The 72,089-nt window shown below is 39.6% G+C and overlaps 1 protein-coding gene across 1 annotated transcript; it reads right to left on the bottom strand.

Moving 5' to 3' along the window:
• Positions 1–51,329: 51,329 nt before the first annotated feature.
• On the bottom strand, positions 51,330–59,161 carry NPY (neuropeptide Y). Its single transcript, XM_060632729.3, has 5 exons — positions 59,045–59,161; positions 58,636–58,724; positions 57,559–57,746; positions 53,383–53,463; positions 51,330–51,533 (listed from the first exon to the last, which is right to left on the bottom strand). The coding sequence occupies exons 1-5, from the start codon at positions 59,151–59,153 to the stop codon at positions 51,509–51,511; spliced, it is 492 nt and encodes a 163-aa protein (XP_060488712.1). The 5' UTR covers positions 59,154–59,161; the 3' UTR covers positions 51,330–51,508.
• Between the last annotated feature and the right edge of the window lie 12,928 nt (positions 59,162–72,089).

The raw sequence follows: 72,089 nt of genomic DNA, 5'->3' as shown, positions 1-72,089 counted from the left end.
TAGGGGCTCAAAGAGTCCTGATAATTTGTCAAGAAGGCAGGAGACTAAATTGATGAGGACCCCAAGAGGGACTTCATGGCTTTGACAATGCAAAGATATCCTTTCAGTGGCACCTGTACACAGAGTGATTTTCTCCCACTGGACTCAGTGGTATGAATATGGGAGCTAAGTTGGAGACCTTAAGTCTTGTAGGTTCCAACATTTTCCCCAGCTCTTACGTTTGTTTCCATGATTTCCCATGCCCCAAATTGCAGGCTTGGATCCTGCAGAGAACTAACTGACCAGGAAGAACCAGGTGAATATCTACCTGACCTACAGCATTGCTAGAGGCTCATATCTTCCCTCAGGGTTGATCCACAGGCATGAGTTAAGCCTATGCCCATTGGCTGCTCATTTGATGGGCATTTGATGCCCATTTGGACACCTACCACCTCAGCTGATTTCCCCAACCCTACCACCCAGCCCTGCTTTTCTCACTTTTCCACATTGCCAGGGTCCTAACTCATGAAGTAATGATTCATGGTCAGTTTTGCCTAATATTACCTCTCCCATAGACTCTGGCAAGAGTCTTCATAATTGGTTTCTTGCTGCTAGTTCCTTCCCTCTCCAATTTGTCTTTTGGTTGCTAGATTCATCTTTTTGAAACAAAGTTCTAATCCAGCCTCTCAGCCCAAACACCTCTAATAGCTCCCTATTTATAGAACAGTGATTTTCAGACTCTGCACAGCAGTGCCTTAGGGGTTTGCAGAGATGGGAGTGGGTATGTGTTCTGGGATGTCTGCTCCCACCTTGTCCTACCTGACTGGCTCTGTGTCTATACCTATTTTACATATCAGCCTCTGGTGTATCATAACAAGCTTCATAGAATTGGAATTTGTTATTTTCTAGAGAATACAGCAACCAGAAAGCAAGGCCCTTCAAAATCTAAGCACAAGGACATTCAGGCCGTCTTCCCCCCACCCCCAATCTCTTTTCTGTATTCCCTTGCTCTGGTTAAAAGGAGCTATTTTTTTCCATGATGATGATGATGATGATGATGATTATGACTATTTTTTTTTTTTTTGCAGTCTATCTTGTTACAATGAAAATTAATTCCTTTGACTTGTAAGAATAGGTTCTGGAATCAGACAACCATGTATTGAAATATTTGGATTTATCATGTACTAGCTGTGTTAAACTGGATAAGTTATATCTCTATGCCTCAGTTTTCTTTCTGATCCATGCAAGGGAAGCAAAATTAGTGCTTCCCCCCAGTAGGACTATTTAAAGGGTTAAGTTAGACACTATATATAAAGTGATTAGTACACTGCCCAGTTTGTAGTAAACAAAAATTACTGCAATAGATATTATGCCAAGTATCATCTTCATTTATTTGAATTAAGCCCAAGTATATCAATAAAATAAAAAGTAATCATAATTTTGCTCAAAAGTAAATTCCAGTGAAAGGCTGCTGTAGACTTGAATCTAAAGTTGGATCATTCATCTATGTTACCCAGTTGAGCTCAATGTTTTGTTCTGTTTTGTCTTCATGGCAAGAAGCCCTGAAAACATTGAATTATATAATGAGGTTAAAGAGCAAACTTAAAAGGAGCTATTCTTAATAACTTTTTGCATTTGCTCATGTTATATCTTTCACTTAAACTTCTCTTCTATCCCCTACTGTTGTGGCCATACTATGGCTGGTTCAAATCCCTGCCCAGGCCCTAACTTTGAGCTAAAAGATCACAGATCTCATATGTCACAAACACATGCTCAGCCATTTTTAGTGAAGCTCAACCATCTTGCCAAGGGGCTAGGCTTGAAGTAGCCACCTGCCATGTGGCTACAGATAAGCCACACTTATCTATAGACATTGGCATAAACTCAGCAGAATTTGCACCTAGAGGTATGACACCATACATATTTATAAGTCAAATAAAAGTATGTAAGTTCAACACAAATGCACAAAGCTATGGATATTGAGACACATCTCAACTTTTTCTCTCAACACTGAGGAAGAGGCTGGCATGCTATTAGATTCCACTTCACCAGGCATCTCAGACTTATTTCTCCTCTGTGAGGGAGGCTAACTGATAGGAAGAATCTGTCTGATTTACCTGAGTAAACTCCACAGCATCCAGTTCAGTAAATGGCACTTAGAAAACATTTGTGGAATGAAATCTGATACATTTGAAATGATCAAATCAATCTTTCATTTGTTGTGAAGTGTTTTAAAATGGATGGCCAGTGAGAAAAGGATTTTCCCATTCCCCTCCAAGCAGCTGATATTTGTGGACTAATGAATACAATGGTGTTTTCAAATTTTATTCAAACAGACTCTGCTATACCAGATGCTCTTGCATTTTTGTTAGCTGGTCAAGAGACAGCCTTGCAAGTGGGCCAGAAGGCAAGGAAAAAAAGGAGGCAAAAGGAGGCATTACATTTGTATTTTGTGAGACTGAAGAGAGGAGAGAGAGCCTAGCAGGGCAGGAAGCTCCCTACCCAAAAAGGGCTCCTTCCCAGATCCTGAACACAAACACAAGAGCAGCAGTGAGACAGGGGCTAGGAAAGCCATCAACATCTTCTGGGGCCTTAGTGGAGCCATTTCACATCCTGAACTCAATTGGCTGGCCAGTTTAGACAACTGCTCCCTTTACACCTTGCTCCAACGAGTCAGGCAAACTGGCCTCTGAGGACCCAAGATGGGACAGATCATAGAGAAAACACTTCCATGGCACCCTTGGGACTGCCTTCATTCCTTTTGAGAGCCCTGAAAACCGGGACTTATCTACTGTGTGATTTTCTCTTTAAGCTGTCCCCTGGCACTCCATTAATTAGCAAGTCTCTTATTTAAACCCACTCTCTCTTCCTCCTGCTTGTGACCCTGCAGTGAAGTCATAATGCTGAATTGGGTGCCTCCTAGCAGTTTCCATGACAACCAGCTATAATCACCCAGGTAAAAGTTTGTGCCTTCACTATAGGCTCCTGGAAGAGAGAAGCAAGATGATGAGAGTGACAAGCTCTTATTGAAATACAAATACCTTCAACAATAGCTCCACAAATTACTCTGAGCTAAATTGATTTGCATAGCAGCTTTTTTAGTTAGGTCTGACACAGTTGCCTCCCCTACCCTCTCCATGGTTCAGAAATCATTTAAAGGAGTATTTTCTATTTATCCCTCCATATTAAATCTTATTTTAGATGTCTGCTTCTGGTAAAGAAATCAGAATTATGATATGCAAATCTTCTTGACATTCTACTTAATTTAAAATTAATCTCCTTTCATAACTTGTAATATCTTTCCATTGTAAACCCCCTCCTTCAATAAAGCACACCCACCTAACACTGAACACATACACAGGCAGCTTAAAGAATGGCCCAGAGGGGCTATTGTGAAACCCTTACTTCTTTCTTTGACCACATTGAAGGGCAGTAGTCAAACAGAGGTCACACCAAGGCCCATACATGTAATTCTACTCTCACTTCCAAATTAGGACTGGCTTGGAATCTGATGATGGTCCTGGCCATCCCAGACTACTGTAAGGAAGCTTCTCTTTTGCCAGTTTCTGAAGTCATAGAGCCCATGCCACAGATTGCAACACAGATGAGTGACTGTGTGCACTACTCTTCCATACCCATCTTCCTCACTCTTGGCAACCATGCCAATTAAAGTGGGACTTGCTGGGAAGTGGATACCTGGTAGGAAAAACAAACTAACACTGCCCAGTCACTCCAATCACATTCAGATTGCTGCCTCCCTCAGCTGAGTCACTGTGTGAGAAGCTATTTTTGTACTGGTATTTAGGATATAGTTTCAGGGGTATATTTCTTGGTCATCAGCACCAACCTGTCCATGGAAATCCCAGGTGGCAATGCACAGTGCCCCATAATAACTACCTTCTTTATCATCCTCATCTTTAGTCCACTCGTCTCTCTTGACACTATTTCTGAATGGCTGTACAAGAGTGACAAGGAGACAGTGGTAGGGATAGGATGATTGCTATATCACAGGAATAAATGTAATATTCATTCAAGCAGGAATACATCGTATGTGGCTAATGTCACCTCTGGTCACCACTGACACATTGGGAATCATTATTGGATGTTAAGGATCAGAGTTTCAGAATACAGTATAAGTGTCTTCTATTTAATCTTGTTGGAGGTGTTTGCTGGCTCCTGAAGTGATGTGATGCATTCTCTTTGCATATATGCACATTTATGGCTGACTTATCCATTAAGCACAATACACACAGTGCCAGTAGTGCATGATGCTTTTAGGGATCCACAGAAATGTTTCACTTTCTTTTAAAGTCAAAAGAAAAAAATAAATATAATCCAGCTGAGATTATATTCATCTTTAAACCCATGTAATCATGAATATCATTAAAAATTTAAAACAAATTTTTTATGTTTATTCATTTCCTGAGAAAGAGAGACAGAGTATGAGCAGGGAAGGATCAGAGAGAGAGGGAAACACAGAAACCAAAACAGGTTGCAGGCTCTGAGCTGTCAGCACAGAGCCCAACGCAGGGCTCAAACTCACGAACCAAGAGATCATGACCTGAGCCGAAGTCTGACACTCAACTGACTGAGCCACCCAGATGCCCCTCAGTAAAAAAAAAAAAAATTTAATGAAATAAGGGGCCTACAAAGGCAAAAGTAGCTAGGGCCCAGAAAAGTCATAATGAATCCCCTGAACCTGTCACTGTTATAAGTAAGCCCCTTTGAACAATGAATCACACACATGAAGATGACGGCCTAAAACACTAATGACTCAGCATGAGATAGTAGTTTATAGAACCAGCAGTAGGGGCTGAGTATAAAGCTATTTGTCTTTCTAATAGTGAGTGTGGATGCATGTGTGGGCATATGATGTGCTGAAAGTCTTCTACCATGCCACATTCCCATATCACTGAAATCTTCCTGAAAATTTAAGGATTGACCTTTATTCCTTGAGAGACTCAGGAAACTAAGTTGGTCATTTCTTATTATGAAACAGCTCATGTTCCCAGCTCCTTGGAAAGGCTGGAATGATAATCTTGAAAGCTGGCTATTTTAGCTAAGGACGTTAATCATGCCGATTCTGCTGTCAACCGAGGTTATACCATCTGATCTTCCATTTCCCTTGTCATAATCATTTATGCTCTACCCCTTGACATGACCCATAAGTCCTTTTTATTATATTACATATTAAATACACCAGAACACACTAGAAATTCTTTGTTACCCACTAACATATAAAGTGGGTCCATCGTGATCTCCTCTTAAAAACATCTGGTTACAGAAGTGCCCAAAGGCCCTGCTTAAGGTACTTTTACCTACAGGGAAATAAAGACACATATACTCCATGAAGGCTATAATAAGTCTGCAAGGAATTAAAAGGACCCTGTTTTTTGCAGATCCTCTCGCCACACCATGAATCAGCAAACTTTTTCTGGGCTGGATAACAACTCTTCAACATTGCCGTTAGAGCATGAAAACAGCCACAGACAATATATACAAATGGGCATGGCTGTGTACTTGTAAAACTTTATATACAAAAATAGGCAGCAGCTGATTTGAGGCTGAGAGTTATAGTTTGCCAGCCTCTGCTTTACCCCGTAGGTCTCAACACTGGCTGCTATTGGTGTCACTGGGAAGTTTTAAAACCCTTGATGCACAAGACTTAGCCCATGTCGGTTAAATAAGAATCATTTTTAAAGCAATCTTTCCAGGTGATTCTGACAAGCAGCCACAGTTAAGTCCTGCTCCACAGCTTGTTAATGAATAAAAGCAGCCAAGTTATGGACAACTAGCCATCTATCCAAATCTAGTTTTTCTTTCAGGAGCCAACTAAAATCCTACCCTTAACTTGCTCAGAAATATTGAGCCCTCCTTTATCTAAATTCCTACAAGACCATGGTACAGAATTAGTCCTATTGCAACAAATTCTGTGTCATTGTCCTAGTGGTTATTCAAATCTTCTACAATCACTTGAAGCTCCCTGTAGGTAAACCCTGTCTTCTCAAACAGCCTTTAAAATGTGGGTTTATGGCTTTCCTCATAACACCTAACACAGCACCAGCTACAAAATAGGTGTTTGTAGGTACAAGGAGCTTTCTTGAGGGGGAGAGAAATGAACATGTTGGGGGGCTGAAAATAGATTTGGTTTTAATATAATTTGGTAAAATTCAGGAATTTTCCTTATCTTTCCCCTTTTCCCCTAATCTGTTCCTTCTTCATTCTTCTCCATCTTAGTTAATACCACCTCCACCCTTAAAGATCTTGGAATTGAACTTGACTTTTCTCCTTTCTCTTATATCCACATTGAAATCAGATAGCATAAACTCAAAGTTCTGTTTTTATCATATACACAAAATCTGGTCATTATTTACCACCTACACTGATACGGTCCTGGTCCAAGTCACCATCCCTCACTTGGATTATTGCCAAATCCTTTTAACTGGTATCCCTTCTTCTGCCCTGACTCCCTACTCTGCCCGATCCAGAATGGTCCAGTTCTAAAAGTTTAACTCTGCTTAAAATTCTCCAATGGCTTTTCATTTCCCTCAAAGTAAAAACCAAAGTCTCCTCAAGGTATGCCATTGTTCTCTGACCTCATCTCCTAATATTCTCCTCATTGTTTGCTCAATCTCAGGTACTCTGGCCTCTTTTCTAAACCTTGAATAAGCCATGAATGTTACTATCTGGTGTGATGGGCATCTGTGGGTTTGGTCCATCAGGCACCATTCAGTTCTCTCAGGGTAATATGAACTTTCTGTTCTATAAGATACCATGTTATTTGGGTGGACCAATTTCTCTCCCCAACCCCAGCTCCAAGAGTTGGCAACAATCCTGGTTCTGGCTACTTCTTGACTATGATTACTGCAATTATTGGCTTAGCACTAAGCATATCCAACCAAGGCCAACCAAACATTGCTTGTGACCTCTCTGCTGAGAGATTGGAGAAGATTATGTTTCTGCTGAGGTTGCTAAAGTAGATAGAATAAGGGTCTGGAGCTATTTCTCACTGCATGGCAAGAGTCTATCCAAAAGATGAACGGAGAAATGAAGCTTGACACTATTGTTTGAACTCTGGACTCACATATTCCTAAAATGAAATCTGCCTTAGTGATACAGCTGTGTGACTGAATAAATTCTTGTCATTATTTAAGGTTGGGTTTCTGTCACTTGACATAAAAGTGTCCTGAAAAATAAATCTGGTATGAAAAGACTCAATCTCATTGCTAAAAACATTTTTTGTTTACTTTTTTTCAAAGACTGATTATCTTGAGAAAACAGAGGCAATACAATAAAGATAAAATAGTTATGTAATTTATGAGAAGATAATAGAGGCTTCTTTTTCTTGTTTGGTAGGGAATGGTGTCTCTAATGTTTTATAATTAACTAATGAACATATTTAGCATTATTATTTTTTTTTGAGCTTCAAATTAGTAAGTTAAAGAATGATATAAGTTAGATTCTGGAGCTATGAATGAGGAGAGATATGAAGGGCCTCTTTACCCTCGGTTGATTGCAAAGTAAATGACAAAAAAGGCTTTTACCTTAATGCATCATTTGCCTTAGCATCCCCCTACATAGTGCCTGCTGCATGGTGATATTCAGGAAATTTTTACAGAGTAAATAAAAAAATGATTGAATTATTAAGAAAGAAAGTTGTTCTTAGCATTTTATTGGGTCCTGGACTTTAATTAAAGCTCTTCCCCATGGGGCACCTGGGTAGCTCAGTTGATTAAGCGTCCAACTTCAGCTCAGGTCCTGATCTTCCAGTTTGTGAGTTCAAGGCCCATGTTGGGCTCTGTGCTGGCAGCTCAGAGCCTGGAGCTGCTTTGGATTCTGTGTCTCCCTCTCTCTCTACCCCTCCCCCACTCATGCTCTGTTTCTCTCTCTCTCTCAAAAATAAATAAACATTAAAAAACTTAAAAGAATAAATAATTTTTTTAAAAAAAGAAGTAGATTATCTTTGACAATAAATACATGTACAACCTCAGGTAATTTAACCTCTTTGAACTTGCCTCAGTTTCCGAATGTATAAGATGAAAATAATAATCCAATCTCCCTCAGATGTTTGTAGCAATGACTAAATTAAATACTGCACAAAAAGCTATCAGCTCTTAGTAAGCAGTCAATAAATATTAGCTTCCAATGGTGTTAAGCCATTTATAAAATGTAATATTTTAAATAGAATAAACTCATTTTGTCTATCATAGCTCCAGTGGCAATGTTGCCACCCAACAGAGAGGTAACTATGGGAGCTTTCATAGCTTCTTTGGATTCTGTCTTTGTGATATGAATTTATATTTTCTATACATTATAAAAAGCTGATTTCTATTCCTATGAGATAATGGTAATCTCTCAATCATTAAGATCTTTCTATAAGTAGGAACACTTGCAGCAGCCAAGGGTTAAAAATTAAAAGTCAAGTTAGTTAAATGTTGATCCAGCAGCCTTTTGGAAGACCCAGCCAGAATTGCTGATTCCTAGCCTTTCTCTCTAGTGAATGTTGAAGATATTCATGCGCTGATAATAAAACCGATTATATTAATTGTTCAAATCACAGGGACTTCTTCATTAGCTTGGGCAAATTTCCTAATCAAAAATGTCCTTTTACACCATTAAAAGGAGTATTTAAAAATTTATGGAAAACACAATGAGGTAATTTCAACTTCTTCACTGACCAATTAAAAAGTGTCATTATTTATTTGCTCTGTTCTGCACTGATCCATTCAACAATATTTATACAGGATGTGCTATATGCTGGTGCTGTTCCAGATTCAGGCCAATAAATACCTGCCCCTGGGGTCAAGAGTATTATAATAGACTGTCCGCTCCTTTCCTTCTATAACTCTATCAACACCTGAAGATTTTGTTATCAGAACATTACCGATAGTAAAGAAGAGTGTCCCTGGGTCAAGGCTGATCCCTGCAGCTGAGTAAAGACAGGCCACTCTTCATTCTCTCCATCTTATGTGCTCTTGCTCTGAATCCAGCCTCTCAAACTCAAACATCTTCAGGAGCCACAGAAATAGCCTAAGTGTAAAAGTGGCTCCATTTAGAAAAACAGGAGAATTATGAGTCTCCTGTAGACATACAGATTCTGCTTTTTAAAACACAGTACTTGCCAGAGCAAGTACTCATCTATCAGCCACAGTTTCTAGCCACTGCTATGAATGAAATTCCAAAGGGAGAGGGATTACAATCAGGTGTCAGCAAACCTTTTCTGTCAAGGGCCAGATTGTAAATGTTTTCAGCTTTGCACACCATACCGTCTCTGTCACAGCTAGTCAACTCTGCCATTATACTGTGAAAGCAGCCATAGACATACTTAAACAAATGAGTGTGGTTGTGTTCCAGCAGGAGTTAGCCTGCAGCCATAGTTTGCCAGCCTGAGCTAAATCATGCCTAACAGCTCCTTTCTCCGAGAATAGAGGAAGTGGGTCATAGTCATCTTCACATCCCTAGAACCAAACAATACATAGCACATGGCAAATGCTCAAGGAATGTTAGCAGGTGCAACAGATTCAGGAGAAGGTGTATTCTTGATGATCAAGCTGGTACTCAGAGCTTAAACCTCTTTTTTCCAGAAAGGCTGAACGTCAAAATCTCTAGCTTGGAGGCAGTCTTCTCTCTGTTCAGAGATAGACTAGATAAGCCTTGATGTCTCTTCTTAGCTTAAAAAAAAAAAAAAAAAAAAAAAAAGACGAAAACTCAGGACTCAGAAAATAAAGTCTCATGAATGTTTCTTCTATCCTAGCTCCCAGCTGCAAACTTAAGCAGATTAGAAGACTCCAAGTATCTAACTATGTTTTGCACAACATAGAAGACATTTCTTTCAGACTTGGGATGACACTTCCAGGGCTGGAACGTGATTGGCCTCCTACTCCTGCGTTGGCTAAAAAGTGTTGCACTGTGCCCAGTGCAATACTTTAAACATCTTCACCTGGGAGCCGCTTTCCAAGTAGAACATAAAGCAATTCCCTGAGCAAATCATCACTGTTTCTGTCTTCTATCAGGTAAAATGAGGAGCTGTTGCACTACTCGACTGAGTTCCTAAAGCCAAAATCCACGGCACAGCTTGAGCATGGCTTGTTTAGAGAGTTTAGATTTGTTCAGAATAAGGAGAAAATATTTCATCATGTCCTTTTTAGGGAGGAAAATGAGGGGAGGGAAAAACCAAATGGAAAAGCCCCACAATCTTCTGATTACAGAAACCAAATTACCCAAAGTTCATTTATATCAAGTGTCATTATAAATAAACGAGTCTGGGTCTGTTTTAGATACACTTTAAAAGCAGAGAAGATGGCCTAAATGCTTTTTGCATTTTATGCCTCCTTTTTATTTCCCTACATGTAGCACTCATGAAAAAATATCTCTTTTAAACAGGAGCAGCCCAGCCTGTTTGCTTGGCCAAAGTCTCTTCAAACCCTATATAAGGAATAGAAACAGAATTTAAGAGGGAATTTGGGATTTGAAAATTACACTATTTTGATCCAGCCCATTCTCTGGGCTTTATAGTTGCTGTTTCAAAGGGCTAGGTGAGGATCTTCCTATTTTACAGGTAGATTGTTCCAGAAGGAATATGATAGAACACAAATGCCATAGTCATACACCTGGCCTCAAGCCATCTCTCTGCACCCATGGTCCCAGCTTGGTTGAAGCCAGTCTTTCCCAAGAGCTTTGTCAAGGGCCCTTTGGGGGAAGTGCTCTGGTGGTCTGTGTTTTGTTTGTTTGTTTGTTTTTTTAAGTAAAATAGACATATATTTTTTAAAGTGATAACTTTTTTAAAAAGTATAACTTATTTTCTCTATGCTTTAATATCCTCATCTGTAAAATGGAGGTAATAAAAAAGCATGCCTCACAGAGTTAGTGTCTGGATTAAGTGACAATACAATTCAGCATGAACAGAGCCTGGCATGGAAAGTAATTGTGCAGTAAATGGCGGCCATAGTCCTTTGGCTGGAGTTCTTTTGGTGAATAAGCTGTATAACAGTATCAAGAGATTTTTGTTAATTTACATCTTGCTCTGCCACTTCCACAGACAAAGATTTTTAATGTTTCATAGTTTAATCCATGTATACATACAAAATTAATTTTCCTTTTTGGTCAATCAATAAGAAAACTCAGAAAGAGCAAATTTATATTCTTCTTCAAATTCCCATGATGCTACCAGGGTCAGAAAGGTTATGTTTCAACAAGATGGCTTGGGCAGAAGATGACAGTTGGATTAAAAACTTCCACTAGAAAAATTGCCCTATAACTCCAGGTCCCTAAAGCACAAGCAGGGTAAGCCAGTAGTGACTGCCTTCTAACAAACATAACGACACAATTATTTACTTGGTGCAATTTTAACTCAACCTTAGTACTCTTTATAGTCAATTTTTATAACTGATCTCCTCTAATGGAAGATTAAGTGCCTTGAAGCAAAGAAAAAAAAAAAGAAATTTGTTTTGACATTATGAGATCAATAAGTCCTGGAAGCCATTAAACTACACAGTGACAAGGCCCTGAGCATATTTAAAAATGTAGTTTTAGATTTCAGTACAAAGTCTATTGCCATGGCTTAAAATGTATGAAAGCAGTTAATATTAGCATGTGGAAAAAAATCACAAGTGTGATTTTATCTTTTGTCTGGTTTCAGGACAAAATTTATCTGCTAAATACAGATTTAACATGCTTTGTTGAAATGTTGGTCACTTAATTGTACCATTTCTACTAAGAGCTCTTGAATATGAGAACTCATTTAATTCTGTAAATTACTGAACCTAAGTGCTTTCGTCATCCCTGAATTTAAAATGTTATTCTCTTCCTACGGTGATATATATGCTGAAAGACCAAGTATCTCTACCTTTCTCTGGGCTCAAGCATAATGATGGCAACTGTGAACCTCCTAGAAATTAGGTAATTAGGTTCACAGTCTCAGAACATGCTCAAGGATTCTACAGTGGCCCACATCTTTTTCAGAGAGATTTACCAAGTGCATTAAATAAGCACATCTATAAGGCACTAAGTGTCACACCTTTCAACTCATCCCTCATTTTCTTTCTGCAGTTCCCTGTTATGGAAGATCAGTCCACTGACTCTTCTTTCTTAAGGTGAGTTCTCTCCTCATGTCTAAGTGTTGCTAGCCAGGAGAGGTAAGGAAGGAACAATGACTTTCCCTTGACATTTTTTTTTAAATATTAGGGAACTTTAAAATCACAGCTTTCTGTTGACCTGCTCTATTCTGAACCTTATGAGACATTGGGGCAGTGGTGCATAATAACTACAAAGAACCGATCTAGGCACCCAATGATTCCCCAAAGCATACATGCAATTAAACTGCAGCAGACCTGGATTGTGAGGGACACTTACCCTGTGTTGAAATTGGCAGCCCTGAATCCCCTTAAGATATCAGGCTGTAAGGCAACTGACCTTATTTTGAGGAACTGTCCTCCTCTAAACACCCTAATGTTCTGACCTCAGGTTTCAGAAATCAACATACTCTACATTTTTGTCTAAATGTAGCACTGCCAAACAGCCATCCTACCCATGTTTAACTTAAGCAACTTGTACTCTGGGAAATTGGAGAGAGAGAAACAGAGAGAGAGACTGTATAATATTTCCACCTGTTTTGCTCACTGTGTGTGTGTGTCCCAGGGTCAGGATGAGACGAAAACATACTATTCACTCAGTGCTTTTGCTTCTCTCTCTAACAATGGGAGTATCTTGCTACACTGAGTGTGATTCTAATATGGAAAAGATGCATATTTTTCTTTTAACAGGGCCACAAATATTGAACCAACTACCTCACCGATGGTAACTGAAGAGACAGCAATCTGCTCCCAATGCTGGAAGAGAAGCTGGTGGTGGTGATCTTACCAAGACTGAGATGGTCTCCAATATGGTTCTTTCCTAAAGGGTTTTTAATGGTAATAGTGACTGGAGGCCAAGTTCACTTTAGATTTTCTTCACAACAGAACTATTGTATGAGAGTCTTCTCTCTGATGGTTTTTTTGTTTGTTTTTGTTTTTTTTGTTTTGTTTTTTGTTTGTTTGGTAGCTAGTTTTCATGAACTGAGGCTAAGAGAAGGTGTTGACTGCTCACCTTATTCAAAGAATTGATTTATTTGTTTGGGCTTAAAAGTGCACAATTCTCATGAACAGTGTTAGAAGCAGAGAAACCAGATACCATGCTAAGGACTTTATACCGTTTTTGTGTACAGATCTGGTTCTATCTTCGGGAGCATCTCCCATGAGAATTGGGGAAATTCAAAACTGGCAGAATAGCTCTTGGCATTGATTGATGAACTCCTGGATGACGCAGCCCTGGTTTGTTTGGTATTTCTATCCATGCCTTGGCTGAAAGTTTAGAGGGCACATTGATTTAATTTGTGGATGACAGGAATCTGGAAAGGATAGCAAATGCATTGGGTGATAGAATGAGGATCCAAAAAGATCATGACAAGCTGGAGATATGGGACAAATCTAACGATATGAATTTTAACAGTTATAGATAGAAGATCCTGTACTTAGATACAACAAGCCAAGACTCAGGACATTTCAGGGAACTATTGATATAAATCACCAAGTCTGGGATATTTAAGTGCAGGTGCCTGGTGTGCATGTTGGGGGAGGGGCTATGGTTTAGCAAGAGCTGGTGTACAGAAGATTTAAGGATTTGGGTTTGAGAGCTAGTTTAGGGAGGATGACGTGGCTTCGGAAATCCAGTGGAATCTTAGGCTACAGAAGTATAAATAAAAACAACACTCAATTGGCCATGGCAATGGTAGGAGTTGGCAGTGAAAAGGAGAAAAGGAGGAGGTCAAGAATGTCTTTTTTTTTTTTTTAAGAAAAGTTTTCTCCTTCATTGGGTGTAGTATATCCTCCAGCAGCCTCCAAAGAATAAATTCAAGGAAACTTCTAGATGTCTGATTTCTGGAAAATGTTGTTATTCTACCCTCATGTTTAATTGGTAAGCTGAGTAGGAAATTTTAGGTTAGAAATATTCTCCTTTAGAATTTTAAAGGTATGCTAGTCATTACCTTCTGCTTTTCATTATTGCTGTTAAGTCCAATGGCATTTTGCTTCTTGATCCTTTGTACAAAACCTTTGTTTTTCTTCTGGAAGTTTCTTCTCTTTGTTCCAAGAATTTGGAAATTTCACGATGGTATGTGCCTCATTCATTGTGTGGGGCTCTCTGGTGGTTTGTTTAATATTGACACTCATATCCTTCATTTCTGAAAATTTTTCTTGAATTATTTCTTTGATGATTCCTTTCCTTCCATTTTCTATTTCTAAGATTATTATTATTTTTTGTATCTGTTTTCTATGTGTCAGGCATTGTTCTAACCACTTAAAAAATATTAACTCTTTTAATCTTTTAATCTGCATTGCAATCCCATTTTTCATATCTTTAACTTTTTGTTCTATTTTGGGGAGAGATTCCAGTTCTTCTTCTGAGTTTGTAATTTCTTATGTTTTACTTTTTAAGAGCCCCTCCTTTTTTGTTATCAAAATGTCCTTTTTAAAAATAGTAACTTGATCTTATTTTGTAAATGTAACATTGTTATATGAGGATAAGTTTTATTTGTTTTTAACTTTTCTCTTTGCCTAGTCTCTGTTTCATACTAGTTGCTTTTGGTCTCTCTTTCAAATTAGAGATTCTCCTCAAAATCATAATTATTTTGGGCTGTTAGTTCACATTTAAGAGTGAGATACTCAAATGCTACTTCAAAACTCTCTGCACGAGAGATTATCATTTGATATGGCAGGACTATTTCTTTTGGGGATCAATCAGTATCAGCACCTTTAAGTCTTTTCTTCAGGCTGATTACATTCCCCAGACAGGACATGTCTAGTTGCTCCACTGGTTAGAATACATCTGGCCTCCAGATATTATTAGAGCACTAGGGGAGGAACAGAACCATTTAGCATGTAACCTCTTACTTAATTCTCTTGTTTGCAATGATAGACCTCTGCCCTCAACTGTACTTAGTGTCCCTCAGTCTAAAGACTCTGTTTTACCCACTTCAGAGAACAAAATTTGAGTCTTCACCCAGAGTGAGGGATTGGTAGCCATTCAAGCTGCATGAAGTTGGGGAGGGAATCCTGATGGTCTAACTGCTTCTCAGCCAGACACTAAAACAATTCTACTCTTGGGGCGCCTGGGTGGCTCAGTCAGTTGAGCATCCAACATTGGCTCAGGTCATGATCTCATGGTTGGTGAGTTCGAGCCCCACATTGGGCTCTGTAATGACAGCTCAGAGTCTGGAGCCTGCTTTGGATTGTGTGTTTCCTTCTCTCTCTGCCCCTCCCCCACTCGCACTCTGTCTCTCTCTGTTTCTCAAAAATGAATTAAAAAGTTTAAAAAAATTAAAAATAAATAAATAAAATAATTCTACTCTTTCAAGTCCCACTTTTCCTCCCATTTTCTGGGGCATCTGATACCACCTGCTCCTGACCTCTGGAGGCTGTGTGGTGTATGCCAGACTGCACTTTGCACTTTCTGAGGTCTGCCAGCCTTGATGCCATTTGTCCACTTCGTTGACATCGCCTCTCTTATTCTTTGTCCTTTTGGGCTTATGCCTCTACAACAATCCATTTGCTGTGATTTCAGTGGGTTTGGCAAGGACAAAAGTTAAATCTGTCTGCTTAACAAGAAGTTCAGCATAAAACTTTTGTTGCAGCATTTGTAAAGGTCAAAAACTAAATCTACAAGAAAATTTGCCACAAGGAAAGTATGGAATTTGCTGCAGTTCATTCATAACTTGGGGTATTAGAATGAATGGGTTTTACCTATACCAGACTATTTGAAGGACTTTCATGATGTATTGTTAAGTGAAAAGCAAGACCCAGAAAAAATGTATAAAATATGATTCCACTTTTGTAAAATAACTGACAAAATCCCTATAAATGTCAATATACATTTGTAAGATTTTACTTTAAAATTGATTTCCCAGTTTGAGGCAGATAGGGCATGGGGAAAGACTGAGGGGAGTGAGCACAGAAGAAAAAACTAAAAGACTAGAAGAAAATAAATGTGTTCATAATTAAAATAGTATATATAATTTTCTATTGATATAGCTTTAGCTATGTATTTGCATATATGCTTAAAGGGATGTATGAACCCATGGTTACTGAAATATCATAGTGATTTACTCTGGATAATAAGATTTTTTTAAAATTTTCCTATACATTTCTGTACTGATTTTGTTTTTCTAGTGAGCATATGTTAGGTAAATAACCTGGAAAAAAAGCTTTAAAAATAAAAGTGCAGAGCTCTCAAAAATGAAAAGGTCTACAACTGGAGGTAGAAGAGTATATTCCTGGCATAATGAATAAAGGCACAAACAGTGTAACCAGAGAAATTTGATTTCACATTCTGGCTCTAACTTAGATAAAGCCATTTAGTATAAGGCTTAAGAGCAAGAGTTGCTTGGAGTTTGAATCCCTGCTTCACCATTTACTGGCTGTGTAATTTAGGCCAGACAATTGACCTCTCTGTGCCTTCATTTCCTCATTAAAAAAGGGAGCTAAAAGTATAATAATTTTACTTGCTTCATAGTGTTGCAATGTAGATTAAAAGAGTTAATGTTTCTAAAGTGGTCAGAACAGTGCCTGGCATGTAGTAAGTAATATTCATGCTTGAATTTCCCCTGTATTTCTGCCTTCTCTGGTTAAATTCATACATTTTGTATGAATTTTGTATGATTTCATTTTATTTCCTCTCTTAGCATTTTCGTTAAACTTCATTTGACTTTTTCAGTGGTTATCATAGAGTTTAACAATAGATACCTCAACTAATCTATTTTCAAATAGTGCTATACCTTTTCACATGTAGTAAAAGTACCTTATAACAAAATATGTTCAATTTCTTTCGTCCCTGTGGCATTGTTGTCATTCATTTCACTTATCCAGATAGTCTAATCACCTAATACATTGTTACTATTATTGCTTTATTTTTTTAAGCTTATTTATTTATTTTGAGAGAGAGAGACAGAGCACATGAGCTAGAAAAGGGGAGAGAGAGAGGGAGAATCCCAAGCAGGCTCTGCAGGGTCAGTGCAGAGCCTGATGCAGGCCTCAAACCCAGGAAACTGTGAGATTATGACCTGAGCTGAAATCAAGAGCTGGATGCTTAACTGAGTGAGCCACCCAGGTGCCCAACTATTACTGCTTTAAATAAAAGCTTATCTTTTAGATCAATCAATTCTATGATACGCTTCCTTTTTTAATATAGATTCAAGTTTTTGATCTGTATCATTTTCCTTATGCCTAAAGAACTTCTTTTAACATTTCTTGGTGCTATAGAATAAATGTTTGTGCCCCACTTCCACAAATTCATATGTTGAAACCTATTCCCCAGTGTAATAGTATTTGATGCTGGGGCTTTTGGGAGGTTATTAAGCCATGAGGCCTAATTCATGATGTTCCCTCATGAATAGGATTAAAGCCCTTATAAAAAGTGGCCCAGAGAGCTTTCTCACTCCCTTCTGTCATGTGAGGACACAGTGACAAAATGGAGGTCTATGAACTAGGAAGTGAGCTCTCACCAGAAACCAAATCTGCACACCTAGACTTGTGGGACTTCCAGCCTCCAGAACTGTGAGAAATAAATTCCTGTTGTTTATAAACCACTTGGTCTATGGTACTTTGTTATAGGAGCCCCAGTGAACTAAGACATTTGCAGAACAAGTCTGCTGGTGAGGAACTCCCTCAGGCTTTGATTTTCTAAGAAAGTCTTTATTTCTCCTTTATTTTGAAGGATACCTTCACTGAATATAGAATTCTAGGTTGGCAGGGTTTTTTTTCCTCTTTCAACACTTTAAGGCTTTCACTGTACTCTGCTTTCTTGCACTGTTTCTGACAAAAGGTCTGCTGTAATTCTTATCCTTATTTCTCTGTAGATACAACATTTTCAGTCCTCTTTTTTCAGTAGTTTCTTTTTGTCTTTGATTTCCTTCAATTTGCATATGATATCCCTAGGTGGCTGTTTTTGTTTTGTTTTGTATTCACCTGTTCTGTTTTTATTCTGACTTTCATTGGTCTGTTGTTTGATGTCTTTCATTAATTTTGGGAAAAAATTTCAGCCATTGTTACTTCAAACATTTCTTCTTCTCACTTCTATTTTTCTTCTCCTTCTTGTATTCCAATGGCACACATATTACACCTTTTGATATTGTTCCCCAGTTCTTGGATACTCTGTTCTGTTTTTATTCTTTTCTTCATTATTTTTCTCTTTGTATTTCACTTTGAATGCTTTTTGTTGACTATCAGTGATTCTTTCTTCAGCTATGTCAAGTCAACTGATGAACCCATCAAAGGTTTTCTTCATTTCTGTTATAGTGCTTTTGATATCTGGCATTTCTTTTGCTTCTTTCTTAGACTTTCCATCTCTCTCTTTACACTGCCCATCTGTTCTTGCACGTTGTCTACTTTTTCTATTAGAGCCCTTAACATATTAATCATAGATACTTTAAATTCCCTGTCTGATAATTCCCACGTTTGTATTGTATTTGAGTCTAGTTCTGATGACTGCTTTGTCTCCTTAGTCTGTGTTTATTTTTTGCCTTTTGGCATTCCTTGTAATTTTTTGTTGAGTATCAGACATGTTTTACTGGATAATAGGAACTGAGATAAATAGGCATTAGAGTGGGGGGTTACATTAATGTGGCTACAAGTTGAGCTTTTATGTTTGCTATAGCTATAGGTACCAGAGGCTTCCAATTCCTCAGACTCTTTGCTTTTGTCTCCCCTGTTGATTTTGGGCTTCCCTAAATACTCCTAAGAGCAAGTTGGTCTGTGTCTTATAGCTCTTTTAGCTATAATCCACTGTGATTATACTGGAACACTTGTTGTGAAGTAGTAAGGTGTGGAGAAGAGGTAGCATTCTATAATCTTCAAATTAAATCTCATTTCTTTAGTGGGTCTGTGTTTCGGGGCTACAACCTTCACAAGTGTTTCTCCTTGCTGCCTACTCCCTTCCCTGGCTACAGCATTCTCCATCTGTTTCCTTGAGGCCTAATCCCTGTTGCGGATGGTTATTGTTCCTGTTTTTGTTTTTTTCCTTAGGCAATACAGGAAGACAGGAGGGAGCTGGAGTGGGAGAAATACTCTTCTTCAAGCCAGGATGAGGCTCAAAGTATTTTCCCCTGAAGTGTATTATGAAAAATATTCTTGGTGTATGTCCCAAAGATTATGCTTTTTATTCCCCAGGAACAGATCTGCAAAGAGATCTTTCTCTGATCCTTACCTTAAGAACCTGGTACGGTTCCTGGATGTTAAATGCACATAAATAGGGGGCTCCCACTAAAATTGTGACACCTCCCCAAGTAGTTTCCCACCTTCATGCTAGTCCACACTCAGCTTCCAGTAGCTTGACAAAATTACATGTTTATTACCAGTTTATGGATCCAGTGGCTTCTGCTCCAGATAAGATTTCAGCAGTATTATCTGTATCCACCTGCCTCACCAGATTTAGGAGTAGCAGTTTGCCCTGTGAATTCAGTTCTCTGATGAATCCAAGAAAAGTAATTGATTTCCAGTTAGTCCAGCTTTTTCTTATTGTGAGGATACAAATGATGACTTTAAAGCTTTTCATATGTTGGAGTTGAAATAAAAAGTCTACATACTTGTTTTTAAGAAGTTTCTTAAACTCTCTGAATCTCAGTTTCAACATTTATAAAGTAGGAATAGCAATTCCTATCTGCTAAGGTGATTATGGGAAATAAGGAAAAAATACTTAGAACATGGCACCCAGCAAATGATCAAGTACTAGTACCCATCCCCTTTCCCCCAGGGAAATCATCAGAAGTGTGCAGGCAGAAGTAGAAAGACCCCCTGGTAGGGACAAGGTGGAGGAAATTCAGTATTAGAAGGGTAGTTGGGGGAAGAAGAACTTTTAAAAATCTTTCATAACTCTAAGGTTACCTAGTTCTCTTGCTCCCATTTTCCAAATCTGGTCACTCCCAAGGAGAAAGTTAATTAACAGAATATGTAAATTAAAGAGCAGTTATTACACTAATTAACATTTTCTTATCAACAGCTAGTCCAGTTCTGTACATGTGTAGATCAAGACATCCATGTCTGCAGCAACGGAAACTCACAATGGAACTTTGCAAGTCTCTTGCCATCCAAACAAAACTGAGGTGCATAGAAATAATGGCTTCATTTTGCCTCTAGACAAATGATGAATATGAGCTTTGTCACATCCATCGCTTCATCTTGGCGAGTACCGGATGGGGTGGTGACACAATAGCCTGGAGTGCAGGCGGGCAAGCCTCTGGGCAGAGGTAGCAGTCCCAGGGCTGGAGCACTGGTTTTTCTTAACCTGACTTTCTGCCCTTTCAATCCAAAATGGGGACACATTGGATTTTGCTGTGCTTTGCTGGTTGATAGTAACAACTTGTTAAACAGTTGTTTTGAGGGCAAAGCAATTGAGTAGTTGTAATTTTCAGGGAAGGGAGGTGTGCTAGTAAAGGAATGCGAAAGGCCATCTCATCTCGCCTGTGCACTACCTTCTATGAGGAGTTTCTATGCAGCAAATAACACATCTTCCCAAATATGCTTTGTGTAGCACTAACTGAACATATGCACTTGAACTTCCAGGCATAACAATGGCTCTCTGTACCTTTTTTCATAGAATAAACCCTGGAGCACCAGGAAAGATAGAGCCAGAGACTCTTAAAACAAACAAAACACACAGAAGCATGCACGCACGCACACACAAGTTTGCAAAGATGCAATTTTTGTACCGGCCCAAATTAACTTGCTTCCTAAACACTTCCTCCATCCACACTTCCCAACTTCCACTGAAGTTTTTTCTCTTATTTGTTTGATTAAGTGAGATAAAACTCTGGATCTTTTAAATTATTACATAAGAAACTCTACAAATGCATGAATTTTAAGTTGTTTTCCTATTCCTTTTCTGATTTGACAGCCTCATTTTCATTATTTATATTAGTGAAGAATCTAGCTATCAATCACAGTATTATTACCAGAGCAGCAAATTTTCAAGATAAACAATGAAAATTACTTTCTTTGGTGTTAAAGATGATTGGCTTAGCCAACATTCTTATAGGAAATAATCTCTGACTCAGATGGTTCTAGAGACTTAATGAAGGAACTACTTGTAAGGGTAGCAGGCTAAGAGAACTATTGGGGCACTCAGAGCTCAATAACAGTGGGAAACCATTTCCATCTCTAGGGCTGGAGAGGCAGGTAAGCCCAGAGAAGGCTGGAGCCCTGGCAGAGCCTCCCTTGATGTCCTTCCTCTGGCAAGGCTGTCACCATAACTGGAAACACAGCCCAAAGTAGGCAAGAAGTGGAGTGAATGCCCTCCCCCTTATCTCTTGGGTGAGGCAGGTCCAGCAAGGGCTCATTCTCAGGCTCACATAGGGAAGGGTCACACCTGACAGAGAAGACCTCCTTAAATTTTATGCCTTGCACAAATTTAAATTTTGCTTTCCTCATCAGATGTCCTGGGCCTCCCATTGGCCAAAATCAACAAGGTCATCCACAAAGGGAGCCTGGGGGTATGCATTCATGGGGCTTAGCCTCCTGGGTCACAGGGCAGGCATCAAAAGAAAAAAAAAAAAAAAAAAAAAAAGAGAAAGGATCCTGGGGAGAGTCAGAGAGAATAACAAGCACCTTTATTTTCACAGGTCACGGTAACAATTTTTAAGTCTTAGGTCTCTTAATAAGACCCTTTGTTCAAGGACAGATTTTGATAAAGAAAGAAAATAAGCTGGCAGTAGCCATTCACACACACAAACAAGATTATATTCTTGTGACTACTCTTAATTTAGCATTTTATCAAATTACATTATTGGAACTGGTTTCGTGGAGAAAAGATCTCTCTCCATCTGCAGAAGGAAACAAGGAGATCTTTTTCATCTCATCCTGTGACACCTCTTGTTAATTATGAAGACTTTCATTTAAGGCCAGGCTCTGAAATTTCATAAGTCAGCATTATGAACAGAAACGGCGGATGAGGAGAGTTCAATCTTACCAACAGAAATGAACCAAAGAGTAAATGATATCTTACTAATGCTATAGACCCACATAGCTTTATTCTTTTGTGGTTTTTTTAACATCATTTTTAACATTTCACAGGAATCTCTGTATGTGTAATGATAAAGAAAGCAAAACCTGGGGTGCCTGGGTAGCTTAGTTGGTCAGGCTCCTGTCTCTTGATGTCATCTCAGGTCTTGATCTCAGGGTTCAAGCCCTATGTTCAATCCCTGTGTTGGGCTCTGCACCGGGCGTGGAGCCTACAAGAGAGAAAAGAAAGAAAAGAAAGAGAAGAAAGAGAAGAAAGAAAGAAAGAAAGAAAGAAAGGGACAGGAAAAGAAAAGAAAAGAAAAGAAAGAAAAAGAAGAGAAAGAAAAGAAAAGAAAAGAAAAGAAAAGAAAAGAAAAGTAAAGAAAAAAGGAAAGAAAAGAAAAAAGAAAAAAGGAAAAAGCACAACCTGAACAGATTCGGGCTGGAAGCCCTGTGGTTAGCTAAGTGCCCTCTCCAGCTGAGCCACACAGCCCTACAGACCCTCCTTGCCATCGGGGAAGCCCATTCCTCAGTGGCTGGCTGACATGGACCCCAGAGACTACTGTGTATATTCGTAGTTCTACACATTCCACTAATATGAATGTTGAAATACAGAGATAACTCAAACGGAAATGCTTTTAGAGCAAAGCACTTTTGTGTAAAATCAGTCTCAGTGCAGAAATTGCCTCAGGGATTTTTAGTCTCTTCAGTGGTAGTAGCAACAGCTAAGAAAAAAAATATATATATATGTATCTGGTAGGTATCAAGTACCTATCTCAGATACTGTTAGGTCCACTGCAAGCATTATCTGACTTCATTTTACCACAGCTCTAGGAAGGAGGTGCTACATTTAGTCTTTGTTTTTTAACTTTCTTCTTTTTTTCTTAAGATGTAGAAATAAGGATCACAGCACTCATAATGGTAAAGCTGGAAGGAGAGGGAGTTCAGGTCTGTACCTTCAGTACCCAAGCTCTTAACTCCCAACACAGGCCTCTTAGAGCCAGCGAGGACTGACAAGCAAATCTTTCTCTTTTTTAATTAAAAAATATATTTAGAAAAAGATTTTTTTAAGTTTATTTTTTTTTATTTTGAGAGAGAGAGACAGAGAGAGAGAGAAAGTGGGGGAGAGGCAGAGAGAGATCCCAAGCAGGCTCCACACCTTCAGCATAGAGCCCGATGCAGGACTCGAAGTCACAAACCATGAGATCATTACCTTGCCAAAGTCAGAAGCTTAATAGACTGAGCCACCCAGGTGCCCCAGGAAAAGATTGTTTTAGAGTAAATTTAAGGACCATTTTAAAAAGACTGTAGAACAATATAAGGTTTTGGAAGAAACTGTAAATATTTCTTCTCCTTACAGTAGTAAAATATACATTCCTTCCCATTTCATTTTTGAAGCATTTTTAAAGAAAAAAAAAGGTTGCAGAGGATGATACTTGACAGGGGAGAACTCCTTCAGGTGCTGAGGATTTAGGAATGAGCAAGACATAGTTCCATCCACACACAGCTTCTACGGTAGTAAAAAGATGTTTACAAAATACTAAATGAAGAAAGCAAATCACAAATTGGTATGTAGAGTAGGAGTATGTTTTTTAAATCAAAAGAAAAAACTGTGTATGTGTCTGTCTTAGTCTATTCAGGCTGCTGTGGCAAAATATCATAAACCATGTGGTTTATAAATAACAGAAATTTATTTCTCACAGCTCCAGAAGATGGGTAGCCCAAGATTGAGGTGCTGGCAGATTTTATGTATGGTGAGGTCCCGCTTCTTGGTTTGCAGATGGCTGTCTTCATACTGTGTCCTCACACGGCAGAAAGGAAAGCTCTCTGGGGTCCCTTTTATAAGGGCAGCAATCCCACTCATGAGGGCTCCACTCTCATGACCTAATCACCTCCCCAAATCTCCACCATCACATTAGGGGTGACGAGTTCAACATGAATTGGGGGGGGGGGACACAAATATTCATTTTATAGCAGTATCTGTAACTAGAAATATAAAGATGTTCTCTCTAGGTGGTAAAATAGAGACAATTTTAGCTTTATTCAGTTTGCTTTTATGTCATTACTAAATTTTCTAGATTAAATGAATGACCGTGAACTCTCAAGGCAGGGACTGAAACTTCTTTGCAATGACAGCATTGAGCTTGGTGCTAGATAAAATAGGCACTCAGGAAATGGCTGTTGTCCCAGAGAATGGCACTTTCTAATGACCACAGGATTGGAGGGCACATTCCCAAGTATCCATGTGGTTGGAGCTCAGTTGCATACAATATCTTCATTTATTTTACTGGCTTGTCTGAGTGTGCTGGGTGGATTCATTGTCTGATCCAGGTAAGATCAGAAGAGAAAAAGCTTATCAGCTCATGAGATTCTGACTGGGTTGAATCTTGATATAGCTCTGGTTGGTATCCAGAGTATTTGACTCTTTGCCCTTCACACTGTGGTGCTTGTTAAAGCTGAGACATATTAGGTGTCCTGAAAAAAGGGAGACTGGATTGGACTAATAGGAATGTTGACTAATTCTGTTGTTTTGTTGAGTTCCTCAAATTATGCTATTAGGTATAAAACATTATTTAGAAATTCTTAAAATATGTAATTTTGGTCCATTGATTTTATATTATCCATACCCATAATTTGTGTTATGGATTTGTTTTGTTCATGTGCAGGCTCTTTAGACCTTGGGAACAGCAAAGAACAAAGTGTTTATACATTCAACTTGCTGGTATGTGAAGGGCTGTGAAATGTAGTTCTGGCTCCGACAGATAAGCCAGTCAATTTAAGTTATATTAAATGAATTCACTTTTTAATAGAGCTTTAATTTCAGCCTGGTTGGAAAGGGGCAGGGATGATAGAGTGAAATTTAAAGTCTATAACAATTTCTTTCTAGGACATGATTTTCCAGATTTGGGTTGGAAGGCAGAACGTGATGATCTATTGCGGTCAGTGTTTTGGGGGTTAAAATAGAATCTCAGTCATTTACATCAATCCCAGATTTTCTCCTTCCCAAATCAGGTTTTACCCGGAGTCCTTTTTTATCTAATTCCTATGAGCTTTTATAAAACCTTTTGTTTTTAAACTTCATTATTGACTTATGATCTATAAACAGAAAAGTCAATGTGCAAGTAATGAGTGTACAGCTCAATTAATGAACCCAAAATTACCACACTCATGTGACCATCTCTCACGCCAAAACATAAACATTACAAGTAGTGCATGAGCTCTCTTCTGCCCCCTCCCAATCACTCACCCCTCCTGTGTCCCCAAAAACAGCCACTATCCTGACTTGTAACATCATATAACAATTTTGCCTGATTTTGAATATAACTCTGTTCATTCATGTGGTTGTATGTGGCTGTAACTCATTCATTTAACTGCTAAATAATATTCTCCTATTGCTGGGCACTAGGCTTATTTCCGGTATGGGGCATTAGGAATCTTCCTGCTGTGCAAAATCCTGTTCCTATCTTTTGTGTCTATATGTGCTGCTGGGTATATACCTAGTAGCTGAATTTCTGGATCATGTAGTATATTTTCATTCAACATTACTATATGGTGTCAAATGGATTTCCAACATGTTTAAAACACTTTACACTTTTCAAGTAATGTACAAGTTCCCATAGTGTCACATTCTTGCTCATGCTTGGTCTTGTCCATCTTTTTAATTTTAGCTATTCTGGTGAATTCGTTCTATTGTGTGTGTGTGTGTGTGTGTGTGTGTGTGTGTGTGTGAGAGAGAGAGAGAGAGAGAGAGAGAGAGAGAGAGGGAGTGAGTTTAATTTGTATATTCTAGATTGCTAAGGAGGTTGAACACATTATATTATGTTTATTGGCCACTTGTTGGAGTCACTTACCCATTTTTCTATTACATTGTTTGATCCATTGTTTTCTGGATTCTTTACATTCTGCACATAAGTTATATATGTTGCATATAACTTATCGCATTCTGTAGCTTTTCTTCTCACTCTGTCAACAGTCCTTTTTGACAAACAAAAGTTCTTAATTTTAATGTAGTCCAGTTTATTAATATCTTCACTTATTTCTTTTTGTAACCTGTTAAGGAAATCTTTGATTACCCAAAACTAAGAAAATATTTTCCAATGTTAGCTTCTAAAAGCTGTATTATTTTACCTTTTAAATTTATGTGTATGATCTACATATAAAACCTGGAGATTATTTGAGAGTGTTATATGAGATAGGATTTTGCAAGTTTATTAGGCTTAGGAGGTCCCACAGCTAAATAGAAGTTTACTTTCTGTTACTTAGAATTTTAATTTTATATGTACTAAAAGAGACTTTTTAGATATACTTAGAAAGATTTAAGGGGTGCCTGAGTGGCTGAGTCAGTTAAGCGATTGACTCTTGATTTCAGTCATGATCTCATCATTTGTGGGACTGAGCCCCAAGTCAGGCACTGCATTAGTAGTTCAGAGCCTGCTTGGATTCTCTTTCCACCCCTCCCCAACAGGTGCATGCTCTTTTGCACACGCTCTCTCTCTCTGATAAATAAATAAACTTAAAAAAAGAAAGATTTAAAAATCATATGTCACTCTCATGTATTCATAAAAAGAAAAATGTAAACAATATACTGGTAAGTATATAGGTACTGTGTGCTTGACCCTCCAGTTCCATGCTTTTCAGTCTTGCTCTGTACTCCAGGAGGCTGAATTGCATGGACTTTATGAAAGGGCTCCTTGTCATTTGGATTCTGGTTGGTTCAACCAATGGGAAGCACCAAAGGGAGAACAGAGAGTAGAAAGTCAGTAAGGGTGGAGTATTTATTCTCCTAGTTCCCTCTCTTCCCTCTATCAAATGCCCTAGATCCTGCAAGCCACCCTCTCCATGCAGCAACCTACTTGGGGGTCTAATAACCACCCTCTCTCCTTGCCCCTTCAAGCAATGGAATGGTAACTACTTATTGCTCTTCTGGTCCAGAGGCACCTCACTATTCTTTGCTGGTTATTCTAAACTGTGCCCACACCTCCATAAATTGCCTTGTTATTAAACTCTACTCCATTCCACAATTTTACTGTACTATCTGGTCCCTGCTGGGATCTTGGATAATACAGTGATGATATTCCTAAAACATCTTCACCCACTGAGAATTCAGCTCTCCTAAATCACTTTTCATCTCCTAGTAATCAATGTCTATGCTTTTTGCCATAATTTTATCACTGAGTCAAGGCCACCAAGAGTATTAGTGATGTTGTATTTCTTAAATGAGAGTGCCATGATACTTTCTGAGATTTTCGTACAAGCTGCTGGTACCCATTTTGCAAGTCTTGATGCACAGACCATGAAAATCACATCACAACAGCTGCCTCGCCAGCAGCAATTATTAGATATTTCCTGATTTCAGAGATGTTAAAAGCTTTTTTAATGTATACTTTATAATCAATGAAATGCTGTAATGATGACAATAATGACTACAAAAATACTAGAATCTTTACATGTAACATTATCTCTTTTAAAGTCAATGGCAGTATTCTGTGGCAGATATTATTATCCCCTTTGTATATGTGGGGAAACTGAGGCTCAGGAACATTCAGGACTTTGCTCAGGATCACACCCCTATTCAGTGGTAGAGTTGAGACTCAAAATCAAATTGATCTAATGTCAAAGCCTGTAATCTGAACCACTTGCCTCTGTGGCTCTTCAGCCACCTAGAGACGATGATGAATTACCATGGTGCATTCCATGTATTCTAATAATCTGACCAATCCCTTGGGTTCCTTCCAGAAATTCCTAGTAACTCTCATTCCAATTCTAGTTCTTCTACTTTAATGGCTCTGTTATTTACCCCATCAGACAAGTCATTTATGAGAATAAATACTGGTTGTCCATGACACTATTTACTCCCATCACACAGCAACTCCAATACACCCTTCATCCAATGGCTGATTATCCCTTGAGGCAAATGGACTCAACGATGCTATTGCTTTCCAGTGCACCCACAGTATTTCCAACTTCTATAGAGACAAAGCTTCATTTCAAGAAGCCAGCAGGGAAGAAACAGCCTATAATGAGATTATGGAGCAATAGGTTGTAGAAAGACATGGCAAGGTTCCAAACATGGATAACCAGCATCAATCCCACACATAATGTCTTAGAGCAACACAGGAGCTTCTGCTCTGGCAATCAAAATGCAGGTTCTGATGAATCAGTAAGTACCACTAAACAGAATAAGTATGTTCTTCCCATCACTGACAGTACTCAGCATCACACTTGAAGATTGTTCTAGTCTCACTCCTTCTCAGGTGCTCTTGTAGGTCCCCTTGACATCTCTCTTTAGAGAAGTTCAATATACATTGGTGGTACTAAAGTCAGAACCATGGACAGCAGCAGCAGCCCCTGGGAATGCGTTAAAAAACATATTCTTAAGCCTGATCCGGTAACTGCTGAATCAGAAACTCTGCAGGTGGGGCCTGGCAATCTGTATTTTAACAAAATTTCTTGTTCACACTAAAGTTTGTGAAGCATGAATATAAAGTATTTTTGTGAAAATCTGGAGGTTAACGGTGACATCAAAGTACTTGCAACTGGCACTTAATTACTGGATTAAAAAGTAAAAAATAGTACACATTTATTTTTATATATCAAATGTTACAAAGATGTGTAAAATCCATCATTTCTTCTGTCTGGTCCGTATCTTAAGAGGTAACCAAGGTTAATAGTGTAATAGAATCCATTCACACTAATCTATGTTTATTCACACATGCACAAACATATATATTCCTATTTGGGTTTTCCTCCCTTTCTTTCCACTTTTGTTGTTGTTGCTGTTGTTGTTGCTACAGACTTAAGTTCATATTCTGGTACTCATATGGCTTTGCAATCTGCCTTTTTCACTTAATGTATCATGGACATCCCTCTAAGTCAGTATATGTAGTTCAAATTTTTTTCCTTAGAAGTTGTAAGATATTCTAAAGCATGAATGCTTCATATTTTATCCAATCTTGTTTTATTGATAGACATTCAGTACATTTTCAGTTTTTCACAGAAGCTAAATTAGAGGACTTCCACTGTGAAAATAATTTATGGGCTCAGATCTACTCGTGGGCTGAATTTGAAAGTGAAAAGGCAGATATATGAGAATATTCTTGTGCATAAAGAAAGGCCTATGAAGACTGCCTGAGCTACTCAAGCTCAGTAAGTCAGTCTTCAGGAATTCAACAAGCACTTGGCAATGGTCTATTGCATGCCAGCCCTTCTGGTAGTTGCTGAGGATACAATGGTGAACAAGACAGACATGATCTTTGATTCTCATAGAACTCACTCTCCAGTGGGGTTACATACAGGGACAAAAGACAATTATAATGCAGTATGATAAATGTCAAGAAGTTCCAGGCAAACTATAACCTGTTGATAGAATAGGAGTTAGTCAGATGAAGGAGGAGTAGTGTTCAAAACAGAGGGATCAGCATGGTGGGTTTGGGGAATTTCAAATAGTGTGAGAAGAGGAGAGATAAAGCTAGAGGTACAAGCAAAATCTAACTCACAAAGCCACTTCTAAGTTTCAACTTCTTCTTGGAAAAAACAAGGAGTCCTTTACTATAACAAAAGGGTACCCATCCCTTCTATCATATAAGCATGTCTCTTTAGAAATTGAAAGAACTGCATTAGGCAGAAAAATTAGGTAGGAAAGAGACTTGGATACTTTAAGTTGAATTTTATGCCAGTTTTGAATACATAAAATAAGGGACATTCAATAAACCCGGGCAGGGAGTACCCTAATCAAGATACTGGGTTTAATTTATATTCTGGATGAAATTTGTGCTATTATACCTATTGATCCTAACTCACCAAAAATCTAAAATCTATAATGTGGAAAACATACTTGCAAACAACACTTGCTGAATACCTACAGGGTATTTGAAATCCTACAGGATTTGAGGGATATAAAAAAGTGGAGACACACTTGCTGAATACCTCCAGGGTATTTGAAATCCTACAGGATTTGAGGGATATAAAAAAGTGGAGATTTTTATTTACCACATTCCATGGAAATATGATTCTCTTAAGAAGAGCAGACTTAGCCAAGGACACATGCCATGTGTAAGCTGAGCATTTGGGGAAGGATGATGAAAATGTGAGAACCGTATGTCTGTGAGGGGATGACATGAATAAGAAAGAGGACACCAGATTTTATCAGCTGCCATGTGTGAGAGAAAAAGATAAGATGGATTCTGAGGAAGTCATTTGTAAACTTTTTTTTTAAGTTTATTTATTTTGAAAGAGAGAGAGAGAGAGAGTGAGCACGTGCTTAAGTGGACGAGGGGCAGGAAGGGAGAGAATCTTCAGCACAGAACCTGACATGAGGCTAGATCCCATGAATGGTGAGATAGTGACCTGAAATCAAGAGCTGGACACTTAATCGACTGAGCCACCTTAATGCCCCTCCAGGAAGTTTTTTGTAAAACCCTCATGGAGTCACTTTATGGATGACCAGAGTAAAAGATCTCTTGTATTTCTCAAGATTTCTTTGTTTTAAATGTTTATTTATTTATTTTGAGAGAGAGAGCATGCACAAGCGGGGGGGGGGGGGGGGCAGAGAGAAAGAGAGAGAGAGAGAGAGAGAGAATCCTCAACAGGCACTGCACTACCAGTGAAGAGTTCAACGCGGGGCTCAAACTCACAAACCGCGAGATCATGACTTGAGCAGAGATCAAGAGTCAGATGCTCAACCAACTGAGCCAGCCAGGTGCCCCTCAAGATTTCTTAACTGGACCATTGTTTGTTTGAATGAGAAACTGCACTGAACACGGACCATGAGGGTGACAGTTATATTTGTATTATACATCTGTTATCTTATTTAACTCCAGACAGAAATCTTTTCCAGAGCCTGAAATCTAAGTGTCCTATCAGAAGCCATGCAGTCAGGAGGATGCCTTTTATAGATCTGAGATGTGCTTTGTCCATTTTATCCTTACTGTCTCCATTCCATATGATATCACCCCCATGTGAGCTTATGCCCCCATTCTCCACTAAGGTCCATGATGTGGCCTGAAGCATGGCATACAGTGTGCCTGTTTCCCCACAAACCACAAGATAGTTATACTCCCTCCCTTCTCCCATTTGTCTCTAGAAAAGTGACCACAGTGTTCCCTAATTCCATACTTCATTTCTCAGGGTTCTGAGTACAGCCTCTTGGATATGTTTTATATTTAGCTAAAATGTGCTCACTATAAAGCATTCAAACAATATAGAAGTTCATAAGTACACTGTGGGAAGTCAGTGCTCACTCCACCACCACCCTACTCTCACAGGTAACCAATCTGATATCTATCTTTCTCGAATAATACACATTATTTGTAATAAAAGTTAGATTTTACTATATACTCCATAAGGAAATTGCTTTTTAAAAAACTTACTGTATTAGGGATATCTTTCCATGCCAGTACATACAGAACTATCTTATTCTTTTTAACTGCTAGACATAGTTTAGATGTAGCAGAATTTAATTAATCCTCCGTCAATGAACATGTAGCTCTCTTTTAACTTTTTCTATACACAGGTCTATTGAGATGTAGATATATTGTGTGTGGATGAATCATTCAGTAGGATAAATTCCTTACAATGGAATTAATGGTCCCAAAGGAATGCATTTAAAATCTTTCCCCACACTCTTGTCCAAATTGGGTATGTACAATTATTCTTTTAATTTGTGTGTTGCTTAGAGAAAGGCCTTCCTTACATCAGTGTTATAAAAAAAAGTTCCCATTATTTTCTATTACATTTTTTGGTGTTTTAAAAAAATTCTAATGTTTTTTTTAATTTAGGGATCAGGAAATTACTGTCAAATACAGCCTGTTGCCTGTTTTTATCAATAAAGTTTTATTGGGACACAGTTACACCTCTTATTTATGAATTGTTGAATACTGCTTTTGAACTGAAAGGGCAGAGTTTGAGACAGAAATATTTGAGACAGAAATATTTGAGACAGAAATTGTATGGCCCATAAAGTCAAAATACTTACCATCTTAGGGCACCTGGGTGGCTCAGTCGGTTAAGCATCTGACTTCAGCTCAGGTCATGATCTTGTGGTTCCTGGGTTCCGGCCCCCTGCCGGGCTCTATGCTGACAGCTCTCAGAGCCTGGAGCCTGCTTCAGATTCATGGTCTCTCTCTCTCTGTCTCTCTCTCTCTCCTCCTCCCTCCCTCCTTCCTCTGCTCATGCTCATGCTCTGTCTCTCTCTCTCTCTCTCAAAAATAAATAAACATTATAAAAGAAAAAAAGCTTACCATTTGGCACTTTCTGGGAAATCTTGTCCAACTAATATCTAGAATTTAGGTGGGGCACCTGGCTGTTTTAGTCAGTTAAGCATCTGACTGTTGATTTTGGCTCAGGTCATGATCTTGCAATTCATGAGTTTGAGCCCCACATCTGGCCCTGCACTCAGAGTGCAGAGCCTACTTGAGATCCTCTCCCTTTCTCTCTCCCTCTCCCTCTTTCTCTCTCTCTCTCTCTCTCTCTCTCAATAAATAAATAACTTTAGACATAAAAAAATTTTTTTTAATGTTTTTATTTATTTTTGAGACAGAGAGAGAGAGAGAGATAGTGTGCAAGCAGGGGAGGGGCAGAGAGAGAGGGAGACAGAATCTGAAGCAGGCTCCAGGCTCTGAGCTATCAGCACAGGGCCCAACGCAGGGCTCGAACCCATGAGCCATGAGATCATGACCTGAGCTGAAGTCGGACACTTAACTGACAGAGCCACTCAGGTGTCCCAATAAAATAACTTTAATATCTGGAATTTTTAAATTGCATTCTTTCTTACTGTGAAGAACTTAACTTTATCTTACCAAATGTCATAAAACCATTCAATAAATGGCTCATCTTTTCCTTGCTGATATGAAATGCCATCTTTGTTGTATAACAAATTCCCATACATCCATGGGTGGGTTTCCGTGGGAATCCACTTTATATCATTGATCAGTTGATCTTTTCCTGCCTATACCCCAGACTCTTCATTTCTTTAGTTTTATATTTCTCTTCCGATAGTTTTACAGTTTAAGTTTTTATGTTTGGTAGGGCAAGTCCTGACTTGTGCCTTTTCAAAAAGATTTTTTATATTCTTTTTCATTTTCTCTTTCAGATGAATCTTAGAATCTCCTTGTAAAGATCTCAGTGGGGTTTATTATCAGTATTTCATGGACTGTAATTTAGAAGAGAATTGAAATCTTTACAATATTCTAGCACAGTGACCATTTCCTCATGGTTTCACCCACCTACATCAAATATTATTTTTTCCACCTTTGTCCATTGATAGATAATAATGGTGTTTTATTCTAATAATTAATAATAGATAAAATCAGGGTTTTTCAAGCTTATTATTAATTTTCCTCAGTTTTTTTCTTACTGTATATGAAAATGAGGCATTGCTCTACAATTGAGAGAAGCAGAAGACAGGATTTTACTACATCACCAGAAGTGCAGATCCCTATACTGTAGAAAACATTTTTGAACAATTGGTCAATTGAAAGACATTGATCCCTAAAAATGAGCTCTTCAGAAAACATCCTCCCTATTGACTCAATATTGCTGCTCCAAAACGCTCCACCATTTGCTGTTGCCTAATTAATTTTTAGTCTGCTACATGCTGAGTAAGCATGTACAAATATTCCTCTTCATGCAGGGGAGGCCCATATAGGGCAGCAGGAACAGCCGGTTTCCTGCTCCTTTTCCACACTCATAATAATTAGCCCTGCTTCCCAGCTCCCTTGTGCTCACCCTCGACAGTGGCAGGGCCAGAGTTGGATTCTTGGCTGGGATTCCCTGATATGCAGCCTCTGAGATGGGGATTTGTGGGCAGGAAGTTCCTTTGGGCGTGCTCTTGTAATCGGACGCAGGGAGAAACTGAGCTACCACACAGTCACTGCCCAGAGTTCTGGAGCTGGAATGGCCCTTCAGAGTTATACCAAATTAGTGCAAGGACCAGGGTCTTTATACCTCTGCACCGAGTAGTGGTGGGTGGGGGCTGCCCCAGAGAGAGGGCATGACCTTGGGCAAAACAGTTTTGGGCCAAAGGCAATTCCCATTAAGAGACTCGGCCAACGGTCTTCACCTGCCACTTGGCCTTCACCTGCCACACTCCCCAGTGCCTAGAAAGTTGAGCGCCTCCCTCTTGGAGGCAGGGTCTGGGCAGCACCGCACAGCAACCACTGTAGGGTTATAGGGTATTCTTTTTTATTTTTTTTCAATATTTATTTATTTTTGAGAGAGAGAGAGACAGAGAGACAGAGAGAGAGCAAGCAGGGGAGAAGCAGAGAGAGGGGAACAGAGGATCTGAAGTGGGCTCTGCGCTGACAGCAGGGCTAGATGCTGGGCTGGAACTCATGAACCAGGAGATCATGACCTGAGGCGTTTCTTCTTTCAGTGCTCCATCTTTTAAATGCAGTCCCTTCTGTCATTAATGCTGTGTTATGGCTCTAGGGAAGGAGGGGGTGAGTACTTCCCAGAACAAAGAAGATAAAAGGGGTGGGGGGTAGTGACACAGGAGCATCAGATAAGAAGAGCAAGCAGAGGACATTTTGTAAGGGAGAGAGAAAAATACAGATGAGGGGAGACTAGGGTTCAGATGCTGATGCTCTGGTGTTAACTCAATGCGAATATAGGAAGCCCAGAAAAATGAAGAGGTTGGTAGAGTGTCCTTCTCAAGCACAGGTGCCAGAAGTAGAATAGATGTGGTGATAGGGAATGTTTAGGGGCAGGGGTATAATATAATCCCCTCTGCTTTCCTCTGTTCTGAGCATGGCAGGGAAGGGATCTAGAAGTTGCCACAGGGAAGGCAATTGAGCACACCAGCTGGGACTAAGGTGAAGGGTAGTGTCCCTCTAGCAGGGGGTTGAGAGTAGGCTGTCTAAGCTGCATAATGGGATTCACAGCCAGGCCTCAGAAGATCAGCAGCACAGTGAGAGACAAATGAAGGCTCAGTCAGATGGGACCCACCATCCTTGGACCACCCTGAGAGAAGAGATCACAAGTTATTCCAGCCAAGAACACTCCAACAGTGGGTGGAGTGAGGGCAGAGGCCACTGCTGCCTGGACACCAGTGGACATCAATTACAGCTTCTTTGGTGGCAAAGAAAAGTCCCCAGAGAAGGATAGCACTTGCGCCAAGAGTCCTTACTCTAACACCAAGCTTCTCCTTACACTTAGATTGTTCTTGGAAGGAGAAAGAGGAACCTTCAAAGGAGAGAATCAATCCAGATACGGAGTTCAAAATTTAAAGTAATTATCTACCTAAAATGCAGAGAAGATTGAACTACATTTGATTGGCAAGTTTAATTCTCCTCACCATCAATGGGAATGATACTGTGCAAGGAAATTTAGTTCTACTAGGGTGGAATGAAGAAATCACCACCCCCATTACCTTTTTAAAATACATCTGAGACATAGTATGTGTCACAAATAAATTTCTTTACTATAAATGAGAAAAGCAGCCCCACCCCACCACGTCACATTCTGGCAAATCCAATCTCAGAAAATACGATGTTAACAAAAGAGAGGATCTCTTCTCTAGCACAACAGTTTCTCTACAGTGCCCTCATTGCAGTCCTGCAGGATGCGGTTACCATTCACCATATTGTTTTGAAAAACCACCAAATAAGTATGCTAGGGACTGACCCCAGGAACAAGATTTGATAATTTCCAACAAGTTCATAATTTCTAAAGCCCCTTCTAACTCTTTTCACTCATGGAGTTCTGACATAGATTTTGTCAGTGTGAAGGAAGGGCCAGGGAAGTGGCTGTCTTTTCCATGTACCATTTCCCTTCACTGATTAACAGCTGAGATGTGGGGGAATAAAGCTACCTCCATGGGAAACACACTGCAGTTATACACGGGTTTCTACACAGAAGTCATTACTCTTTGATAAGATTAGATTCAACAGAAGCTTAAAGCAATGATCCCTTTCAGATCTCCCCAAAATAGTGACAGACTACCATGTTAGAGCTATCCTACCGTCTGAGATTCAGAGACTGTGAATCATCAATGTGCTGAGGGCTATGAGTGAGGGAAAAGTTTGCCTCTTTATTAACCTTTTTTTTTTTCCAGTTGGGGAATTCCAGATTTCTAAAGACCAGATTGGTTATGCATCTAAATTAGCTGCTGAAACCCCTTATTTTCAAACATCTCAAATTAACAATATGACACTACACACCTATTCCTCTTGTCTTGGTGGAGGGAGGCAACAATAATTTATTGGAAACTATCTGCCAATTATTTTGCCAAGTATTTTATGTATCCTTCATTTAATTCTAATGGATATGCATAATTGGTATTACTATTCAGTTTCAGAAGCTGAAACTAGCAGAGAGAGAAATTGTGTCTTGCTCAAGTAGTAAGGGACGGAACAAGAATATAGCAAGTAGTAGTTAGTACCTACTCTTTTCTCTACTCCATACTTCCACAGCAGGAGCTGATTTTCTTACTACTCTATGTTGTCCTTAACTATTCATAGTATAAGTTTATGTGCATTTTCCTTTCTCTTTGATGGTAGCCTTTCTTATACACTAGTCTAAATATATTTGTATAACTCTCTCATATATATGCCAAGGGATAGCTGTCATTTTGGGCACACAGAGAACATAGTAATGAGAAGAGAATTAGCAACTGCAAGATCCAGTTCAGTAAAAATCAAATACTAAGATGATGCAAAGAAACTAGAAATGCTGAATAAAATATCTAATTTAAAAAATGCAAAACAGAGCTCACAAAAAAGGGAGAATAATTACCTAGCTACCAGAAATGAAAAACAAAACCTGAAAAAGCAAAGATCTTAGTAACTGTGCATATGCTTCGTCGTCTTTAAGATTATACTGGGAGCAAGTTGAAGCAACTTTCATTTCAGTGCCTACATGAAGTCAGTAGACATGGCCATTAGCCCAAGTCAAGTGGTGATGTGGGACTGAGATTTCAGCATTAAAACAGGACTCTCAGATAGCTATTCATTGCAGATATAACAAATAATGAAAGCAAGGAATAGGACAAAACTTTGCCTACTGGTGTGACTTGTCTGCCCATGCTTAGGCTCTGAATGAAAAAAAAAAAAAAGTCTCTACAGGAAACTAAAACCCTAAATTGTACATCATGTTGGTTGAAAAACTAGATTTATATTGCCGCTAATAATCCAGTAAACACCAAACAGAGAAATTAACATAAAACGTTGGTGATTCCCTTGGGGCAACAGGCAGGTGTAAACACAAAACTACTTTTAAAGAGCATTTCCCCAATGCAAGTTGTAGCGAGTTTCTATGGGAAGACAAACAAAAAAGAAGTCAGAGTAAGAAAATCTGACACTCTGAGGCAGCAGTGCCTCAAGAACTTAAAATGCAGACCAACAACCTAAAAGAGTACAAAACACAGATATATTTAATATAATTAGAAACATAAAAGGGAATCAAAGGCCCAAGACAATCATAAGGCAGAGGGCGCCTGGATGGCTCAGTCAGTTAAGTATCCAACTTTGGCTCAGGTCATGATCTTGTGGTTTGTGAGTTCCGGCACTGTGTCGGACTCTGTGCTGACTGCTCAGAGCCTGGAGTCTGCATCAGATTCTGCATCTCCCTCTCTCTCTGTCCCCCCTGCTCATACTCTGTCTCTCTCTGTCTCTCAAAAATGAATAAACATTAAAAAAAAATTTTATTTATTTTTATTTAAAAAAATTTTTTTTTAATCTTTATTTATTTTTGATAGAGAGACAGAGTGTGAGTAGGGGAGGAGCAGAGAGAGAGGGAGACACAGAATCCGAAGCAGGCTCCAGGCCCTGAGCTGTCAGCACAGAGCCCTATGCGGGGCTTGAACTCATGAACTGTGAGATCATGACCTGAGCCAAAGTCGGACGCTCAACCAACTGAGCCACCCAGCTGCCCCAGAAAAAAAAAAAATTTAAAGATAAGTCACTATGAAAGCATAGAAAAATTCAAAATAACAAAATAAAAATTGTAAAGATAATAATTAATAAACTATCATTAAAATTAAAGCTCAATGATGGCTTAGGCAAAAGATTAGACATGCTGCAGAGAAATTAGCAAGTAAAAGACAGATTTTAAGAAATCATTCAGAATATAGCATAAATAAATAAATGGGAAAAGGAGAACTTTAAAAATTTAGAACATAAGTGGATAAAGAAATTGTGGTTTATATACACAATGGAGTACTACGTGGCAATGAGAAAGAATGAAATATGGCCCTTTGTAGCAACGTGGATGGAACTGGAGAGTGTGATGCTAAGTGAAATAAGCCATACAGAGAAAGACAGATACCATATGTGTTCACTCTTATGTGGATCCTGAGAAACTTAACAGGAACCCATGGGGGAGGGGAAGGAAAAAAAAAAAAAAGAGGTTAGAGTGGGAGAAAGCCAAAGCATAAGAGACTGTTAAAAACTGAGAACAAACTGAGGGCTGATGGGGGTGGGAGGGAGGGGAGGGGAGGTGATGGGTATTGAGGAGGGCACCTGTTGGGATGAGCACTGGGTGTTGTATGGAAACCAATGTGACAATAAATTTCATATATTAAAAAAAAAATTAGAACATAGATGAGAAGGTTTATTCAATAAAAGTTGAAGAACAAAAGGAAAGAGAAAATAAGGGAGAGGCAACATTTAAAGAGATAATGTCTCTGAGCTGGTAAATGACATATATCCTTACACTTAAAAACACAAAAACCCTAAAGATTACACACACACACACACACACACACACTTAGAAGTTATAAATGGGAGCACATGGTGACTCGGTTGAGTGTCTGACTCTTGATTTCAGCTCAGGTCATGATCCCACAGTTGTGGGATCAAGCCCTGTGTCTGGCTCCATGCTGAGCATGGAGCTTGCTTGGGATTCTCTCTCTCTCTCTCTCTCTCTCTCTCTCTCTCTTTAATAAATTTAAAAAAATAAGTTTTAAATGAATTCAGTGAAGTTGCAGGATACACAATTAATACAGAGATATCAATGACCTTTCTATACGTAATAATGAAATACCAGAAAGAGAAATTAAGAAAACAGTTCCATTTACAATTAGATAAAAAAGAATAAATAGAAATAGAAATAAATTTAACCACAATGAGAGACCTGTGCTCTGAAACTATAAAATGCTGATGAAAGAAATTGAAGATGACACAAATGGAAAGATATTCCATGCTCATTGATTGGATAAACCAATACTGTCAAAATGTCCACACTACCCAAAACAACCTACAGATTCAGTGCAATCCCTATCAAAATACCAACAGCATTTTTCACAGAAATAGAACAAATGATCCTAAAATTTGTCTGGAGCCACAAAAGACCTTGAGTTGCCAAAGCAATCTTGAGAAAGAAGAACTAAGTTGGAGGTATCACCATCTCAGATCTCAAGATATACTACAAAGCTATAGTAATGAAAACAGTATGACACTGGCACAAAAACAGACATGTAGATCAATGGAAGAGAACAGATGTTCCAGAAATAAACTCAGGCTTATATGGTCAATTAATCCATGACAAAGGAGGCAGGAATATACAATGGGGGAAAGACTCTCTGGGAAAACCAGACAGCTACGTGCAAAAGAATGAAACTAGACCATTTTCTTACAATACACAAAAATAAACTCAAAATGGATTAAAGACTTAAATGTGAGACCTGAAACCTTAAAGTTCCTAAAAGAAAATATAGGCAGTAATTTCTTCGACATCAGCCTTAGCAACATTTGTCTAGATATGTCCCCTCAGGCAAGTGAAACAAAAGCAAAAATAAACTATTGAGACTACACCAAAATAAAAAGCTTTCGCACAGTGAAGGAAACCATCAACAAAACCAAAGAACAACCTACTGAATGGGAGAAGATATTTGTAAATGATATATCTGATACAATGTATAAAGAACTTAAATAACTCAATACCAAAAACAAAAACAAAAACAAAAACAAAAAACAAAACAAAAAACAAATAATCTGATTAAAAATGGGTAGAGGACCTGAAAAGATATTTTTCCAAAGACATACAGATGGCCAATAGACACATGAAATGATGCTCAACATCACTTGTCATCAGGGAAATACAAATCAAAACCACAATGAGATATCACCTCATATCTGTCATAATTGCTAGGATCAAAGAGACAAGAAATAGCAAGAATTGGCAAGGATGTGGAGAAAAAGGAACCCTTGTGAACTATTGGTAGGAATGTACATTGGTGCAGCAACTGTGGAAAACAGTATGGAGATTCTTCAAAAAGCTAAAACTAGAAATACTATATCATTAGTAGTTCCACTATTGGGTATTTATCCCCCCAAACCAAAAACACTAATTCAAAAATATATATGCACCTCTATGCTTATTGCAACATTATTTACAATAGCCAAATTATGGAAGCAACCTAAGTGTCCATTGATAGATGAATGGATAAAGAAGATGTAGGACATATATGTGATGGAATATTACTCAGGCATAAAAAAGGATGGAATCTTGCCATTTGTGACAACGTGAATGGACCTAGAGGGTATTATGATAAGTGAAATAAGTCAAACAAAGACAAATACCTTATGATCTCACTCACATGTGGAATCTAAAAAGCAACAAATGAATAAACAAAACAACAACAACAAAAAAATAGAAACAGATCCATAAATACAGAGAACAAACTGATGATTGCCAAAGGGAAGGGGGACAAAGGATGGGCCAAGTTGGTGAGAGGGAGTGGGAGATACAGGCTTCCAGTTATGGAATGAATTAAGTCATGGGGATAAACATACAACACAGGGAATATAGTCAATGGTACTGTAATAGCAGTGTATGGTGACAGATGGTAGCTACACTTGTGGCAAGCATAACATATAGACTTGTCAGATCACTACATTGCACACCTGAAACTAAAGTAACATTGTGTTGTCAACTATACTTCAGTAAAAATAAAAAAGCTAAAACTTAAAATAATAATTAAAACACAATAAATCCTTAGAAGAATAAATTTTTTTGAAATCCTACATTTTTTTTAATTTTTTTATTTTTTTTTAATATATGAAATTTATTGTCAAATTGGTTTCCATACAACACCCAGTGCTTCTACATTTTAACACACCATTTGGAAATTTCAGACAACTCTGACAAGTTCTTAACAACAACCTAGGGAACAAGATAGATTACCTACAGAAGCAGGTAATCTGTTATTTCAGCGCAATTTCAGTGACTACAAACTCCTGAAGAGCAACAGTGGAGGTTGAGTCAATGAAATACTAGCTTCAGAGTGTTGCAATAAATAAATAAATAACATACATACATACAGACAGACAGACATAATGGAAGATGTAGAATACCACATCCAGCTAGAGTGCCAATCAAGACTGAAGATGAAATAAAGGTATTTTCAGAAATGGACTGAAATAATTTATCATTTCAAGACCCAATCTAAAAGAACTACTGAAAGGGGCACCTGAGTGGCTCAATCAGTTAATCGTCTGGCTCTTGATTTCAACTCAGATCATAATCTCACGGTTTGTGGGATTGAGCCCCACACAGGGCTCTGCACTGACAACACGGAGCCAACTTAGGATTCTTTCTCTTCTTCTCTCTTTCTCTGCCCCTTATCTGCTCTCTCTCTCTCTCTCTCTCTCTCTCTCAAAACTAAATAAACTTTAAAAAATAAATAAAAGAACTACTGAAGGATGGACTTTAGGAAAATAAAATTGAACCAGAAACAAAAAGTACACTGAAAAAACTGAACAAAAAATTATTAAATATGGGTAACTATAATAACCATTGACTATATAAAGGAACAGAAGTATTAATATTTAGCTTGGGAATACAAACAAACGAAATGGCTAGAGAGGGTTACTGGAGTTAAACTCATTCTAATATCCTTACTGTGTTCAGAAGAAGGGTAAAAATATAATATGCAAACTAGTGGAGAAAAAACAGAGTATTAAGGAAACTAGATTTAATCCATAGAAACAGGAAAAAAAAAGAAGTAAAGAAAAAGCATGGCAAACAGAACAAAATAAGATGGTAGAAATAAATCTAAATACATCAATAATCATGGTGAATGCAAATAGTCTAAACTTGCTAGTTAAAAGAGCTTACAACTTACTTTATTTAAAAAACTATATTTTGTTACAAAAAATACAACTAATGGCTTGTAGAACTTAATGGCTCAGAAACGATGAAGGTAAATGGGTGAAAGAAGATAGGTGAATGCCAATTTTAAAAAGCTAGTGTAGCTATCTTAGTATTAGACATACTGGACTTTTAGGAAATGTGCATTTGGGGAATACAGAGGAGTCACTGCAAAATGTTAATGGAGTCAAGTCTTTTCTGACACCAAAGTCTGTCTTAGCAGTTCTCCATGCTGCCTGTCCCTCATGACCATTGTGACCATATGTAATGAAACAGATAATAATTCTACTGATGGAAACATGATTTAAAATCCACACATGTATGGGAATGCAAGCTGGTGTAACCACTCTGGAAAACAGTATGGAGTTTCCTCAAAAAACTAAAAATAGAACTACCCTACAACCCAGCAATTGCACTACTAGGCATTTATCCACGGGATACAGGTGTGCTGTTTTGAAGGGACACATGCACCCCCATGTTTATAGCAGCACTATTGACAATAGCCAAAGTATGGAAAGAGCCCAAATGTCCATCGATGGATGAATGGATAAAGAAGATATGGTGTGTGTGTATGTATGTATGTGTATATATACATATACACATACATACATACACACACAATAGAGTATTACTTGGCAATCAAAAAGAATGAAATCTTGACATTTGCAACTATGTGGATGGAACTGGAGGGTATTATGCTAAGTGAAATTAGTCAGTCAGAGAAAGACAAATATCATATGACTTCACTCACATGAGGACTTTAAGATACAATACAGATGAACATAAGGGAAGGGAAATAAAACTAATATAAAAACACGGAGGGGGACAAAACAGAAGAGACTCATAAATATGGAGAACAAACTGAGGGTTGCTGGAGGGGTTGTGGGAGGAGGGATGGGCTAAATGGGTAAGGGGCATTAAGGAATCTACTCCTGAAATCATTGCTTCACTATACGCTAATTTGGATATAAATTTTTAAAAATTAAAATTAAAATAGAGGAAAGAAAAATCCACACTGTAGTCAAACTGGCCCAAGTTGGAGTTCCAGCTCCACCACTTACCAGCTTTGTTGCTTTATTTCATGTCACCCTTCTGTGCCTCAGTGTCCTCATCTGTAAAATGTGGCCAGCCATACTTGCCTCTCATGCTTTATAGGAGGATTGGAATAATTGAAGTAAATAAAAGGCCAGTTTATACTAGCTTCTCATTGAATGCTAGCTCCCTCGTACCCCACTTCTTATCACAAAAAGGAAAACCTGAAAAACTTAAAACTTCAGAAGGCAAATTGCTATTTAGGATTTCCAGTTGAAATCATTTTTCTTATGAAGAGTTAATTATCCATGAAATTAAATATGTATGCATTCATGGAACCAATGTATTTATAATGTTAGAATATGAAGGTGGCTGGTCTAGAAATTACAAGACTTTCTTAATGTCTTCACAGCTGATGTTTTTCTATCGTGGGAATATTATAAAATTACCTTTTACAATTATCTAAAGAGAATAGTGTACCATAAGGTCAATTAGGGAAATGGCACGTGGTTGAACAGTTACATTCAGGTGTGTAAATGCGGATGGTTGGTTTAGATGCTCACTTGTAAGTAGTTCAGCACTCTGAGCATATTTTCTGTTAAAGCAAGATCACAAATGGGAATTTGTTTCCCAAGTAGGGTGACCAACTGTCCTGGTTGACCTGGAATTGGAGGGCTTCCCAGAATGTAGGACTTTTGGGGCCAAACCTGGGAAAGTCCTGGGGAAACTGGAATTTTGGGTCACCCTGCCAGGCCAGCATCCCCGAACTGATCTGCCTATATCAGTCACAGTTGCTGAAACTGTTCATGAGGACCCTGCTCTGCCAACTGCCAGTTTTTCCCATTACTGGGCATAGCACTTGATCTCTGACAGTCACCTGGGAGACCCCAGGTGCTGAGACTACTGTGGAGTCCATGTGTGGGAGACAACACTGTTGTCTCTGTTACGCTTTGTCACTTATACCCCAATGCAGCCTGTTCTATGCCAAGAACATCACTTCTTCCAAAAACATGGTGCTTTTAGCTCTGTGTACCTACTCTTCTCACATTGCTACCCAAAACGAGTCCCTCATTTTCAGGGTGGAGGTAGGAGCGTTAAGAGAGGATCAGATGCCATCTTATCCCCTCCCTCGTCTTTATACTCTCATGCACCCTCCCATTTGTATCAACCCAGATGATCAACGTCACTCTGAGATGACAGTCGATGCTCACTCTTAGATGGATGGCTATTCACTATTTACCCAGACAGCCACCTCAGAATTCGAGTTGGAGCTTGCTTAGGCACCTGCACAGCCTTTCTTCTAGGAATATGACATAGTTAATAATGACCTTGAGACCTGCCAAAGAGCAGCCTATTGAATAACTGCCATTCACCAAGTCCACTTCAAATGACACTCCCACTCCCTACACATACTAGTGAAAATGAGTTCAGCCTCCTCTGCTCTCCCATAGCAATTACTTTCTGCTTCTATTTAAACTTCAATCATGATCTGCCTCTTATTATAGTCACTTAAGCATGTGTCTAACTCCTTCATAAATTGTTAGATCTTTAAGAGCAGAGAAACTATCTCACTCATCTTTATATCACTCTTAGAACAGAGCAGAGTACCTGTCACAGAGAGACTGTTCAATAAATGTTTCAGGAATTGATAACATCCTTGGGACTCCAGAAACTCATCAGAGATCAGCTGGTTCTATTATGACTTGGTCAATAATTCAGTCTGTTAGAAGGAATGACTATGTTAAATATGTTCTGCCAACTTTGCTTATTCTTGCATTAAAATTTACAGACCAGTTAATTTAGTAGCTTGCTTTGATTTGAAAAGACTTGGCAGTGATAGAAAAGATGTAGGAATCAGAATAAATAAAATTCAAATTATTCCAGGCAAACTTTCATTGAAAAGTCATTTGAATGATGCTGTTCCCTCCAGTAGATAGCACCCAAACAGTAAGATGCTACTTAATGAGCAAAAAGGGTAAAATGTGATTTTTATTATCTACTCAAAAGTTCTCATTTCAACTTTTTTTTAAATGTTTATTTATTTTTGAGACAGAGGGAGACACAGCGCGAGTGGGGGAGGGGCATAGAGAGAGGGAGACACAGAATCTGAAACAGGCTCCGGGCTCTGAGCTGTCAGCACAGAGCTCAATGCAGGGCTCGAACCCACGAACCATGAGATCATGACCTAACCCAAAGTCGGAGGCTTAACCGACTGAGCCACCCAGGCGCCCCTCATTTCAACTTTAAATTGCCTCATAGCACAATACTATAGCAGCCAAATCAATGAGTAAAGTCAAATTTCAAGTAAATACACTGTAAAAATCAAGTTTCAAATTGAACTAACTTCTGGAAAACAAAAAATCCTGAAATTAGGTTTAGATTGGGAATCAAAGGAATCTGTGCCTTATAAAAAAAAAAAACAACTAATTTTTAAAAAAATACTAGATTAAATACCAAATTTATAAAAAATTAAAAGTTTAAATATCAAAATTGCCTAAGGACAAAAATAGTTGTAAGATGTACCCTACATTAAAGTTAATAAATTAGTAATATACATACTACGCTAATATGACATAGTAGTAATATGTCAATACGTTAGCAATGTAAGTGGTTACAATTTGCAAAAACTCCAAAATTATCATTAACTCAAAGCCAGAGAAAAGTTATTAGTGACCCAAAAGGTATTTCAGAGAGTTTTGGTACTACAATATTCAAGGTTGGCGGGGGGGAAGTTACTTACGAACCTGATAAAAGAGAGAATCTAAGGTGAATCAAACTTCTGAGATGTCGGGAAAGAAGGGTCAGTTCAACCAATAACCCTAAGAGCAATGAAAAGCTATGTTTAAATAAGCTCCTGTTCTTTTGTCAAGGCCCTACTATAAATGGTACCTGTACCTCCTGAAAGAATCACAAGGAATCCTTTGAGGTTGCCCACCAAACATTGCATTTGTTGTGCTTCCTCTGGGATCACTCCCAGGTGTCACAATCAACTGCAGACAGAGCGGGCTCTCACTGAGCACCTACCATGCGTCCAGCAATAAGACAAGTACCATAACACATCATCACCCCATTCCAAGAATTGCAAAGGTTTCAATTATGCAGCATTAGAACAAGCTGAAATTGATACTTAGCACACTAAAAAAATGAACCGAGATGACACATACGATTAATTATGTTATTCCTCTCTGATTTAAAAAAAAGATTCTGTGTGATTTCACACTGTGCTAATTTTTCTAATAGGTGGAAGAAAAGGCAATCATTTAGTTGTGACAATATCATAATCCTTCCACCCATGAACCACAATAAAAGAATATTCCACAAAACTATCTCGTTAAAAAGGCGGTTTTACTTTATGGAAAACAGAAAATGTATTTGTTTGATTCTGAGCATTGTAACTGACTCCCATGTCCTGCATGGAGTAAAAAAAAATATTTTCTGTTGCCCACATAGTAATAAGTAACCATATAAGCATAATGCATGTATATTGGAAAGAAAGAGGGAGACAATGAATTTGTCTGTCATCAGCAGGACCATAGAGTCTGCGTGTGGACCTAGCTCTGGACCATGCATCAGGCATCTTTACTTAGCAGAAAGCACTGTGCCATGATGTGCAACTCCCAAATCAGGGCTGATTTTTCCTTCTCTTTATATCTGCTCTTCTGTCTTGACCCATATCTAAATGCGGAAAAAGGCTAGAAGATACTAAGAAAGCTAAAATATTGCAAAAGAAACAGTGAGCCCTTTTGTTTCTGAATTAGGGAATAGGACCAACCCTACAATGTTTATTCTCTGAACCTGTAAGTTTGTCCATAAGATCATAGTGAAGGCATCTCAGGCTGAGAAGTCTAGTCCTGATTGGTGGAATGAAGATTATGGGAGATAGCACTCTGCCCCTGGAACCAATCTATGGAAAAGCAGGTGGGATTTCAGGTGGGGAGAAATGGAGGAACACTGGGGAGAAGAGAGCTGGGCATGAGACTTGTTTTCATCCCAAATACGATCTTCCCTTCAGAACAGTAACCAGTGATCCAGGTCTACCATGTGGGCAAATTCAAAGTATAGATATCAAAAATAATTAAAAAGCACTCAAAATCTATCTTGTTTTCTCATACCTGCATGTCCTCTGCTCCTATCTCACATTCTTCCTCTGGCAGTTGGTACTCCTGCTTCAAACCTCAGCTCAACATCAGTAGCTCCAGGAAGTTTGACCTGCCTCCTCCACTCTCCACAGCCTTGGGTGGGAGCCCCTTCGTGGCTCCTGTAACACCTTGTGCCCACTTCTTGTTAGAGAGAGAGGAGATATCTCTGCCCCTGAAATGGGGAATAATAGCTGTGAAGAGTCCCTTCCTCTGTTCTCATTCCTACCTCCTTTTGCTTAGTGGTGGTGGTTGGGGAGGGGGCTGCTGTTATTCTGGTTGATTCATTAGACCACAGGGCACTGTGGATGTGAAGGTCTGCCACACAGACCTCACTGTTCCTGTTACGCTCCACCAGGATGTATGAGATTTGGTATGAGGGACAGGGGTACTTTAAAAGTTCAGGCCTTAGTCAGGTGCCCTGATTCAGCTTAGGGCAGCCCTGCATTGGGTGTCGTTGGATACTTGCTCATCTGATACTCTGGTCCCATTTTGGCAGTTTATTCTATCTACAGCTCCTTTGTTTGGAAAATGCAAAGGGAAGCATGATGAGTGGGAAGATTCTAGCACCTAACTATATCCCAAACCTCTAAAACTCCCATCTTTGCACTTCCGACAATACCCTGTAAATACCTGTCTCCCTCATTAGATGGTAAACTCCCTGAGAAACTATTATTGATCTTTATGTCCCCAGTGCTTAGTACAATGTACAATACATATTAGATACTCAAAAACTGTTGAGTGGATAAATGAATGGTGAGTGAGTTTGGCCATTCCTGTACCTACTTCACTGACCCAACTCCTGGCCACTCTGCCTCTGTTCCTATCGGGTAGATCCCTGACCATTCCCTACATAAGCTCTGGCTGACCCACCTCTCTGTTCACCCACCTCAACATCCATATTCTCTGTTAAGCCTTGCCTAGCTAATTCTGCCCACACTCATTTCCTTTTCTAAATTATTTTGCACAATTTAGTATTTTTGTTATTCTCGATTTAAGTGTACTAGAGTTATGTTCTTAACTACGTTGTGAAAGACCTGGTGTCGACTAACTTCTTCCATGAAACATTATCAGGTGTGGCAGTGTTTACAAATAGAGGAACTGCTGTTTGTCTTCCTACCTTGGATGAGGTGGGTAAAGTCACTTATTTTCCCTAGGCCTCAGTTTCCTCTTCTGTCTGAATGTGTCATGGGCATTGTGAGGAACAAAAAAGTGCAATGGTATCTGCAAAAACTTTATGCAGAATTTATACCTCTTAAGAATGTAGAATAGAGTTTGGATCAGCAAAGACCTTAATAAATGCTTGCAGATTTACTTGATAATGATATTGTTGCTTACAGGCATCTCATTTTAATGAAGGGTCACTTGTTCTTACTGTAACTCTAGTAAGGATTATTATTATTTGCAATGACAGATGGGTGACCTGGTACATTTATCCCTATTCCAAGGAGGGTCAGCAGGCTGACAATGTTTGAAAAATATTACTAGGGAATCTCTTGGAATGTATTTTTGCAATTTATAAGTGTTTACCATTACTGTATTTCTGAAAGTGAATTCTTGTTTATTAGGGATACCATAGTCTATTTGGGCTGCTATAGCAAATTACCATAGGTGGATGGTTTAAAAAGAACAGAACTTTATTTCTCACAGTTCTGGAAGCTGGGAAGTCTGAGATCAAGGCACCAGCAGATTTGGTCTGGTGAGGGCCTGCTTCCTGGTTCATAGATAACTATCTTCTCATTGTGTCCTCATGTGATGGAAGGGATAAGGGAGCTCTTTGGGGTCCCTTTTATAAGGACACTAATCCCATTCATGAAAGTTCCATGCTCATGACCTAATCAACCCCCCCAAACACCCCACCTCCAAATACCATCACCTTGGGGATTAGGATTTCAACATATAAATCTGAAAGGATACAAACATTCAATCTACAGCAAGGGAGTTGTAATCCAACACAAGAATTATCAAAAACTTCATCTTTATCCATTTCCCTACTACCACTTACTTGTAACATTATCTTAACTTGAATTTTGATCCCAGTATAAACTTATGCAGAAAGTTGAGCAAGACCTATGATCCCCATGTCATTAGTGAGAACTCAGAAGTTTAGTAAATCTGAAGGTCAGAGAACCTGAAGCCACTGAGTCAGGACCACGGGGCTCACAAGGTATGAAGGTTCAGTCCTCTCTCTAGTAAGATGAGGTGAAGAGGTGAGTTATCAAGGCCTGATTGATAGTAAAAATGTAGGCTATTTAATATTCAGCCTTTTGGAAATTTAGATTTGGTAGGATAAGAGATTTAAACTTTTGTTTTAAAATCAAATTCCCAGGCTATCTTTCCAGGGTCCATAGATGTCATTCCTATTAGCTCTGCTCCATGTAACCAAGAGTTCTATAATTGGTGACGAATATTCAGATTATCTGTGCTGCCAAATGAATCTGTGCTGCCAGTCAACTTATTTTGCATAATAATAACTTCAGTAAAGAACTTTTGACGTGTGATAAGAATATATTAGGTTGGTAAAGAACTTTTGACGTGTGATAAGAAATTATGACTTATTCAACATTTTAAGATAAAAAAAAACACTTTACATATTGGTGTGGTAGATCCCCCCACTTCTCCTGGCATAGGGAAGAGGAGATACGTTCCAGGACTCCCAGTAGATGCTTGAACCCGTGTAGAGTACCAAACCCTACATAAACTGTTTTTTCCTATGCAGACGTACCTATGATAAAGTTTAACTTATAAACTAGGCACAGGAAGAGATTAATAACAATGACTAATAATGAAATAGAACAATTATAACAATATACAGTAATAAAAGTTATGTGAATGTGGCCTCTCTCTCTCAAAATATTTTACTATGCTGTACTCACCTTATTCTTCTGAAATTTGAGATGATCAAACGCCTAAGTGATGAGATGAAGTGAGGGGAATGACGTAGGCGTTGTGACGTAAAGTTAGGCTACTAGTGACCTTCTGATGATTTGTCAGAAGGAAGAACATCTCCTTCCAGCCACAGTTGTCCGCACGTAATGGAAACTGCAGACAGCGAAACTATAGATAAGGATATTTAGTTCGAAGTACAAGGAAACAAAGATAAGGACAAATGTAGGAAAATCACAGAACAATTTCATTAAAGGTAATTATGTTCTGTAGTATCACTGTCTTCAATGGCTGAAGAAACAGAATTCTTTATATACAGAGAATATTTTCTATACTCTAAGATTCCCTAAGACGTAATGTATATGGGGGTTTTGTAAGCAATAAAACAACACATAAAAATATTTTTATTGTGTGGTCCAAAGTAAAATATAGGATGGGACCCATTTTCTCATTTTCTTTGTTTTGGAAATTACATGTAAGAACTCGGTACCATAAATTTTAAACTAAACCCATGCATAGGTACATGAAGGATGGGGAAAGTTTAATAACCTTTAGCTAAATTAATTAACATACCCCATGTTCTGTGAAAAAGTAGTCATTCCTACTCAGTGTATTCCTGTTTATGACTCAAATTCTTAGTGTATTGGCCTAAATACACGCATAGATCTGAGCTGTCTGATATGATAGCTGCTAAAAACATGTGGCTATTGAAATTAAAACCCAATAAAATTTAGAACTCAGTCCCTCATTTGTATTTGCTACATGCATGTACTCAAAAACCACATGTGGCTGGTGGTTACTATATTAGAGAAGAGGACATTTTGCAGAAAGTTCTATTAGACAGCAATCCTTTCTGCTGATAGCTAAGGCTATCAGGTTAATAATGATTTCATGTGTATGTGGGGGAAAGTTCAGCAAATTATTCTAAGTTAGCATTCCTCTGCTCAATGTTTCCAAATAATTTTGTTCCCTCTCTCTTTCTCTCTCTCTCACTCACTCACACACGCACACACACACACACACACAGCTGAGTCTTGATCATCATTAATCATCATATCTTTATAACTTCCATAGTCACTGCTTTAACACTGGTGAAGCGAACCTTGAACCTCCTACTGAGATTGCGATGTAACGAATAACTTAAAATAATTCTGACTACTGCAACAACAGATTTTTTTCATTGAGGAACATACACGTTTGAATGCTTGGTACTTTATTTAAACACACGTATATACAAGGACAACAAAGGGAAACTCTGCAGAGTTGAGCACAGTGGCTGCATGCATTGGGAGGACCGGCAGACTCTAGTTTTACAGGATGAAATATGGGTTGAAAAATAGGAAAAGACTGGAGAGCAAGTTTCATTTCCCATCACCACATAGAAGGGTCTTCCAGCCTGTCAAACATAAGAAGCAAAGCACGTAAGAGAAGCTTCCCAGCCTCCTGGGAGGCTTACAGAAAGTGAGACATTCAGTTCTGAACTGAAAGATGATCAGAAACTGCTGAAAAGGCTCCTGTTGGCATTCTAAATAGGAGGTCAGGTAGAATATCAGAGCAGGAGACAGTGGCATCATATGCAGAGACCCAGCTGAGTAGTTTTCACTCATGTTCACGGGAGTCTCAAGCAAATCTCAGAGTATTTAAGAGGCCCTGTATTTATCAAAGGAGCCAAAGAACTCTGCAATATTTCTGAAGATCAAAACTACAGGAATTACACAAAATGGTAACAAGAAAGTTATTGTTACTCAATTCTGAATATGCTTTTGTTTTCCTGCAAGGCTTTTTATGTAGTAAGATACTATTTTTATAAAGAACACTTTTTAATAAAATAGCGTTCACAGGCAACTTCGAAGCTCTCAAGTTTTGCCTCCTCCTAACGGCACAGGATTGAGGCTGTCTCCATCAGGGTGCAATTAACTGTATTTCATGCACCAACCGTTAGACTTTAAGCCACAAAACAAAGAGTAGCAGCAAGGTTATTAAGTTTGGATGGTTCCTTTCCTTACCCAAAGCAGATAAGGTTTACCCTAAACTTTTTACCATGGCAAATATCACACGCAGGTCAATGAAACCTTAAAGGCATCTATTGTTTAGTATTAAAAACAACCCTTATGAATTTTCCACCTGCTTCCCTTGCATTTGCTGTTTAAATCTGGGTTGATATCTCCAGACAAGAACACTGGAGTTTTATTCCAGTCCAAATTGTTACTTCCTTCAGAGAAAACAAACCCGACAACTTTAGACCTGCACCTTTGCCCAGACTGGCCATTTCAAGAGAGGACAGAAGGACGATGGGAGGGAAAGTAAGTGGCTCAGCAGGTCACCCCACTTGTTCCTGGGGAGAACCGCAATAAAGAGGGACACGCCAGTCACACTCACTGAGCAAGTGTTCTAGTGACCTCTTCTGGGGAACCTGGTTCTTGACATTGTCTAGCTTTGGGTTTAAGGCAGACAAGCTCCCACAGAAATGGATGAAACCATATGCCACGTGATCGAGGTAGGAGGCATCAGACAGAAGAGCCAGAAAGTTATGAAAACAGAGGAGGGCCAGGCTGCTTCCCAACAGCCTTCATTGTCCAATATTTGACACCAGCTCTTGGCGGGCTCCTCTCCCCCAGATGGCTCCACATTCCCAGAAAACCCCAAGGTTACAGACAAGTCCCTAAGAATATTATGTCCTTAACATTCATTCCTTGAAGTTTCTTTGTGATATTGAGCTTGAAATATGTCAAAAAGTAAACACTAGCCCCCACCCAGCCAAGACTGATCTCCGGCTTCATGTAAAATGAGGAAGATTAGAGTAAGACTCATGAGTGATATCTGCAGGATTTTTAGACACTCCACATACTGTATGAAAACTAAAGATTACCCCGGCCAAAGATGGACTGCCGGTCATTTCAATGTAGAGATAGGGACTCACTCTATGTTCTCTCAATTCTAACACAGTTAGAAATTCTATATAGAGTCATTTCTGAGGTGAAAGTCACTTATATTTAAAATTTTCAAAGGAGCACCAAATAATCTGTGGTTGAAAATAATACCCCACAGAAGTTTAGAGATTTGCAAATTAGTCCATGAAAAGAAAGGTCCTCACTGCCCTTTTCCCCATCTCCATTTCTGCCAAAATGCTACCTGGTCTGGAAGACTCATTCCAATGTCTCCCCCCTCCCAGGCAGCCCTCTGGGATTTCCCTCCCCCATGCATTTTGAGCTCTGCAACAATGTCCCCACACAGGCTTTTCATACCTAGTTCTGGGAACGTTTTCTGTGCTTTCTCTCATCAAGAGGTCTGAAATCAGTGTCTCAGGGCTAGATCGTTTTCCATACCTTAAAAAAAAAAGGGGGGAAAGTCTTTTATAACAAGTTTGAAATATTCATAAAAAGGAAAAATATTTAGAAAAAAAAGGAAGATAGTCTCCCTCTTGGCTGATCATCTGCTAACAATATAATATAGTTATATGAAATAGACACTATCAGAAATATTATTTCAAATTATAAATATATATAATTTGGGGGCACCTGGGTGGCTCAGTCAGTTAAGTGTCAGCTTTGGCTCAGGTCATGATCTCACAGTTCGTGGGTTCAAGCCGCTCTGTGCTGACAACTCAGAGCCTGGAGCCTGCTTCAGATTCGGTGTCTCCCTCTCTCTCTTTCTGCCTCTTCCCCCACTAGTGCTCTCTGTCTTTCAAAAGTAAGAAAATTTTTAAAAAATGATAAATATGTATAATTTTGCTTAAATAACAAGTTAGCAGGTTATTTGAACCAATAGAAATTTTTAGTTAAATTCTTGCCTTTTTATACTACCACAAACAATACATATATAGAAACTTTTATAACTAAGTGACAGGAAATAAAAATACATTGCAGTATGATTTTAAATGTTTCCATAATTAGTTAATTGGCTATAGTTCTGATGATATACAGCAGTTTAAATCTTAACAAAGAAACCAGATGATTGTTCAGAAACAGCCTTAGGAAAAAAAAATCATCAGACAGAAGTTCTTGACCTACCTGTGTCTTCGAATCTCAGTTTTCTCATTTGTAAAAAAAATCACAACTCGTTTTTAAATTGGAGTCTTTGTAGAAATCTAATGTGAGTCACAACGTTTTGAAAGCAACTTAGTGAAACACAAATGCAAGGTATTGCTGTTGAAATTCACCCATTCTTACAGAAAGCAATAAACATGGGTCCTATATTTTCCATACTTATTTGGGGTACCAAAAGCTAAAAACCTTCTTTCATGCTCTAATTTAAACTGCCCTGTAAATATAAAGGAATCTCACTGGTCCGTTGAAAGACTGTGGAATCTTACTGGTCTTTTTTCTCCTAGAGCAGGATGTGGATAGGACTATATGTGAATGCAAGTATATGTTATTTGTTCCAGGTGAGTGCGGACACTGGTCTATCTCTATCTCTCTCTCTCTGTCACTGCTGAAGGGTCTACCAAGTTGTATCTTTTTCCCTTTCTCAGAAAAGACCTTGTATACCAGAAACCACGTTGTTCACAAATGAAAAACTAGCCTGGATGGATTAGCTAATAAGCAAAACAGCAAAACAAAGTATACCCTGCCTATCAAGTGCAATTAAATCCAAATCTTTTGGAAAGATTTCCTATTATTGTTCCTTTGCTGGGGCTTAAAGGAAGCAAAAACAAACAAATTGCCCCCCCCCCCCATCATTTATAAGATTTCCTCAAGATTTTCTACAGTTGTGATGTCAAACTGTAGATTGTTGCTTATATACCTATTTATTCTGTTCATCCGTTGATTTTATTAACCTTAAAACTCTTGAGCAACCTTAACTCATTTATCTTCATCATGCTCCAGTGAATAGAGGAACTGACGAATGTTTTCTACAATTTACTAGTAAAGAAGCTAAATCTAAAATAGCAGGATTCACAGTCATGAAGTGGCACCCAGGACAGCATTGTTCACTATTCTTCCTTCTCTGCTTAATTCTGGATTCTCCTGCTGCTCTACAATGTTTCACCTGTCAAAGATAGAGTCTCTGGGGGAAAAAAAAAAAATCTCAAATCTGGCTCTACATTGATATCACCTGGGAAGCTTGTAAACCACTGTAAAGCTCAGGTCCCACGCACCCCTGAGGTTCTGATTTAACTAGTCAAGGCTGCAGCCCAGTACTAGCATATTTAAAAAGCTCCCTAAGTGATTCCAATGTCTGACCTGGATGGATAAAGACTAATCTAGGGCTGGGTTTCTCAACTTTGGTACTATTAACATTTTGGGCTAGAAAATTCTTTGTTGTAGGGGGCTGTCCTAGGCATGGTAGGATGGTTAGAACATAAAGTCAGCCCCAGCTGGGAACCACTGATGTAGGGGACTGGAAAAGCCAAATGTGGTAGATCCATGCTCTAGAATAAATGACGCAGCTTTCAGGCAATGAACCAGGAGCGTATAGCTTAAAAACATGGACTGAGTAGAAAAAGGGAGGAGAGAGAATGATATCAGACTACCATTTGTGCCAAATGAAAACACCTATTCACAAATGATGCTGTAATTTTCAAAAATACAAAATTGTGCAGATGATTGGGTTTGTGGGGTGGGAATGGAGATGATGGGTGCAGATGATAAGCCTCTGATGGTTTCTAAGAGGGAATTCATATGAAGATGAGACAAGAAACTCTGGTTCAGGATCAACTCATTCCCACCTAACCTGAATCTCTTCCCAAAAAATTCAAGCCCCTTTCCCTTTATTTTTGTTTCACCAAAGAGGTTGGAGATCACACTCAATGCTGATGGTAGTGACAATATCGAAGGAAAACTCAGTAGGAATGCTTGAATTTCACCACCCCTAAAAAGAAAAGCTTTCATAAGTGTTCTTAGATTCATGACCTGTAAAATGTAGATAATTATACTCACTTCAAGGCTTTGAGGTAAAGACTGGATGAAATAATGCCTAGGGAAACATTTTGAAATGCTAAAGCTTTATACAATGTTAAAAGCTTTCTTTATAGCAATCATCTTTGAAGAAATAAGTTCTACTATGTTATAAGTGACAAAATAAATAACCAACAAAGGTTTTCCTAGATAAACGACAATTAATATCTTTTTTATTTGAACAATTCTTTTCTCTATATGAAAGCATAAGCAAGAATTTGAAGCAATTAACTTTCTGAGAAGTCTACTAGAATATAAAACATTAGTGCTTTTTGCTAACTAAAATGAACAGACTTCAAGGTTCACAAACCAGTACTATTTAACTCCAACATTTTACGTATTTCTGATTCTATGTAAACTGGGACTTTCAAAAGCTTTTTAGGATGTCATATCCCTGTTTGATGAAACAGGAAAAAAATTATTTAAAAAAAAATACAAGTTTGCCCCATTTTGAATCCTTCTCAAGGACTCTCTGACTTGTAAACAGTAAAAAGTATGGTAAAAACAAAAAACAAAATAACACTTTACAAACCATAATTTAAATATGTTAACATTAGTGTTTTTAAAGGGTTGACCCTTTTTAGCTTATCAAGGTCATTTGATCTTGGAATTGAAATAAGATATTGAATGATTTAGAATTAAGATGAACCAATTCAGGTAACAAATTTTAAATCCTGTATTATAGTTTGGATGTGATTTTTTCCCCTAATATTTGATGCTGAGAGTGAAAGCATGGCATTTAATTTTAGCTTTCTGAGGGTTCAGAATAAAGTTTACAATTTTCCAAATTCCATGTAATGCCAGGGTTTATCCTAGAGTGACTAGTTTTCTTCTTAACAAAGCACTAAGTAGGCACTTCCTTCTCAAAACTCACCTGCTATAAAATGGGGAAAGTCTCTGCATTTTAGATCAACTGTTTTCATGCTAAATCTCTATTTATTGGCACCAGGATTTTTAAGTAAAGAGCTGAGACTGAAAAAAAAAAAAAACCCACTGTACAGAAGACAAGAAAATAGCTCTATTTGTTTTTTCCTAAATACTGTCATGCAATTTGCTCTGGGCAGCTTGGAAAATCTGGCAATATCTTTGGCAACCCAGCTGTTTCCTGGTTGGTGTGGTGGTTGTAGTTCCTACACATTCAGCTCACCCTTCTCCCTACAGCACTTCCCTAGAGCATTTCTGACCTGTTTTAGGGGGTCCTTTCCCATCCAGGTTTCCAAACAGTCCCCCAACTGCTCTAAGAACCAAAAACAGCAGGGAGTGAGTGGGAGAAGATGGCCAGCCACACAGCTTAGGGAACCTAAATCTGGGGAGGGGTGGGGTGACGATGTTGTAACTACAGTTGCAGAGGGAAAGTGTTCAGCGCCCTATGCAATTATGCAGGGAACTGAGTATGTGCCTGAAACTGTGCTGCCCTGGGTTACAAGCAAGAAAAAAAAACTGGTCCCTGTCCTCTGAGGTCCCCAGGATCTCAGCTCCTGCAGGCAGGGCGCTCCTTGAGTGGGTCCCGAGGAGCCTACCCACCTCTGCCTGGTGATGAGGTTGATGTAGTGTCGCAGCGCTGAATAGTATCTGGCCATGTCCTCTGCCGGCGCGTCCTCTCCTGGGTTGTCTGGCTTGGAGGGGTACGCCTCGGCCAGCGCGCCCAGGCACACAAGCAGGGACAGGGCGAGGGTCATTCCGGATAGCCCCAGTCGCTTGCTACCCAGCATCTGCCGGCACAGAAGGGAAAGCGGAGAATAGTGGGGTTTGAAAGGATACATACCTCGAACCTCCCTCCTGTATGTCCCTCGCCACCCACACCCCGCTACCACTTGAGAGGGAAGTGGAGGGTGGTGAGCACCGCGCCCCTTACTAAAGGCACCATCTGCCCTGCCCCACCCTTCTGCTCCACGCGAAAAGTCCGCGCAAATTCGGTCCAAGTCGCTGCGCGGAAGAGTCATGCAAGGAGAGGTGTGAGGCGTCGGACCAGAGCTCGCCTGAGCCAGTTTAGATAGTTTACAAACACAAGTAGAAGTTCCTTCCCGTGGGGTGAATAATTGTCACTTTCCTACCCTCCTCCCCAAACCCCGGCCGGAGGAGAAAAGTTTTGTTCTCTAATACTTTTGGTCTGTCTTTGCTGCAGGAGATCGGAAGTTATGGCTGAAGATTCCTTCGGGGTGACAATTTGGGAGAGAGGGGAGAGAACTCCCCGGGCAGGGCAGTCTCAGATCGGATCCCAAGGATCCGGGAAAGTGGCAGGGAGCTTCCAAACTCCGGGGAAACCTCCTTCCAGGCGTCGACCTCCGAGGAAACGGGGTTGGGGGTCGCGTTCCCCTTCATATCCTCCAAAAGATAACCCCAAAGGGACCGCGCGGCCGGGAAGGGGGAGGGGAGGGGAGCGGGAGCAGGGCGGGTGTGCAGTCGGAAAGGACCAGAAGGAGCAAGTGGAATTTAGCCTCCAAGAGAGGTCACCGCGCGTCGGGGCAGGAGAGCACCGAGAGAGGCGCGCAGGGATTGGGGAGCCGGGCACGACCCTCCCGTGGCCCCAGAGTTCCTCCGAGGGTGAGTCGGCGCGGTTCCCCAGCTCCCGCCCCAAGCCGAATGGGTCGTGGCACTCACGGTGGCTGGCGGGCGGGCGGGCGGGTGTGGCTGGGCGGCGAGGGCCGGGCAGTCGGGTGTGCCTCTCCGAGGGGTGAGAGCCAGCGGACCTGGTGTGGAGAGCGGGTCGCAACAGGGCTTTTATGGAGCTCCCTCGCCGCGGCAGGAGGGGCCTCAGGCAATCACGTTCGGGTGACTCCCACCCCGCCACTTCCCGCCCCCGAGTGGCGGGGGACGCGGGAGGGGGCTGGCGCCGTAGTCGCGCCAGCGGCGGCTCCTGTAGCCACCCACACCCAACTCTCCGACCCCAGACCCTGCCCGGGGAGGGGGGCCTGGAGAGGTGCGAGCGTGGGCGCGGGACCAAGCCGACGTCCGAGCCCCTGCCCTCCGGCCGCGCCCAAACCCGGCTTTCCCTCAGACCCCGTCTAACCTTGCCAGAGATGGAAGCAGCTCAGATCGTCTTTGTCGCCTGCCACCGGAACCCCAACCCGTTGGGCGCCAGGGTAGGGGGTACATGAATCCTCTATTTGATGGAGCATCTCCGGGACCCGCGCGGAAGTGGCGCGGGGCGCAATTCCTGTGCGCTTTCGAGTGGAGACAACTTGGGGTGCAGATCTTCCTGCGCGGAAAGCAGGTCCGGGGCGCCTGCTCCAAATCCTGAGTTTAGTGGCTCCCAAAAGGCCCCCTCCTGCTCCCAGGGTCTGAGAATGGGCTTCCGTGGCTTCGGCCCCTTTCCCCAGCTTGTGTTTCGAGGGGATCAGCCCGCTCCAAGTACACGCCCAAACGCTAGGAGCCCTGCTCCATCGGGACCCAAAGAGTGTGGCGTCCGAAAAGACCTCAGAAACCGGACACGGTAAACCCACTTGCTCACTTTGCTGGGAACGAGAGGCGTTTTGACCGTCTGGAGACCCATTAAAGCGCCATGGAACGAAAAATTCTGATCCAAAGCTACTGGCTAATTAAACGAACAGGAATTTCTTCTTTGTTAGCCCTTGGATAGTTACAAATACGCACGTTAACGTTGATTAAGAATGTGGGTTCTGATTGAAATCAAACAGGTTAAGAAAAGAAGAGAGAGATCACCATTAATTTGCATATCACATTAAACCTGTTGAATATGAATATGAATATGAAAGACGCAGAAACCATTCTTACAGAATCAGGATTTTATGCCCTAAAAGTTCCCTAAATGAATGCTCCTAGAAGTCAGACTCTTTCTAAATAAAGTGTTTAGGAAATTAAAGTGTTAAGTTACAGGCTGTTTTAATGTTAAAATGACAAGTGATTCTGTTAAATTGACACTTTGTTTTTGTTCTGTTTCCACCACACTGAGTTAAATATCAATTAATGTGTGGCAAGCTCTGAGCTCTCCCTGCCCTGTGGTGTGTGTGAGTGTGGTGTGTGTGTTACAAATTTTGAACACCACCTCCCTTTCACTTAGGTGAATGCTTCTCTTTCCATATTGCACAAACGTATGACAGGGACACAAATATCAGGGCTCTCAGAGTGGCTTCAGGGTTCTTAATGTCTGGTAAAGTTAGAACAAAGCACCTTCTCACTTACAGCTCTTTCTTGATCAGAGGAAAAAGCTCCGTCCACTTTTCAATAGATAATCTTATTTTTAGAGTGTATCACAGATAACACATCAGTCAAAACTTTGAAGGAGTCAATGAATTCGGAAGAAATCCCTTCTAAGGAGATGCACCATTCTTGCGGGGAGAAGACTGTGTTCATTTGATTAATTTAGCTTACAATAATGTCACTGGTATCCAAAACGAAGAGCTTATTCTCAGGGTTCAGCATTTAGAGATACATTCTTACATCCTTATCCCACTGGCCTTGGGCTATGAATATTACATCTCTTCTCTCGGGTGTTAGCTCCATTAGCTTCTATAGTTTTCTATGCTTCTACATGTAAAGATATACTTACAGCTTATAAATTTGCTTGCGTTTGTTATATGAAAGACACAAAGCAAAGCCAAAACTCCTAAAAATCAAAAGAACAGTTGCTCACCCCAGCATCTCCTTCTAGTTGCTGAGCCATTTCTCTCCTGTGTTTCAAAATCAAGTTTATTTATTTAGTTATATGTATATGCATCCTTAGCAGCTTTACTGAGATACAAGTGAGATATGCTCATCTACAAATGTTTAAAATATTCCATTGGCTATATTCTTACACTCTGTGAGGTCATCACCACATTCAAGGTAGGCAACATATACATAACCACCAAAAGTGTCCTCATATCCCTTTCGTGTCAACATTTATGCTACTTCCTGCCTCTCACCCAGGCAACCATTTTTATTAATTTCTTATGCATCTTTTCTTTTTTATGAAAATAAAAGCAAAACTGAATATATGTTCTATTTTTCCTTTTTTTTAATATTTTTTTTAACGTTTATTCATTTTTGAGACAGAGAGAGACACAGCATGAACAGGGGAGGGGCAGAGAGAGAGGGAAACACAGAATCGGAAGCAGGCTCCAGGCTCTGAGCCATCAGCCCAGAGCCCAACGCGGGGCTGGAACCCGCGGACCACGAGATGGTGACCTGAGCCGAAGTCGGACGCTTAACCGACTGAGCCACCCAGGCGCCCCTATTTTTCCTTTTTTGTAAGCCGAAGAAACATACATACTGTTCAGCACCTTAATCTTATTTAATACTATATCTTGGAAATCTTTCCATTTAGACCTTAAAAGATTATTAACTTATCTCAAGCCCCTCTCCTCTCCTTCCAGGATGGAAGAGTGGGGCTGAAAGTTTCAAGTTCCAATCATGCCTTGAGTTTCCGGTGACCAGCCCTCATCCCCAAACTATCTAGAGCGCCCCGCCCCCACCCCCCACCCCCACCCCCCCCCCCCAGCCACCAGCCATCCTGTCAGCAAACAGACACTCTTCTCACTTTAGACAGACCAAGGCTCTTAGAAGCTGTTGTCAGGAACCAGGTTAACCACCAAATATTAGAACAAAAGATACTCCTAGCACCCTTATCACTCAAAAAATTACAAGAGTTTTAGGAATTCTGGACCAGGAACTGAGAACAAAGACCAAATGTATTTATTATACCACAGGTGGTCAGATCAGGTCTCATTGAAAAGGTGACACTGAGCAAAGACTTGAAGAAAATGAGGGAATAAGCCAAGCAAAACAAAACAAAACAAAACTGAGCAGAGCATCAGAGGCAGAAGAAAACCTGATGTAAAGCCCCTAGGGTGGGTATGTGCCTGGCATTTTCCAAGATGAGCAAGGAAGCCATTGTGGCTGGAGCAAAGTGGGAGAGGAAGAGGATAGTAGGTGAGGTCAGAGAGGAGTGGAAGAAGAGAGATCATCCAGGACTGTGTACATATTTTTGTGCTTATATAAGTGAACTGGAGAGTCATTGCAGGTTTTGAAGCAGAGAAGTGATATGATCTGACCTATATTTTTAATAGAGTCACTCTCACTACTCTGTTAAGAACCTGATGAGCAGCATGAGTGGAGGTACAGAGGCCTGTCTGGAGGCTAGTAGATTAATCCAGTAGAGACATCATGATCACTAGGACTAAGGTGGTGGCAGGAAAGAGGTGAGAAATGGTTGGATTCCAGATATATTTTAAAGGTAGAGCAAAGAGTATAAGAGAAAGAGGAAGGAAGGAAGGAAGGAAGGAAGGAAGGAAGGAAGGAAGGAAGGGAGGGAGGGAGGGAGGGAGGGAGAGAGGGAGGAAGGAGAGAAGGAAGGAAAGAAGGAAAGAGAGAGAAAGAAAGAAGAAAAGAGGAAAGAAACAATTTACTGTTATCAAGATTGAAGGAGGGGAAATCATTACAAGCCTCACAGACATTAAAAGGATAATAAGCAACTTAAATAAAAGGATAATAAGGAATGTTATAAACAACTCTCAAATATAAATTCAACAACTTAGATTAAATGGAATAATTCCTCAAAAACCATAAATGACCAAAACTTAGCTATGATGAAAGAAATAGCCTGAATAGTATTATACCTGGTTCAGATTGTTCAACAGATTCCAAGTAAACCCATACCCTCCTCTTCTCTCAAAGACAAGCTGCTTTAGGCAATAATTTCCTCCCTGCCCTCCCTACCTGTCTGTCTCCTGCTTCCCTCTGGAATATACGTGGAAAGGCATGAGAAAACAGGCAAAGTAGGAGTTCATCACATTTGTTCCTTCCCTGTTTATACTCTGTGTTTCTCCCAGCTAGTAAAACAAATAAACAGAAAATGCCAGTTCTTAGCAGTTTGTCCCAGCTCTATTGTATAAACAGCTATTGTTCTCTCGTGGTAGAGAGAGATGACTGTTTAAAGACCCTCCTGACACTTTTCTTGGCTTCCTTTCCAAATCCCATCCCTCACACCATCTCCCTACTTCCCTCCGAATTGGGACCATCCACTTTTTCAGAACTTTATGTCTTCATATTTCTGTTCATTGTACTGCTTGTGAAGGAGTCAAGTATAAACTACAACCACTTTCTGGAATGTTCTCTCTGTAGATGGTATTTTTAAACTTACATTAGGAGACTGTGAACCTTAGTTTGGTTGTTTTCTGACTTTCTTTCTTTCTTTCTTTCTTTCTTTCTTTCTTTCTTTCTTTCCTTTCTTTCTTTTCTTTCTTTCTTTCTCTCTCTCTCTTTCTTTTTAGCCATTCTAACTTATTTTTATGTGCATTTTGTTACATTGGATAGCAGAGGAATTTCTTGATCTTGTATGTTCTTTCCCAGCTTCTCTGTGAAGCTGAAAGCAGGGTTCACCTATAGCACTACTTTGATTGCAGTACATTTTTAGCAATGTCTAGAAGTACACGTATGAGATAACTGTGTCAATTATGAAGATTTTTTTGACCAAAATTACCCCATAATTTATCTGAAACACCCAGATAATTGCAGGAAAATATCATTTTGTTTTAATTTGAAAGTATTCTGATAATAGCTGTAATCCTCACCTCCATTTTGCATGTGCAGGCACATACTGACAATTCCAAAACAGTACCATAGTGCTGAGTTGAGACTGGCCTTGTGTTTTTCTGACCAGTCACACTTTTGTTTTTGTAATGTATTATGATTATTAGCTCCAGTCCCATGCTTCTAGTCACAAGAACCCATACAAAGCAGAATGCTTACTTCACTGACAAAAGAACCTTAAATGTGATCATGGGAATGACAAGCACATTTCACCACATTGAAAGCAGATTTTCTAGGAAGACATTGACTTCCTATCATGTACACAGTTAAAGTGCTATGTAGAGAGACCTGCTCCCCAGGCAACAGCAGTGACTACCTTCTAGGCTTATTGAGAGGTCTTATCTTCAGTATGGATAGGGTTGGGTTTGAAGAACATTCCCTTTGTGGTGTGAGGATGGATTGTTTCCATTTTAGAGGATGTGGATATTGTGGATTGGATGTGCCTAGAGATCCATTGCACTTCCAGCCTCCCCGGACTCCAGAGGCTTAAATGTGGCCATCTGTGTCCTAGCCTCCCTTGCTCCTAAGATGCAGATGTTATTTAGCTCCAATCCAGTTACTTGAGAGCTTGCCTCAAAATTGAGTTGTAACACTGAGATATCCTATATTCTCCAAGTATATTATTAAACATAAAAAAGTTTTAAATAGTTATGAAAGAACTAAGTCATGTGGGGGAGAGAAATAGGCTGTGAATATCCTGCTTGTAACCCAAACGGAGGTGGAAGCAGTGTGGTCTGGAGCAGATGGCTGTGATGGAATATTCTAGATTCTGGAGCTTCCTAACTGAGGCAAAGGTAGCAGAATTCTTGATGGGCTGTTTCTGTGGTGAGGTTTTGAGGGGGAGTTGTTTCTGGAAACTCAACATAGGGTGTACTGTTTTATCACTTAATCCCAAAAAGTTTATCCTTTAATGAATTCTTTTCTGCATGAAGCAACTGGAACAGTTTCAAGACCTGAAATAAGAACTCTGACCACCTGCAGGACCATGGGAGAAACAGTGCTAAGTTAGAAATCTTGCGACTACATATTGGGTCTCCTGAGTCTCAGAGATGGAAAATGCAGGCCTCCATGAAGTGTTTCCCCTCATCCAGCTCCTTCCATGGGTCCATTTAAAATAATGGAGAATGGTCCTGTGGGAAACTTAGGGCAACATTCTCAGAGATATAAGCTATTGGAATGGGAGCTGAGGTCTCATAATGTGAAGGTACATAGAGCCATAGGACTCTCTCAACTTACCAACAGGAATGTCATCTCAGAGCATTTCTCCGAACCTTCTTTCTCAAAGGATACTCTCTTGGGATGGTTCAAAAGTAATAGAGAATGTATTAGTAATACATTCTGAAAGTAATAGAGAATTCAGTTTCAGTTTTCTAAAAACACAAAGAAGATTTATAATCTTACAAAATAAGAAGGCCAAAGATAAGGCACCTCTACTGAAAGTTAATTCTGCAGCTCAGTTATGTCAATAAGAGCCAGGATGGCTTTGATTTATGGACCAGCTCCCCCATGGTTGTTAGATTTCCACCCTAACTCAGGTTGCATACAAACACATTGACGTCCTTTCAAAGACAGTAATTTTTTTACTTTATCATTCATTAATGAACTCTCCACCCCACTCCCCCGTCTCCTCCTATTATAAAAACTATAGCAATAAGTAATTTTGGACATCTGTCTTTGTTCATATGTATAGATTTAACTGTTGAAGTCCTGCAAATGGAATTTCTTGGTCAAAGCAAGCATGCATTTGGAATGTTGGCAGCTCTTATCAAATTGTCTTCCCAAGAACTGTATCAATTAATAATGTGTGAGAGGGTATGTTTCCTCAAAGAGGGGTGTGCTTTTACAGAAGATGTACAGGGGTTGCTACTGTAAAGAGTGGATCAGAGGTACCTGGGGCTAAGCAGAGGAATATGCTTGCTTAAATTTGTGGCCTCTCCATCTGGCCTCAGGACAGAATGAAAGAGACTGTCTTTCCAAATTGAAAACCCATGTTTGCGGCCAAAGTACTGGGCTCTTTGTGGTTTGCTCCATAGGACTGGAACCCAAGGAAAGTGAAAACTGAGCCACAAGGCAAAGCAGGTTAATGAATGGACCCCAAATAAGTCTAGAGAATTCTGTTGTTTCTATTAAGCTGATATAAGTTATGGAACAGCTGTTTTCACAGAGCTTCCAAACTCTGATGAGCTCACCAGAAGTGTTTTTCAAAATACCAATGGGTCTAATTGTTTCAGTGTTAGTTCAAGGAAAATTGGTTTTATCTTCAAATAACTTTAAAGTTCAAATGTTGAAATACAACTTTTCCCCTTATGGAATTCCCCTTATGGAATTATGGAAGGTTTTGCATAATTGGGAAGTATAAAGATTTACACTTTATAAATATATTTTAGCGCCTTAAGAATGGATCAATTTGCAAGCTTTTCCAGGAATGTCAATACATGATATTCCCAATTATTTCTTTCTTCCTCTTTTACTTATTTGAGAAATTAGATTGTGCTTGATTTTATATTTGGAAACATTTTAATTGTTTAAAGTCTCTTTTTCAATTCAAATTATTATTTTTTTCTCCTGTTGGGTGCTGGTGGAGATCATTTAAAACCAACTAAGTGAGAGGCCCTTCAGGAATAATTGAATGAAACACACACTGTATGTACCTTCAGCTATTCTTACCAAATATTTAGAGGACCTCTGACTCAGAAACCCATGGCAGTCTATCCATGAGAACAATATTCTTAAACTTCAATGCTGCAGCTAATATCATTACCTTATAAGACAATTGTCTCCAGTGGGATGAAATCAGACCAAGAAACCAAAGTTCTCTAACCTCATTCTAAGGCTTGAATTTGACACCTGTGTTTTATCTTCTTTCCTTCCAACAGGCCACAGGCTACCTTCAGGCCCCACTGTGACAACATTCCTAGAGCAGTGTGGTTTGCAGGCATGTTTTTACCCTGGTACTTCCTTTCCCATACCCTTTGATGGCCATTTTATTTTATTTTCAGGAGATAAACTAGGATAGATGGCCCCAAATATAGTAATGACATCCCTGAATCATGGTGCTTTGATCAGTTAATGTTGGAGAGTTATCTCAGACACAACCACAGGTCACATTCTGAGCCTTCAAAACCACTCCATACAAACTCAGCTTTTCAGATCTAGATAGTTTTCTTACTCTCTTCAACTGGGCCTCTTGGTAACCCGTATCAGCTTTCTCAATGAACTCAATTAGCAGGTGAACTACCCTACTGAAATTTATGTTAGCATACATTTGCCATATGCTATGGACATTCTTGATTCATAAATTGAGATATGTTAGGATTAGGTTTTGCACAAGTACCATAAAACCTGATGAATGAGGACTTACCCAAAGGAGGGACTTATTTACTCCATGTGAAATGAAGTCTTGGTTTAAGCAAATCAGGGCTCATACAGCACCTTAAAATGCCACCAAAGGAAGAGGCTCTTTCTCTTCCTGCTCCATCATCGTGAGGATGATTGATATACCTTCAGCATCAAGCTCAAATTCTGGTCAGGAAGAAAGAAGAAACAGAAGAAGCATAACCAACTAACCTGAACTTATGTCTTACTCACCAGGTCTCACGTGGCCTCAACTAGCTGTAAGGGACTCTAGTAAGGTAACTTTTAGCTTTCTAGCTTCTCTGGTAGGGAGGCAGGGAAGGGAGGGTCTCAAGTGAGCCAGTTTACACTGTGTACCTAGTAGGCTTGTGCTTTCTGGAATCTGGTCTTACTCATTCCAGATTTGTTTTTTGTTTGTTTGTTTTTTGTTTTTTGTTTTTTTGTCATTGATCACTGAGAGACTAGAGCTACCACTTCCCCTTCTGCTGTTGCAATGGCACAATGAAGACCAAGGTGTAAACAGACTTTGTGTTTTGCTTAGAATCTTTCCTAAATAACAGAATGAGCACAATGACCAGATGTGAGAAAGCCTGCATTTTCATCTTGTGTTATTTATCCTAAAATGTCTCATCACTTCAGCTCTCTGAGTCCTAGTCTCCCATCTATAAAATGGAGGAATTGGGCTTCAACCTTCCATTCTTCCCCCTTGCATAGGATTGCAAATGTCTGCTTTAAACCAGCTCTCTCCCATATTACCATCAGGAATTGCAGATGCCTGGCCAAGACAGGAGAACTCACCATGCTGCCCATCATCCTAATCTCCTCTATCTCCTGGTAATCTGATAGGACCTCCTGTCACTTGGTCAAGGAAAACTGAGGGGTGTTTCATAAGAAGGTAGGACTTGTGTCGTGAACTATGTTTCTCATTGCCCCTGTGTGACTTGTGCTTTAAAGGTATGAACTAGTCCAGTCTTTCTTATTGGAACTGCAAGCCCCTCTTCAGATAGTTGTGGCTTCTCTGGGATCACAAGAATAACCCAGACGTCAAGCCACTGAAATGGTATTATCTACCAGCTTTTCATTGCCTCTTGGCCCAGCATGTTCCAAAAGGCTGCCTTAGAGGCAGAGCCTCCACTCTTGACATAAGAAGACTTTCCCAGGCCTGCACCTGTAAGTATAGCCCCTACTTAAATCTGTGAAATATCACTGAAGATAGAGGTATCCCTGTATTCAAATGAACACAACTACTATAACTCCTCTAAATAACTTGCCACTCATCTGGGGGCATGGGGCTTATGGTTAATTTTCAGATATTTTCCACAATGATTTTCACTGGTTTCTTCTTTCAACTTCATTAGCCCAGGCATTTTTTACTTTGTATCTAGTTTACCTACATCACAGATATAAAGTGGTTGGTCACATAAATTCTGTTTAACACAACTTAGTCAGAGGGTGGGCTTTAGTCAGAGGGTCCCTTTAGACCATGACTATCCTGTAAGAAGTTCAAGCTCTCTCTTCTAGTGGGTAGTCCATAAGAGAAGGTGGGCATGCAAGACACATTAGTGCAGGACTGATCAGAGACTATGTCTCCAAACACAATAGGTTCAGAGGGTAACAGGCTGACCCTGTGGGTGGGAAAGGAGGGTCCTCTGCAGCCATGGCTTTGGGGACAGCCTAGAGCTAAGTGCACTCTCTGAGACTCTTGGAGTCTCCTAGAACATTCTCACTTCCTCAAAATAGGTGGCTCCACCCTTTCCTCTCTGGCCCATTATGTTTATCTGGAATTTTCCATGGCATGGGGGGAGAAGTCAAAAGTGGGATAGATCAGATTCCTCTGAAACTATACATCTGAAAATTTTAGTCTCGTGCTGCCTTTTTTTTTGTCTGACAGTCTGAAGAGACAGAGAACAAAGGAGATCCTAGCAAAAGTTCTTGATAAGATACTTGTAGATGGAATTCAGGATGTCTATGAACTTGAATGAAAAAATGTCTTTGTTGTCACTACTCTAAAGTTTAGTTTTTCCTTCATTTATGAAAGTGGCAATGGCCACAGCCATGTTAGCAGTTCCTCTGACTTGGACATCAATAGAAATTATAATAAGTTTCACATCATATTGAGGTTGAGGCAGAAACCTCAAAATAACACTACACTCATGAAACTTTGAAAGTGTGCTGATTATTAGACCCACCACTAGATTTTAGTAAAGGTCATTCATGCATTAATAAAGAAGTGTATATTTGATTATATCACAAATATTTGACAACTGTATTTTGATATTAAACTTTTCTTTGTAATTCTGTGTTTTTTGTTACACATGTAAAAACATTTTTATAAGAAAGGATTCATGGCACAAAGCAGTTCACCGTACAAAAATAAGTTTAAGGACCCCTGTCCTGGGGATACAATTTATAGAACACATATTGAATATAGATGGAGGAAAAACACACTTTAAAATTGAGAGAGATTACCTCGCTAACTAGAGTACAATAGAACTAAACGTAAACCAGTATGCAAAAAGTATTTTAATCTAACCGTACTACTCCAGACCTCATTAGCATGTGGATATCAATGGGGTCATGTTAATACTTATAACTACATTTGCTTTGTACTTGCCACCTAATGCCATGTCTCTCACTTTCCCCCATATCTCTGTTTTTAAAGGAATTCCTGAAAGTGTCTTTTGTGAGTTCATCCACAATCTTCTCATATTCTTCCTCTTTCACTCTTGCTCAAATTTATGCCCCAGAAACCTCTGGGTGGGGAGGGGGGAAGACGGTCCATCACCACCTCCTCAACACTCTGGGTAACTTCTTTGAGACCAAAGATTATCTCCTAAAGTTCCTAAATCCCAAATCCCCATTTGGATAGGGAAGTGCCACATTCCTTGAAATTCTCTACCTTACTTTAATGAAGGAGGGAGCATATTCTCCTCCTCACTCTATACCCAGCTCTAGAAGTTGGGGCTTCCTTGACTTAAACAGTCAATTAGGGGGTTAGGGATTAATGAAGGGGGAAGGTAACATTGGGGAAGAACTAGATGAAGAATGGGATATATCCCTTGTGAAAGGTCTGAACCTTAAAAAGGTTCTCAGACCTGAGTCCACAAATAAGGCTCCAGGAAACCACATGCCAGACACTATCCTGTTCAATCCCCCCCCCCCTTTCCTTCTCATTCCAGTTCACAATCCTCTTTTCTTTGAGCCTCAAATGATGAATTAACTCATTCACATGGATTCTTGACAGGCCTCTGCCCTTCTGATCTATCAGACCCACTAATATCTAAACCTGCAAACCCCATATGCTAAACGTTTCTCCTCTGCCCCTCCAGACCCAGCTTTACCATTTTCTAGAAATCCTGCTTGCCCCCAGGGTGCCTGAACATTATAAATGGCATCAACAGGTGCCCCCAACCCTTGATTCTGACAGAAGATGGTTCAGTCATTGGGAGATAATCGGGAGATAATCAGGAGATAATAGGGAGAAGAAGAAGAAGCAGCAAGGGTCTTTATTTCTTCCAACTTGCTCCCTGCCCAGTCACCATCAGCTGTAGACACCTTTAGTGAAGACATGGCATCTATTAGGTAGCTTTCTCTTAGATCTACAGGTAAATTTCTCTGGATTCTGGTAATAACTCCTTTCTCTTACCCTTTGGCCTAATGGGTAAGAGCCCTTGCTGTTGCTGACCTCGGAGTACAAGCCCTTGCTTCACTTAACCCTGCCTGCACCTATGTAAGCAGTTCCTCTACTGAGCTCTCCTCAATTCCCCATGTGAGTATGCTGCCTGCTGCCGAGATCCCGACTGATCCGCTTGACTGCATCACCTCGGCTGCAAATTTTAAACTTTCCATCTTGTCCCTGTTGTGTAGGAGGAAAACAAAAGAAAACAATATTGCCCCGCCAGTTCTGTGATGGTGCTCTGTCCTTCATGATATATGTCGCAGTCAAAAGACAAGGCACTGGCAGTACATCTCCTGCCCAGTGACCTGTAAGCATGAGCCACATAGCCCCCGTGCAGAGACTGACTCCTAGCTGTGAGCCCCAGTGACAACTATGCAGAGTTTTCTGTATCCTTATCTTCCTCTCAGTACAGACTTCCCAGCATGGAAAGGATTGAATTAGACCTCTAACAACAGCTCTGACTGCTGAGATCAAAGAGGGAAAATTGGACAGAATAAAAAACACAGATTATAACATCACCAAAAAGGGGGCACTAGGCCAGGAAAGAGCCTACTCAATATTGTGGGAATGATGTTCCCAGAACCTAAGACTGGAGAAGACTTCAGAGTTTGTGTGCCTGAGTCAATCCCAGTAAATGGTTCTGCTGCTCAGATAAGCTTATTTCTAGAACTACATTTTGTGAATCACTCACCTTCCAGAAATCTTGTTGCAAAAGTGATCATTTCTGTCATCATTCCCATACTTGTGCATGATGAACACCTTCACTGCAGGAAAGACATTGTGATCGGTGCTCCTACGGGGGTAGGAAAAAGTAGGGAAATTTTAGTGCTGCCCAGATGGACTCTGGTGTCATTGATCAAGCGAAAACAGTAATGCCTAAAGCAAAACAGACAGAGGCACTGAGAATAAACATTTATTTCAAAGCAGTAGTCTTTATGAAATATGCATGATATGGCTAGCTGGTAGTATAATGACTGTTGAAATATTTCTCCACCTATTTGCAAATCCATCAATCACATTATGAAGTGGCGCTGTGGGCAAAACAAAAAGGAATAATGACAATTAATTGATGTCCATTGTGTATTAATCATCGTACTTGAACACATCCAATTCTAATGATAGCACTACGAGATAAATGTTATTATCCCCATTTTACTGAAAAGGAAACAAACTCGGAAAGATTATAGAATCTGTCCAAGTGCACATAATAAGGGACAGGGCAGGAATCCAATTGTGAGCCTTAAGCTAAAGTGAGTGATTGGACCTCCTGACTATATATTTGAGAAAACAGGACTGAGTATACAAAATGTATCATTGCTATAAATTATGACTGAGCCAATACAAGGTCCAAATGAGGTGTAAGGAAAATAAATTTCAGACTACTCAGGAGTAGAGGGAGTTCTTGCTTCTGAGGCAGCCACAGGGATATGAGATTTGAGCTCAACTTGGAATAGTGAAGAAGGTTTGGAGATGGGACAAGTGGTGTGGGTCA

The sequence above is a fragment of the Panthera onca genome, chromosome A2, assembly GCF_046562875.1.
Source record: "Panthera onca isolate mPanOnc1 chromosome A2, mPanOnc1 haplotype 2, whole genome shotgun sequence".
NCBI classification, from domain to species: domain Eukaryota; kingdom Metazoa; phylum Chordata; class Mammalia; order Carnivora; family Felidae; genus Panthera; species Panthera onca.
The sequence above is the reverse complement of the archived record's forward strand: the minus strand, read 5'-3'. Positions and strand labels throughout refer to the sequence as shown.

Bases quoted from the DNA above. Each gene is read 5' to 3' on its own strand.
- NPY (XM_060632729.3), bottom strand. From the start codon at position 59,153: ATGCTCCATCAAATAGAGGATTCATGTACCCCCTACCCTGGCGCCCAA. The intron at 58,725-59,044 runs GTTAGACGGGGT...TCTCCACACCAG, and splicing joins CTGCTTCCATCTCTGGCAAG to GTCCGCTGGCTCTCACCCCT. The intron at 51,534-53,382 runs GTATGAAAAGCC...TATGTTTGACAG, and splicing joins GAAAACGTTCCCAGAACTAG to GCTGGAAGACCCTTCTATGT.